The sequence below is a fragment of the Mirounga angustirostris genome, unplaced genomic scaffold (genome assembly GCF_029215605.1).
Source record: "Mirounga angustirostris isolate CCGP_5_RB_7025 unplaced genomic scaffold, mMirAng1.0.hap1 SCAF_5, whole genome shotgun sequence".
Classification (NCBI taxonomy): Eukaryota; Metazoa; Chordata; class Mammalia; order Carnivora; family Phocidae; genus Mirounga; species Mirounga angustirostris.
In genome coordinates, this window is record NW_026991713.1 from 75,203,928 (window position 1) to 75,276,016 (window position 72,089).

Consider the following 72,089-nt stretch of genomic DNA (forward strand, 5'->3'; position numbering starts at 1 on the left):
GGCAGTCAAAGAGTCTCAGCACCAGTCAGAGAGACATCAGAAAAGACAACCAAATAAGATTACTACTATTATGAGAAAGAGAAGCCTGAATATAAGACCTTCGATAGTTGACCAAAATCTTTCTTCAGTCCAAGAGTTTAGCCAATTAAAGGAGAGAGAGATTGTTTAAAGCACCAATTTGAGTATTCGTGTCTTTCAGTAATCCTGTCACATTTTTGTGGTAATCTAGAGTATATATATAGCACTTAATAAACCATAGGTTCCTTCTTGAGCTGCAGTCAGGATATCAAGGGCCATTCAGTTTTGGAGGGCAACCTTTTGAATTTGTGGGTAACTACATGCTGGGTTTGGTTAAAGGTGGCCACTAGTATGCTTGGCTAAAGCCTCTATTTGCAATTTTACATCAATAGAGGCAGCTCCTGGGCGCCTGGGTGGCTCAGTTGGTTAAGCGACTGCCTTCGGCTCAGGTCATGATCCTGGAGTCCCTGGATCAAGTCCCGCATCGGGCTCCCTGCTGAGCAGGGGGTCTGCTTCTCCCTCTGACCCTCTTCCCTCTTGTGCTCTCATTCTCTCTCTCAAATAAATAAAATCTTAAAAAAAAAAAAAATAGAGGCATCTCCTAGAACAAATGTGGCTAAGGGACAAAACCATCAAGAAGCCTTCTTTGATGTCCTAGCTTTAACAAATATCCTAATTATGAGGAATCACTGGCAAGTGGGAGAAGACTTGCCTGGGAATATGGGCGTCCCCAAGTGTATGCTCTATGTAATCATAAGGAAAGTGGGGCCATCCACTATTTCCATCACAAGCTCATAGTTAACCCCATGGGGTGGGTCACGCTCCAGCTTTTAAGGAGTGATTTTGTCAGCCCAGCCACACAGAATTGGTCGAGGTGATAGCTGAGTTATACAATTGTTGGGGAGTCCATCCCGTTTTCTAGCTGTTCAAATAATCATAGGCCCATGGGTCCCGTTATTATCCCCACAGAATAACAAGCACAAAGACTGTCTAAATATAAGCTATTGTGGCAAATTCTTTGAAGGCTACCTCAAGTTGTCCAGCTTAGGCAAACAACAAATATGCAAAGACAATCAGAACTAGAATTTAACATCCACAAAGGTGTGTTATCAAAACATAATTTTTCTCTCTAAAATCACCCTCTTTTCCAAAGATAGCCAAATCAAGACTAATTTATTTGAAAAACAATTCCATTTTTAACAAACTTGGCCTAATTATTTACATAAGCTCAGCAAGAATAGTGATTAACCATATCGATCCTTTAAAACTTGCTTTGCTGGAACTTTCAAAAGGAATCTCTAGGCTGAACTTTTTATAGGATCTCAAGGCCAGAAGCAAGCCAAATATTTGCCATCAGACATGCCTGGAGATTTGGGTGAATTCCTCTTCTTGAGGTCCACAAAATATCCTGAGATTCCTGCACCTGCCAGGAAGTGACATTCTTTACTCATCTGGTGAGGCTGCTGGGAACTCTGTAAGCAAGGTATCAGGCCAACATTTCCAAGGAGCTCCATAAAGTCAACCTTAATTCCTTACAGCTATCTGGTAATATCTGAATCTAGGCATGTCTCTCTCAAATATGACATTTCAGTCAAGGCCTTGGTAATATAACCAATGTTTCCAATGGTATCCTGTTATTAGGAGAACAGATTCTCATTGAACTTTTGCAAATAATTACACTTGTCATGGAAGAAAGAATACTCAGAGTTTCTGATTCAGAAGGTTTGGGTGGGGGAAAAGTTAAATGTTTCAATTTGTTCACAAAGGAATACTTCATCACATTTCTGTAAGTCATAGATATTTTAAGAGAAAAATCTCAATCTGGAAGAGCAAGCAGTAGAGAACCAGCAATGTTTCAAACAAGAGTCACAAAAATTATAATCATCTTTCTCAATTCGTTCAGTCCCATATTACCAATTCTAGTTGTTTGGATGCAGCTTTTTTGTTAATTCTGGAAATCCTTACCTAGTTCAATTATTTATAATCGTAAAGACATCAAATACCGATATTTAAAAAAAAAAAAAAGTCCTTTTCATGAATCTCCTTGAAGACAACACTCATTTTGCAAGAGCATCAGAATAACTATAAATGACAAAAAAACCTCAGAAATGGACATGGTTAAAGATCTGATATGAGAGTTCATTATAATGTAGCTGACAAGGAAATCCATTTTTTTTCTGTGACACACGGGAATATCAGAATATCAAAGTGATAACCTTATACCAGATCATAACATACAAAATAAACCAGCCTAATTGGTCCCCTCCCCCCACCAAAAGACTTCATTTACAATTCAAATCTCAGGGAATTTTGTTAAAAACCTTAGAAAATTTTAAAGCACATGCCTAAATAGGATTATTTACACTTAACCAAGGTGGCAATAAGGGGTTCTATAGGAAGAGGTCTCATCTATACATCAAGCTATACAGTTGTTACCAAAACTTAGCTCCTTTAATACTGAGAAGTTCTAATTTCTTAAGTAATCAAAGACCTGATAAGGACAAAACAAAGAAGCTTGGTTTTTCTGGGCAGATAAAGAAAAAAAACCCTTTGTTTACATTTTCTTACTGTGAGCAGACCAACAATCCAAGAAAACTTTGTCTTTTTGACAAGAGAGTAAAGCAGAGTTTCAATCTTATACCAATGTACTTTTAAAATCCATTAATTTTAATCTTAGTCTGTCCTGACCACATATAAAATTCTCTTCTAAAGATTTCCCTTCACAAGCCTTCTGCAACTTTCTTTTGCATTCAGATTTTGTCCTAAGCCTTTTTTTTCTTCTCTAAATAACTAGTCTCATTTTATGAAAAAATTACCTTCTTTTCCTTCAATAAAAATGTACTCTCATTCCTTATATCTTTCTTACACATCTCCTGCTTTCCTACATACAGAGCTGCTTTCCTTATCATTTCCATCAGTCTTAATCACATTTAGCAGAATTTTAACTCTTAGAAACCTTAGTTTCCAGTGAAAAACTAAGTAGTAACCAATTGTGAACTATTACACTAGGATTCTATAGACTGGTAAATTTTTTAATATATTTCATAATTTTTAGGAACATGCATTTTTCATAGTACAATCTTTCAGTAAGGCACAAAGCATGTTTCCCAACAGACCCAAGTATCTTTAGTTTCTCTAAAATACAAAGTCAAAGGCAGATAAACCTTATGTTTAGTAATTAATGTTTTGGTATTTTATCTTATTTGGAAAAGACTTAAGATATCCAATGAATTCAACCCAATTTATCATTTACCTTTGCAAAACTTCAAAGTTTCAGGTTACCAAAGATTTTGAGAGCTATCTTAACAATTACCTGTGAGAATTTATGAGACAGACAAAATTAACCATCATTTTAAGCCATCTTTTTGCTGACAAATTACAACAGAGATAACATGAGCTTATTTGACCTTTAATAAACCTTGGTAGAATAAAGGTTTTATATTTAATGTTGGTAACTCTAAAGACCTATCTATTTAGTTAAACCAACAAACTTAAGTTAGCTTTAATATCAACTGTTGCATCTGTGTCTACTAAAAGTCAATCAGCTTGTTCCCTATTGTCAATTTTTACCTGGGCTACCTGTGGGGAAATCTAATGTAGGCAGTTTAAGTCCAGGGGAGTCCCTGGACCTTCAGGGGAAGGGGAAAGATAATGGGGTGATATAAAAGAGAGGTCATTTAGAATGGCCGCAGAGTCATATGGGCAATGAAACCGAGCAAGACACATTCTACAGTTTTTGTGGAGATTGGGAATTGGGGGACAATGCCATAAAGGCCTGCATATATGGGAACTCTGACCATTTGGAGGAGTTCCAACAAAAGAGGTCAAGCTGGAAAGTAATATTATAAGAAAGGTTCCATGAAGGGGCCATACCTCTTGATCTGGGAGTTTGTACTGAGGCCAGGAAACATTACATAAAAAGATGAGACATCTCAGGCCTTGGGGGTCAAATTTGTTGCAGTTTTTAAGAAAACAGCTCAAGGGTGAGTTCAAAGGAATACAGGGGGTTTGTCACATAGAGGAGAGACTGGCTGCTGATTTCCAAAGGGGTATCCCACCAAAAAGAATGGAGCTCTGACTCATGGTTGTGATTTCAGTCAGGGCATTCCACTGACCTGAAAAAGGACTGGACCTTATACAGGGCAACTGACTCTACTGGGGTGTCCCACCAAGGAGAGGGTCATGGCAAATGTCAATAGTAATCCCTGCTGGGGCATCCCCTGCAGAGGGAAGGCTGGACACCCAGTGGCCAAATTGGGTTGGAAAAAGGAGGGGGAGGACTCACCACCAGATATGTGGGAACATGTTTTTTGCCTATAGATCAAAATGGTGGCTGGATCCACAGGAACAAAGGAAAAAGGGGGCCATAAAAAGTGAGGTGGCTGAGAGTCAGCCAGTGTCAAGGAAGGGTCCCAACTGAGTCTATAATGTGTGCAGATCTGCCCTGGATGAACTGCAGAGGGAGTGAGAGAGGGAGGGAAAGTGGTCTTTTGTCCTCACAGGCATGGGTAGTCCAACCTGTTCCCTTAGACCTTTAGACCACACCGGGGAGCTGCCCTGGCCAGAGACCGTCAGCTGTCTGAGGAGTACTAGGGTTAAACCACAGAAAATCCAAAAAAAGAAAGGAGAGGGAGGGAAGGGTCCCTCTGAAAGGCAAGGGGAGAACTCCCTCACCCTTTCAGACAAGGGTGGTCTGGCGGAGTCCCCCTGGGTTTGGATCCTCACTGACAAGTAACCTTGGCCAGAGGTCATCAGTTCCCCAAGGAGTACTAGAATCAGTCCACGAAGGGAAAGTCCCAAGAAATTCCTGGAGAATCTGGGGAGAGTCCCAGGCCAGCCAAAAGTGGGGTGCTCAGATGGGGTGGGGGGCTGGTAGCGCGAGTGGTGAAAGAATTCATCCTAGGCAGAACAAAAGAGATAAAAGTTTATTGAATACACTGCAAGAGAGCAGTGGACGGACAGCAAAGGAGAGACTGCCATGAGGAGGTGGGGAGGGGCCATAGTTATAGAGCGGAGTAGGGATATATGGGGATATATGGAATTTTCCCTTTTTTGGTAATCTTAGGAACTATGCCTGGTTGTATGTAGCCCATTGGTCAGTTAGGGCCTATGGCTATTTGAGGTGGGTCGCTTAATGAGCCTGTTTGTATTCAACTTGGTAGTCACAGTGGGCCCTTTTGCCTTGCTCAGGTTTCCACTGCTCAAGCCTGTTGCCTAAACACAGCCCTAACAGAAGGACCTAGAGGGTACATGCTAAATGAAATAATTTAGTCAGAGAAAGACAAATGCCGTATGATTTCACTCATATGTGGAATTTAAGAAACAAATGAACAAACAAAAAAAGAGACAAACTCTTAAATACAGAAAACAAACTTGTGGTTGCCAAAGCAGTGGTGGGTGGAGGGCTGAACGAAAGAGATAAAGGGGATTAAGAAAAATAAATAGTGAATAACATTTTAAACAGCTTTGAGGTGTAATTCACATATCATTGAATTTACCCACTTAAAGTGTGCAATTCAATGGTTTTAGCATATTCAGTTGTGCATCCATATCATAATCAATTGTAGAACATTTTCATCATTTCAAATGGAAACCATGTAGTCTTTACTGTGACCCTCCCAATCCCGCCACACTTTGTGGCGTACCTTGTGACTGTCTTTGTTCATTTAGGATAATGTTTTCTTTCTTTTTTTTTTTAAGATTTTATTTATTTATTTGATAGAGAGAGAGAGAGCACAAGCAGGGGGAGAGGCAGGCAGAGGGAGAGGGAGAAGCAGGCTCCCCACCAAGCAGAGAGCCTGAAGGAGGGCTTGATCCCAAGACCCCGGGATCAATACCCCAGCTGAAGGCAGACATTTAACCAACTGAGCCACCCAGGCGCCCCAAAGCATAATGTTTTCAAGGTAGTTTCAGGTCATATGAGCAGTTCATTTCTTTTTACTGCTGAGTAACATTCCATAGTACAAATTTACCACAGTCTGTTCTATTTTGTCTATTCACCAGTTGATGAACACGTAGCAGAGTAGGGCAGTGTTTGTCCTGATGCCTGGGTTTATGTTCTGCTTCCACCATTTGTCATCCATGTGTTTTTTGGACAAACCCTCTTCATCTCAAGAGTCCTCATCTAGAAGTTAGGATTATAATAATAGCTTGCTACAATCTTATTGTACAACGGAATGTTTCATAAAATAGGGGTATAAATATGAGGGGGAAAAAAGCAAGAAATCACATTGTGAGAAATATCTTTCAATTTTCTTCAACTTCATGCAATTAAATTAAGAAGAGTCTTGGTTTGTGCCAGTAGGGTTCTTCTTCAACACCTCTCTAAAACATTTGCAAGATGGAAAGAGCAGGTAGTTATCTAACTAAAATTTTAAAATGTTGTTGGCTTTAGCATTTAGTAATTTGAATAAACTAATTATTAATGCCACCTTCCTGAAGGCCCTTAATCCTGAATTTTGCTCCACTGCCTAGACTTCATGCCAGGCTCAAGGACAAGGGGTCATTTACATTTTCTTTCCTATCTTCTGCCTCTTTAAACATAGATGGAATTGTCCTTGGCCTCAGGGTAAACAAAATCAAGCTATAAAGTGAGCACAGCTCTCTAGCAAAAGATTCCCACTGATTTGGCAGAAAATTAAAGAAGGGAATAGGGCAGGACAGGGAAAGGAAACAGTCATGTGTTTTTCACTTTCCAGAAGTGTGAAATCATCCACAACGGGGCAACCATTTGGTCAAGTGTTTACATGGTCCTCTCCATTGCCACTACTATGGAAGCAGGAACAAGCTAAGACTCACACTGTGAAGTGTAACAGCCCAAACAGGTGGTTTTGTGGCTCAGGTTATTTACTCTTTCTTGCTTCCTTTCTGCCCATCCTCTATAGGTCCTCCACCTTCCAGCATTCCCAGTGAAGTAGCTTCTCCTTAGGGACTTACTTCTAGGAGAGTGAATGAGCTTCTCTTAACTGGTGGGAGTAGTACTAATGGGGTGCATCCCAGGCAAAACGTTGTCTTACGTGCTCCAGTTTTAACTTAAATTGTTGTGTCAATTTGCGTTTTGTGCCAACATTCACTCCTGCTTGTTTTCATTTTACATTTATTTACCTTCAGGAAAAAAAATTTAAACTTTTTTTTTCAAATCTTTTGATCTGATTTATACACTAGAAAGATGCCACTAATGAATGGTCTGTGATCCCAAACTTTAGTAGGAGTCAAAGAATACATAGGGATTTGGGGTCAGAGAGCAGTGACTTCATCTTGACCTTCCAACCAGTCTGATGGTCAGGTTGTGACTATCTGAGATAGATAATATAGGCCCTGGGATACAGAATTCAAAGATGCAGTTTTTGCCTTGAAATAAAATACTAGCTCGAGCAATGCCTGGGTGGCTCAGTTGGTTAAGCATCTGCCTTCGGCTCAGGTCATGGTCCCAGGGTCCTGGGATCGAGTCCCGCATCGGGCTCCCTGCTCAGCAGGAAGCCTGCTTCTCCCTCTCCCACTCCCCTTGCTTGTGTTCCCTCTCTCGCTGTCTCTCTCTGTCAAATAAATAAATAAAATCTTTAAAAAAATAAAACAGAATGCCATTAAAAACTACATTGTTCTGTAATAATATACAATACCTGCTTTCCACCAAAGAAAAATTAAATGGATGGGACACCCGGGTGGCTCAGTCGGTTAAGCGTCTGCCTTTGGCTCAGGTCATGATCCAGGGTCCCGGGATCGAGCCCCGCATTGGGCTCCTTACTCGGAGGGGAGCCTGCTTCTCCCTCTGCCTGCTGCTCCCCTGCTTATGCTCTCTTTCTCTCTCTCTCTGGCAAAAGAAAAAAAAGATCTTAAAAATACTAGCTCAAACCTGGGCAAAGAAAGATCATAGGAAAACACTTTTTATCCAAATAACATCTATTGAGCACCTACTACAATGCCTGGCACTATTCTATGCAGCAGAATCATGGTCAAAAGTACAGACTCTGGAATCAGACTTATTGAGTCCAAATCCCAGTTCTACCACTGACTAGTTGTGTGACCTTAGACAATGTACTTCACTACTCTGTGCTTCCATTTCTTCATCTATAAAAGGAAGACAATAAATAGTACCTACCGCAGAATATTATTATGAGGACAAAATGAGTTCATATTTTTAAAACACTTATGGGTAGTGCCTAGCACATAGGGAATGGTATATACATTTTGTTAAATAAATAAAAATAGGCACCGAGAAACAAAGCAAAGTCCTGTTCTCAGAGATTTAAATTCTAGCAGGGAGAGAAATAATAAACTAATAAACATATTATATAATAAAATACTGTGATAGATACTAAAAGGAGAAATAAATCAGCCCCAAGGATAAGGGTGTAGTTTGGATAGTGTGGCCTGGGAAGGTGTCTCTGAAAAGTGATAGTATTAGGGTTCTCCAGAGAAACAGAAGCAATATAGCTAGCTAGCTAGGTAGATAGGAAAAGAGAGAATGAGGGAGAGATTTATTATAAGATATTAGCTCTTGTGATTATGGAGGTTGAGGAATCCCAAGATCTGACATCTATAATCTGCAGATGCACAAAAGCTGGTGGTATAGTTCAAAAGCCCGAGAGCCAACAGCCAATGGGAGAGTCCATTCCAACTCTGAAGGCCTGAGAACAGGGAGCAGTTCTCAACAGATTGGATACTACCTACCTACATTGAGGAGGGCAAACCACTTTACTCAGTTTACCAATTCGAATGCTAATCTCTCCTGGAAACACCTTCACAGACATGACCAAAAACAATGTTTAACCAGATATCTGGGCATTCCATGATCGAGTCCAACTGACACATAAATTTTAACTATCACAGTGACATTTGGGAGTGCCTGTATAAAGGGGGTCGGGGGAAGTGCACCATGTAGCTATCTGAGCAGATACTGTTCCAGCCAGAAAGAACAGTGAGTACAAAGGCCCTGGGGTACAGTATTTCAAACATTCAAAGAGCTACAAAAAAGCCATTGAGACTGGAGTGAAGTAAACTTATATAGCTGTTCTCTGAACCCAAAACAGCTCTTAGGGCTCTGAAAGTGGCCCTAAACACAAGCTATTTGAAATAACCTAAGAATTAATCATTGTCACCTATAGATAGTGGGATTTGGGGTCATTTTAAATTTCGTTTGAATTATCCCAATTTTCTCCTATAGACTTAATCTCTTTAGAATTAGGGGATTTAAAAACCCCACAACTACTTTTTTTTTAATAGTTGAAGAATTGAAGAATGAGAACTTGTATTTCCAGATGTTGCAGAAACTTCAATCTTGGTTGTTTTTTTCCTACTTCTGGGAGTCCTAGCACCAGCATGCTGAGACTGATAAGCCTCCCTCGTTTCATGAAGTTGCTAACTGATGAAATACGGGGACTCTCTTATCATGAACAGGCATGCAGGGATTAGAGGACATGGGTTAGGGGAGCAGTTCATCAGAAGTGATAAGCTAAGAAAGCAAGAAGCCACCCAAGAATCTCCTCACTCAAAGGGGCTTTCGGAATTTGATCTTATATGAAAGGTCCAGAAAAGTGGAACTCCTTCAAGTCAGTCCACCTAGATATAGTCATAACTAAGCTGTAACTGAAACTAATTTGTCTAAAACTTAGCAAAAAAAAATGTTATTTTACTTAGCATACTTTCTTATATTGAGAGGACAATGATGAAGAAAAGTGAGTTTTAAAAATTGATTCATCTGTTCTACAAATATCTATGGAGAAAGGCACTGTGCTGTGCAGTAAAGAAAGTGCCTCAGAGAACTTAGAGCCCAGTGGGAGAGACAACATGGAAAAAGTATGCAAATAATTATGTATTTACAACTGAGGTTTGTGCCAGGAAGGAAAAGGCAAGAGTGCAAAGAAAACTATGAAAGGAAGACTTAATCTAGACTGGGGTGCCTGGGGATGAGTCCTAGGAAGTGCTATCTAAGCTGAAAGCTAAAGGATTAGACTTAGAGGAGGAGAAAGAAACCCTGAAGAGAAGGGGAATGTTCCAGGAAACAGAACTGCAAATGTGAAGGCCTTCTATGTCAGAGGCACCTGGGCAGTTCTAAGAAAGGAGGGAAGCTTGGGTGTTGGGAAACAGTGAGAGAGATCGAATTGCTGAGACCTGAAAATTGACAGGTAGGCAAGAGCCAGAGGATGCAGTGCCTTTTCCCTGTATGAAGGACGTTGAAATTACCTTCGGAGCAATGCCAGGTCAATGAAGATCTTACGCAGAGGGCTGGCAAGATTGGTACTCTAAAGACATTGCTCTGAGATTCACAGTGTAACAAACCCAAACATAGTCTATTTTCCATAAATGACCACATTCAGCTAAAGGAACTAGGAATACTGTAGATGCAAAAGCAGAGGTAAAAGTAACTGTGTAACTTCTTCATTGAAAAGATACAGTCTTAATCTTGATTACAAATATTTATGCTTTATATTGACAGCCTACTAATAATTATTTGGCAAAATAAAACTCTGATCTTAACAATGTTCATAGATTTTTATTATTTTGGTTGGCTCCAAACAAGTATTGTCATTTTAATCTGGTTTAGATAAGTGAGCAGTAAGAAAAAATGAAGTAGGATTGGATCATAAAATTCAGTGTTTGACAGAGAATTTTATTTGCCTACAAATTGTACAAAAATGCCCATTTTGTTTTCAAAATTTTGTCAACTTCCCATCAGACCACCAGAGAAATCTACTCAAAGTTGGGTTTATTAAATTTACTGCAGCAGAGGGCAGTGCCACCTTGACTCAATTGTGACTCAGGAGGGGAGGTGGGTGGATTAAGGAAGGATTACAGATTAAGGCTTTGAAGGTCTAGATTCTAGTGGTTTAAAGAAGGTCCTTCCAGGTGCAGACCTGGTTGGAACTGGGAGGAGTTTATGACAGCAAAGTGAGGATTTTAAAGTAATTTTTGATAGCAAACTGTTGTCAGAGAAGCAAGCTCTTTTCCAGGTGAGCAAGGGGTTATCTTAATAGGAGAGCTGTTCCTACAGATGATCTTCCCAGATACACTGACTGGCAAGCATATCCTAAGGTAAATAGTGAAGTTACATATTCTTTATAGTTTTATATTCCTGGGCAAGATTATACTGGAAGAAAGAATTAGTCAGGTAGTCTCAATTTCCACTTTTCCTTTAAAGAATTCTCCTTTTAAAATCCACTAAGGGGCACCTCGTTGGCTCAGTAGGAAGAGCATGAGACTCTTGATTTTGGGGTCATAAATTTGAACCCCACATAGGATATGTAGAGATTACTTAAATAAAACTTTTTAAAAAATTCACTAATACAAGAGATTAATGAAATATAGTTCAGAAAAATAACTGCAGCAAGTATGGCAAAGGATTACTATCTCAATATATGAAGAACAAAATACTAAATATATATGCTGCTGTATGTTGTTCATATGCTAGAAAGTCTTTAAATAATGAAGACTCAAATAAGTTAAAAAAGTGTAAAAAGTTACACCATGCAAATGCTAGTCATAAGAAAGCTGGAGTGGCTGTGTAAGCTAAGTAGACTTAAGGATGAGGAATATTAGCAGAGATAGAGATATAGTTCACAACAAAAAATCAATTCATCAAGAAGACATAACAATACAAACATATATGCACCTAATAACAGTCTCAAAACAGACTGTTACATGAAAACAAAAGTGATGGGTGCCTGGGTGGCTCAGCTGGTTAAGCTTCTGCTTTCAGCTCAGGTCATGATTCCGGGGTCCTGGGATCGAGCCCCACATCAGGCTCCCTGCTCAGCAGAGAGTCTGTTTCTCCCTCTCCCACTGCCCCTCCCCCCACCCAGTTCCTGCTCTCTCTCTCTCCCAAATAAATAAAAATCTTTAAAGAAAAAAAGAAAACAAAAGTGACAAAACAGAGAGAATTTGAGTATTTCGTAATTATTGTTGGTTGTTTTGTCACTTTTCTCCTAGTAACTAATACAAAAATGGATAGAAAAAAAAAGATACAGAAACTTAAAGAGCCACTAAGTCAGCAGTCCTTCCTTGTCCTCAATCCCTACACCTCATCAATCACAAAGTCTTGACAATATAACCTCCTCTGCATTTCTTAAATCTGTTCCCTCATCCACATTTCCATGGGTTGCAGACTTGGACTGACCGCCTTCCTTCATTAGCCAGCAGCAACCCAATTTCCCCTTGGTAACCAGGATCAATCACCCAGCCAGTGACCCCTTTTTCACTGCTTAGCATTTAAGTGGCATGAGGAACCCAAAATGGTAGGAGGGAGTACCAGCTACCAAAATACTAGAACTATGTCAGTGTTCACTAGTGGAATATTCTTTCACTGGACATTGGAACCTTCAAACCCACTGAACCCAATGATTACAGATTGGGAAGAAAATCTTCCTTAAGTGGATTATTATGCTTAAAAACAAAAGGCCTATCAACAAGAGCCAAACTATGGAAAGAGCCCAAATGTCCACTGACTGATGAATGGATAAAGGTATGGTATATACATACAATGGAATATTAATCAGCCATCAAAAGGAATGAAATCTTGTCATTTGCAGTGACATGGATGGAGCTAGGGTGTATTATGCTAAGCAAATTAAGTCAGAGAAAGACAAATACCATATGATTTCACTCATATGTGGAATTTAAGAAACAAAACAGATGAACATATGGGAAGGGGGTAAAAAAAAGAGAGAGGGAAACAAACCATAAGAGACTCTGTACAATAGAGAACAAACTGAGGGTTGCTGAGGAGAGGTAGGTGGGGGGTGGGCTAAATCAGTGATGGGTATTAAGGAGGGCACTGGTTATAATGAGTATTGGGTATTATACGTAAGTGATAAATCACTAAATTCTACTCCTGAAGACAATATTACACTATACGTTAATTAGCTAGAATTTAAACAAAAATTTGAAAAAAAAATTAAAATTAAAAATAAAATAAAGGTAAAAGGCCATGGGGGTGCTTGGCTGGCTCATTGGTGGAGCATGCAACTCTTGATATCAGGGTTGTAAGTTAAAGCCCCATTTTGGGTGTAGAGATTACTTAAAAATAATAATTATAATAATAAAATAAAAGTAAAAAGCCATACAATGGAATATTATTCAGCCATAAAAAGGAATGAAGTATTGATACATTCTACAACATGGATGAACTTTGAAAACATCTTACTAAATGAAAGGAGCCACATATATATAAGGGCCACATGTTATATCATTTCATTCATAAGAAATACCCAGAACAGGCAAATCCACAGAGGCAGAAAATAGATGAGTGATTACCTGGGGCTGGGGGGGGGAGGGGAAATTGAGGGACACCACTAAGGGTACCAGCTTTTTTTAGAGATAATGACAGTGTTCTGGAATCAGATAGTGGTGATGGTTGTGCTTTGTGAATATACTTTAAAAAAATCACTGCATTGTACACTTTAGATGTATATGTGAATTACATCTCAATTTTTTAAAAACAAGGAAAAAACTGAATAGAACCATTCTGGACTTCCACCCCTTGGTTCCTGGGCTCATGTATTTGGCTATGAGGGAGATGTCACCATGTACTGTCTGCTGATTTAAGTCAATTATTCATCCTGTACAACAGCACCCCAATCCTGTAAGGTAATTTTCTTTTATTCATATAGTAACTGAGTTTTTAGCAGGCCATTCTACCATTTTGTCAAGCGAGATGTTGGCTTGGGGCTTGTGGTAATGTTGGTGAATCTTGTGAGTATAATTCCACTGCATTCCATCCTTCTCTGTAAATATGTTCCTTGGTCTGAGATGACTTGTATGGAACATGAATAGCAATGAATAAGGCCTTCTGTTTAGTGCTGGTAGAAGAATTTGGGGCAGGAAAGCTAAGCCATATCTGAAATATGTTTCTATGCCCAAGAGGAAAAATTGCTCCTCCCTCCATTATGGAAAATGTCCAATGCATCAATCTGCCTCCAAGTAGCTCATCAGTTCCTTGGAGAACGGTGTGCTCTGTCAGGGACTCAGCATGTCTCTGACTCAAAGCACGCGGGTACCTAGCAGAGGCAGAAGTGAGAAGTCCATGCAGAGCCTCCTTCCCTGTTGCCATCCACTTTATAAATGGGCCTATTAAGCAAACAGCAGGGTGGCTGGTGAAAGAGGTTGAATGACCCACAGGACTGGATAAACTATCCATCTGATTACTGAGAGCCTACTCTGCAGTGGATGCCCTCTGATGGGCACTGATATGGGTTGCAGATTTGTCATACCATGCACATTCTGAGAGGTCTTCCACATGATTTTCCCCCAGACTTCCTTAACACCAATGTGTCAATCTTGTTCTAAGTTTCTGACCAGCAGGTGAACCCATTAGCCACTGTCCATGAATTAATATTGACTCATACATCAGAATGTCTATCCACCTAAGTCCAAAGTTGATAACCAGATGCACTGGCTCCTCAGTTACTTTGGTTCTTGCTTAATAGTTTATCAAACCAGATAGGGAATTGTGTATATATGTTCTGATAGTTATTTAATGGGGTTTTTTTGCCTATTTAGTCAGTCTGTAGATGCTATGAAGGTGAATGAACTAGTGCTTTGTCTCAACTTCACATTTAATCACACCCAAGAATTTGCTCTTATAAAGGCTGTGGGGTTTTCAGTATAAGTAACTCAAAAGCTTAAAAGAATTATTTTCATCTGTTCCTGAAACTATGAAACATATGTTCCTCCACTATGGCAGACCATAGTGAGACTGGCTTTATCACTGTCTTTTAGTATCATCTCTACATAGAACTATCGGATAGTTCTGGCTGGAGTCAACATACTGTACAAACCAATTCATAAACCAGGACCTTACTTTCCTTTTGTTCACTCCTCATGCAGCCGAATGTGTGGACAGACGAAAGCCAGAGAAGCAGAAAGCCCCAGGTATGACAGAACACTGGGATGACTTGACTATATGTTTTAATTATGCCTTAAGATCTGCTTGGATTGTAACGAATATACTATTTTCATTTAATAATGAAATGCTGCAGCACCAATCCAATTATATATATTATATATATATATATATATTAAAGATTTATTTATTTGAGAGAGAGAGTGAGCACACATGTGCAAGGGGGGGAAGGGCAGAGAGAGAGAGAATCTCCAGCAGACTTCCCCTGAGTGTAGAGCCTTACATGGGGCTCGATCCCAGGACCTGAGGATCATGACCTGAGTTGAAATCAAGAGTCAGATGCTTAACTAACTGAGCCACCCAGCCCCCCCACCCCAGTTATATAGTTTTGTGAATCAGAGAGCACCCCATCATGATGGACAGTTCAGGCTGCATAGTCGTTATGTCCTAAGTAGCGATATAGGAACTTCTTTTCAAATGGAGAATACTTGTCAGCAAAACAGGGCATGATGCTAGGATTCTCCTAAAAAAAAACAAAAACAAAAACAAAAACGGTTTTTGAGAGGCTTCATATACCACAGAAATTCCCTGTACCATTTGGCCCTCTGGGCCATCAGGCCTGAGGGGCAGGGCAGCTTGCACCATAGCCTGCATATGCTATAGGGCCCTCTCTTGTGTGAGGCCACTATAAATCTGGAGTTATGTGAATTACATTATAAATTACTTAGGGCAGCATATCCATATATAGTGTATGTTGCCCACAAACCCCACAGAGGTTCTTCAAACACTGTGCCTCTTTCTTTGTAGTGGGTGGTACGACTTGTGCCAGGCTATAGTCAAGATCCCCAAAATCTCATTAATGTGGAAGTCCTTGAATTTTTTATAACATTTATTTCCATCCTCTGGCATGCATGTTTTATTAAATCTTATAGAATGCTTATTCTTTTCTGTCAGGTCCAGTTAGCATAATATCATCACAGAAATGGACCAATGTTCTACAGGGTATCAAGATGACAAATTTCACTCTATAAAAGAAAGGAAAATGTTCGAAGGCAGATGTCTAAGCTACAAGCAGGTATATTCATTGTTATATGTCCATGTCCTAGAGGCTGAAAGAATTATAATCCAGAGGCCAGAAAGCAGCCATGTGCTGAGTCAGCCCACAAGGAACCTCAGACAAGGCCTCAGACAGGCCCTACCAGGGTCCCACCGATAACCTGCACAAGCCTATGGTGATCCCAGTGACAGAGAAATATACTTGTGGAAATTTGCCACCCACTCCGTTAACGCTGTACTATCCAAGAAGGGACTGTGGTCAAATAGCCACATGGAGCTATTTAACTTTAAATTAATTAAAATTAAATAAAATTAAAAATTCAGTTCCTTAATAGACACAGGTGGCTAGCAGCTACAGTGCTAGACATTATAGATACAGAACTATTGGACGATGCCACTATCGAAGTGCTTCTATTCCAAAGTAGGAGTAGCCGGTGATCTTCTCTTAACTAGCCAACAGACAAGGTTCCTGAAGGTCTATCAAACCAAATAGGACAATCTCTACACAGATTCGGCTAGTTACTTAGTGCTGGTTTTGCCCTGTCTGGACTACACCAGGTTGTAGCTGCTACACAGGTGAATGAATCAGCACTCTCCCTCTGCTTCACATTTAATCATATCCAAGAATTTTTTCATAGAAGAACAGTCTATAGGATGTTGGAGTATACTAACTCAAAGGCCATATAAAAGAGTTATTCTTGGGGAGGGGGCACCTGGGTGGTTCGGTTGGTTAGGCATCCAACTCTTGACCTCAGCTCGGGTCTTAATCTCAGGATCATGACTTCAAGCCCCGCATTGGGTTCCATGCTGGGCATAAAGTCTACTTAAAAAAAAAAAAAGAATTATTCTTAGGGAAAAGACAGTCTCTTCATTAAATGCTGCTAAGAAGACTGGACAGCTGTCTGCAGAAGAATGAAACCGGACCACTTTCTTATACCATACACAAAAATAAACTCAAAATGGATTAAAGATCTGAAAGTGAGAGCTGAAACCATAAAACTTCTAGAAGGTAACATAGGCAGTAATTTCTTTGACATCAGCCTTAGCAATATTTTTCTAGATATGTCTCCTCAAATGAAATAAGAGCAAAAATAAAACTATTGGAACTACACCAAAATATAATACTTTTGCCCAGCAAAGCAAACCATCAACAAAACTAAAAGGCAACCTATTGAATGGGAGATGGTATTTGCAAATGATATATCTGATAAAAGATTAACATCCAAAATATATAAAGAACTTAAACAATCATCAGGAGTTAAGATGACAGAGAAGTAGCGGCCCCTGGGCTTTCCTCGCTCCTCAAACACAGCTGTATTGAGTTCAGACCACCTGGAACATCCAGGAAATTGATTGGAGGATTGTAAGAAGGATCTCCACAGTTGGAGGGAGACAGCATGACAGGAGTAAGGTATGTGGAAATGAACTGGGGGAGAGAAAACCTGCCGTGCCATAGAGGGGAGGGAGCCCTTTCCGTGGGAAAAGAGAGAGGGATTGAGAGAGGTACAATGTTGGGTTCACACAAGAAGAAAACCTCTCTGGACCAGGGACTGGGGAGGAATGGGAAGTGAGGATCACAGGTGTTTGGCAAAAAGTGTGTGTTGCTCAAACTTTGAGGTTTTGGAAGTGCACAACTTTTGCCTGAGTGGAGCTGTGGCACGCACTCCTGGGGAGAAGGAGAGCACAGGTCAGAGAATGCACAAAGTGGTGTAGGGATCTCCTGGGTCGCACTGGGAAAGAACGTTCCCCTTCCTGGAGTACATTTGGAAGAAGGTATACTGCCTCTTCCAGGACAAAACCCTGCAGGCACCAGCAAACGGCCTTTCATTGGCAGGGGACAGAAGTGCATGCCGAGGGTGTAACCTGGTCGCTGCTTTTTGTGGTGCTACAACATAGATTCCATGCCATGCACCGGCGTGGACAGTTTTTCTGGGACAAAGGACACTAGTCACAGCATGATGGGGAGGCTCTACCAAGAGGAGAGAGCAGATCTGCGTGGTGCCAGGTCCTTTAAGATGTGGAGTTTTTAATCCCAGCAGTATGCCAAAGACAAAACTCAGGAGAGCTGTGGCACTGGGAGCACTGATGGCCCGGGATTTTCTGTGAGGGCTTCCTGAACAGCAGGGGCTGTGAGATCCCCTGTCCAGGGAGGAGAGAGTGTGGTGGCACCATTTTACCCTCGCCACCAACATGGTCAGACTTCATAGAATAACAGAGCATCCCCCAGTGAAGGCGGGAGCCACTTACACCAAACCCCATTCCCCTGTGCCTGGCAAGGACATATTTTGGGGGGCAGGACTGACTTTGAGCCAGCATGGCGGGCCTATCCCCTGGAAGACCAGCATAGGCAGCACCCTGCATGCACCAAGTCTACTGATCATAGAGTGCTTCAAAGTGTCACCTTCAGTTCTGCTGGAAATAGGACCAGGCTATATATTTTCTTCTTTTTTTCCTTTAGAATCAGGCTCATAGTTTTTGGTCGGTTAGTTTGTTTTTTTCCATTCCTTTTCTTTTATTTGGACCAGACTTCTTTTTTTCTTTTTCGTTTCTTCCTTTCTTTTCCTTGGGAATCAGGCTTATAGTTTTTTGTTTCTTAGTTTTTTCCATTTCCTTGTCTATTTTTTGGATCAAGATTCTATTTTTCTTTTTCTTTTTCTCTTTTTCCTTTCTTTTTCTTTGGAATCAGACTTTTAGGTTTTGATTGTCTATTTTGTTTTTTGTTGTTGTTCCTTTTCCTTTTCTCTTTTTTTTTGGATCGGGTTTTTCTTTTTCTTTCCTTTTCTTTTTTTCCAGGCTTATTTTAACAAACAAATCAAAGCACACCTAGTTAAAGGTCCAAATACTTCCACTGCAAGCAAGGAGGAATTCTGCAGAGGCCTGACCAGAGGGAAAGAGCAGCCAAAATACAACAGCAGAGTGCACACAGCATACACCGAAAACACTTCCTGAAGTGCCAGGCCCTGGACAGAGAATGACCCCTTTTTAACATAGCATTACTCCCAGGTGCAGGAAACATAACAAGCTTTCATAACACGCAAAAGACAGGAACTTACCCAAAATGACAAGATGGAGGAACTCTCCCCAAAAGAAAGGTCAAGAAGAAATCACAGCCATGGATAAGCTCAAAATAGATATAAGCAATATATATGAACAAGAATTTAGAACAATAATTAGTAGTCAGGAGACCACTAACTGGGCTTGAGAAAAGTATAGAAGACACCAGGGAAACCCTTGCTGCAGAGATAAAGGACCTAAAAACTAGTCAGTCTAAAATAAAAAATGCTATAACTGAGATGCAAAACCAATTGGATGTAATCACAAGGACTGAAGAAGCAGAGAAGATAATAGGTAAAATTATGGAAAATAATGAAGCTGAAAGAAGAAAGAAAGAAAACTATTAGATCACAAAGGTAGACTTAGGGAACTCAGCGATTTCATAAAGCAAAATAATCAAATAATCTCCACATCATAGGAGTCCCAGAAGAGAGGCAGAAAAAGGCACAGATGGTTTATTTGAACAAATTACAGCTGAGAACTTCCCTAATCTGGGGAAGGAAACAGGCATTCAAGTCTAAGAGGCACAGAGAACTCCCCTCAAAATCAACAAAAATAGGTCAACACCATGACATATCATAGTGAAACATGCAAAATACAAAGATTAAAAGAGAAGTCTAAAAGCAGATACAGACAAAAGGTCTTTAATCTATTAGGCTAGACACATGAAGCTAGCAGCAGGGCTGTCCACTGAAACTTGGCAAGCCAGAAAGGTGTGGAAAGAAATATTTAACGTGCTAAATGGGAAAAACATGCAGCCAAGGATACTTTATCTAGCAAGGCTGTCATTCAGAATAGGAGAGACAGTTTCCAAGACAAACAAAAACTAAAGGAGTTCGTGAACACTAAACCAGCTCTGCAAGAAATATTAAAGGGGACATATTGAACGGGAGAGAGAGACCAAAAGCAACAAAAACTAGAAGGAAGAGGGACAGGCTATAGCAACGGTGACTTTACAGATAATACAATGGCACTAAATTCGTATCTTTCAATACTTACTCTGAAAGTAAATGGACTAAATGCTCCAATCAAAAGACACAGGGTATCAGATTGGATAGAAAACAAGACCCATCTATATGTTGCTTACAAGAGACTCATTTTAGACCCCCAAACACCTCCAGATTGAAAGTGAGGGGGTGGAGAACAATTTATCATGCTAGTAGACATCAAAAGAAAGCTGGAGTAGCCATCCTTATATCAGACAAACTAGATTATAAACAAAGTCTGTAATAAGAGATAAAGAAAGACCCTGTATCATAACAAAGGAGTCTACCCAAGAAGATTTAACAATTGTATATATTTATGCCTCTAACTTGGGAGCAGCCAAATATATAAATCAATTAATAACAAACTTAAGGAAACTCATTGATAATACAATAGTAGTAGGAGACTTTAACAACCCACTCACAGCAATGGACAGATCATCTAAGCAGAAGATCAACAAGGCTTTGAATGACACACTGGACCAGATAGACCTACCAGGTATATTCAGAACACTTCATCCTAAAGCAGCAGAACACACATTCTTTTCAAGAACACATGGGACATTTTCCAGAATGGATCACATACTGAGTCACAAAACAGGCCTCAACCAGTACAAAAAGACTGAGATCATACCATGAATAGTTTCAGACCACAGTGCTATGAAACTTGAATCACAAGAAAAAATTTGGAAAGACAACAAATACATGCAGGTTAAAGAACATGCTACTAAAGAATAAGTGGGCAACCAGGAAATTAAAGAAGAATTAAAGAATTAAATTAAAGAAGAAATAAAATATACATGGAAGCAAATGAAAATGAAAACACAATAGTCCAAAACTTTGGGATGCAGCAAAGGCGGTCCTAAGAGGGAAGTATATAGCAATACAGGGCCTTTCTCAAGAAGCAAGAAAAGTCTCAAATAAACAACCTAACCTTATACCTAAAGAAGCTGGAAAAAGAACAGCAAATAAAGCCTAAATCCAGCAGGAGAAGATTAGATGATATAGAAATAAATGATACAGAAATTAAACAGTAGAACAGATCAATGAAACTAGGAGCTGGCTCTTTGAAAGAATTAACAAAATTAATAAACCCCTGGCCAGACTTAAAAAAAAAAAAAAGGGATCCAAATAAATAAAATCATGAAAGAGGAAAGATCACAACGCACACCACAGAAATTCAATTATAAGAGAATATTATGAACAATTATATGCCAACAAATTAGGCAAACTGAAAGAAATGGATACATTCCTAGAAACATATACACTACCAAAACTGAAACAGGAAGAACTAGAAAATCTGAACAGACCCATAACCAGCAAAGAAACTGAATCAGTAATACAAAATCTCCCAACAAACAATTTACCTTGAAATATCAGCTCTGAAAATAATGATGTCTGGGAAAATGGTGCCCTGAGTACGAGGCCCTTCCTCTCTAGAAACTATGCTGGGTTGACTCAACCACTAAAAGGTGTGGGTTAATTTACTCAAGACTGTTGCCTTGTAGGCTGACCTCCAGGTAAAAGCTCCATGGAAACTGGCCCATGCTTAAAGAAATCAATTCCTGGTCAGCCTAAAGACTTCCAACTCTCTACCCGCTCAGGGGCACAATCCAGAAACAAGAATCCCCCCTCTTGTTCTCCCTTATCCAATCCATCAAGTTTTATTGGCTCTTCCTCCAGACCATAGATCCAAACTGTCTAGTACATTTTATATTCTAGTGCTCAACACATATACATAAGGCTAACAGTTACCATATCAGACAGCGAGGCTTGTTGATTACTTTCTGGTTACCTGTATTTACTGCATGTTTACTAGGATTACAGGCCTATCAAAATGCTACCAACTTGTATTCTTAACCTTCCCTCGAAATGCTTTCTTCAAGTTTATTCACACCCTTCTCAGGGCACCTTCCCAATCTTGAAGCATAATAATCTGATGGTCAATCTCAAGCTTTCTTCAATATTTCAGAGGCTTTTTGAGTCCTGATGGCCTGATGGCTGTTTTGATGTGATAGTCTCAATTTAAGTCTAAAGGATCACTGCAATCCTGATTCATACTCCATAATCTCTGCTCTGCAATCTAAACTTAATATAGTAAGAGTTTCAAATACTTTTCCAAATTCTATTTTTAAATATCTAGAGTTAGAAGAAAATGAAACTTGAATGCATTCCTTTAAACATGGAAATAGTTAACAACAAATCAACATTATTTATGCTTCTATTATAATAATAACACATTATTTGTGCTTCTTTCTCTGGACCCTTCTCTTCAAGAGAAACTCAAATGAAAATGAGTTGGTAAGACCAGTAGTTGGTTTTGGCCACTTTCATCTAGATACAAATGGGTAAGAGAAGGCATTAACCTGGCTGTGGTAAGATAATAAAAGGCATTCTAGAGTCAGTAAGAAAACTTCTATAGTAATTTTTTTTTTTTTTTAATTTTATTTATTTGACAGAGACACAGCAAGAGAGGGAACCCAAGCAGGGGCAGTGGGAGAGAGAGAAGCAGGCTTTCCACAGAGCAGGGAGCCTGATGTGGGGCTCAATCCCAGGACCCTGGGATCATGACCTGAGCCGAAGGCAGACGCTTAACAACTGAGCCACCCAGGCACCCCTATAGTAATTGTTTTTTATCTCTCATTTCATCTCCCCATTTATGCCTCTTACGAGTATTGACTGACATTTGGACACTTGCATCTTTTCATTTTCTAGATTGGAGATTCCTAGGAACTTGTTTTACTCATCTTTGCAGCTTCTATAATAGTACCATACTTTTCACAAAGCTTCATACATTACAGGTATTTACAATTTGCAAATTTATCTCCATCTCCAGGAAATAAGATATATGTAACACGCTAGTCAAGTGTTACCATTCAGATGGATTTTTCACTGTATTTTTCCTTTAAAATTAGTTCTATGGTCATTCTTTAGATGAACATCCACTGATTTCTTTGAACTTTCACCCTTGCATCTTACTTCTATTTTCAATTCCCTTCTTCCTGAGGGAATTTCATTGGTCTTTCTTTCATTGAGGGTCTGTTTGTCTTTCATTGTATCATGCATAAAGGAATATTTTACATACTACTGTCCTGAACCTCAAATACCTAAAAGACTTTTTTTTTTTTTTACTAATTTTATTTTTACTTTTTTTTTTTTTTTTAAGATTTTATTTATTTATTTGACAGAGAGAGATAGTGAGAGCAGGAACAGAAGCAGGGGGAGTGGGAGAGGGAGAAGCAGGCTTCCTGTTGAGCAGGGAGCCTGATGTGGGGTTCGATCCCAGGACCCTGGGATCATGACCTGAGCTGAAAGCAGGCGCGTAATGACTGAGCCACCCAGGCGCCCCTATTATTACTTTTTAAGAAGACTCCATGACCAATGTGGAGCCCAACACGGGACCTGAACTGACAACCTTGACATAAAGACCTGAACTGAGATTTAAGAGGTGAGTCCTTAATGGATTGAGTCAGTCAGGTTTCCCTTTTTTAAAAATAATTTTCGTAGTCTATGCAGGCTTCTCTCATCTTGTCCTGAAAATACCCTTTGAAATTCAAGGTCATAAAATAATATTCACTGGTACCTATAAGGTTCTAGCCTTAACATGTAAAAGCCACACCTAACATGAAAACATTAATAAAGTATGATAACAGCCAATTCAACATTTAACTACTTGTATTCAACACCAAATGCTTTATATTATTTAGGAAAAGTACTTGCAACAATGCAAGAGTGAACATATCCATCTAATTGTGCTTGCTCCTGAATCACACCACTATAACCACTCTAAGAGGCATTTAACCATTTTAAAAACTGTGGGATTGAGATATTTATCAGTATTTATTCCATGAAAAATTCAAACATTTTACAAGTGTTTCCATTACATGTTTATAAATAGCATTTTAATGAAAAATACGTATCAAAAAAAAAATCCATGAAAAGTCTAGCATTTTCTTCCTTTTTTGCAAATCTCTTTAAGGTCCTACTTCATAGAACTCAGTTGACTCTCTTATCTACTTGTGCATTCAGTCTGTTGTTGAGCTGTCTTGGTTCAAGTATATCAAGAAAATCCCATCTCACACACACAGATGGCTTTTACATGGATAAGAGTGTTCCTCCAGCTCTTTGAGATCACATATATTCTTCTTTGTTACTGCACCAAAAGCTGACAGTTGTTTCCTAAAAGGTTGGTTCCAACAGGGAAGCTTGATATGGCAGGTTATCTTTTTGCATTCTTCTATTAAAATCCATTGGTCTACCTGGCATTCTGAGTAGATCTCCTATCAACTGCACTGGTCATCAGAAAATATTGGTTCACTAAGTTATGCAGATCTTCCAAATATTGACATACTTTAGCATACATAAAAAATAATTACATTCAGAGGCACCTGGTTGGCTGCTGGTAGACTAGCATGTGACTCTTGATCGCAGGGTTGTGACTTCCAGCCCCATGTTCGGTGTGGAGCCTACTTTAAAAATTCTTTTTTAAATAATTACCTTCATCAGTATTCCTGATGAACTCATCAGAGAGCTAGTAGTAGGATGCTATCAAACTTGGTCTCAGATACAAGTTTTCCTAACTTCTTGCGGAAGCTCAAGTTTTAGCATTGACAACAAATATTTTTATTTTCCTTGAAAAGTCAGGATGACATAGTTGAGAAAAATGTCAATGATTTCTTCAAGTAAAAATGATGTCCCAAGGGACCAGTTCAATTTACAAGTCAAAAAATTACATTTTTCCTCAATGGCCATTGTACCTTCATTGCTTGTATATCTCTGCTTCAGATTCTTCTGAAATGCAAAATTTGTGTACTTATTCATCACTTAGGATATTTAAAAGATGTATACTCAAGGGTTGAGATTTAATAATATTAACAAGTCTCATTATTTTATCAAAGACATTAAGACTTTTTAAAAAATATTCTGAGAGTTTCCAGCAGTAAAGAATACAATGATCAATATAATGACTATCACAGTTTGAAGCCATTGCCTTGACTGGTGTTATGGTGCTAGCAGTTTTCCTAACCATTGCTTTTCTAACTGAATCTTTTATTGACATGAAACCATCAGTCAAGTGAGCACAGCTACTTAGTATTTTATGAGAAGCCCACTCTTCTGAAGTCTTCAGAATGTAGTTTTTAAACTTGTAATAAAGTACACATAAAAGTTACTATCTTAAGGATTTTTAAGTGGACAGGTCAGTAGTATTAAGAATATCCACACAATAGCAAAACTGAAACTATACTCTCATTAAACTTCCTTTTCTTCCTACTCCCAGAAATGTATTTTTTAAAATGAATATGAACTGTACATATAGCATTGAGATTTTATGAAAATAACCAACACTTTTCTAGTAGCCATAAAGTAAAACCCAGAAACATTTTGCCTTCCATGCTTTCTTCAATTTCCTGACTCTAGGAAAATGTTTGCTCTTCTTCTGAATGCAACCTGAAAATATTTACTTCTAACAGCTTAACTAAAACTGCTCCTTTTTAAAACTCTTCTAAAATGTGCCCTGTTGTGAGGTAGAAAATCAAATACAAACCATTATGATTTCATATATATATATTTTAAAAATAAATGTTTATTTCAAGTATGAAAAGTAATGAATGTTTAAACATTATCCAAAAATTATGTCCAGCTTAACAAGTACAAAACAAGACTTCTGACAATGTTTACAATTAGGTATAAAATACTTAAGAATATACTTTGACATTCACAGTGAGCATTTTTAAAAAATAAGTTTTGCTAATAAGCTTTAGAAATAAAAACATATTTACAGTCCCAGCTAAAGTAAACAAGTACTTAACTGAGAACAGCCCTCCCTCAGGATGGATAGTTAGCATTTCAAAATAAACAATGGTAAACTTTGTTCAATAATGTCAAAATTCAATACCTTGCGGTTTCCCTGACAAATACCATCTATTTCTTATGTCTGGTACCCATGGGTAAGGTCCTCAAGCCATTTTAATTAAGTAATTTCAATGATATACACAACCTAAGTGGTAACCAAACTCTCTTGAGAGATTTTATCATGGTAATTCTGAGCATTTCCAGCAAAATATTCTGAACAGAAAATAGCAGAAATTTCCTGGTGCCAATTACAGAACCATCAAAAAAATTAGCCTCAAAATTATTTTAAAGGACTGCTACCAAGGCTTCTGCTTCTCTTTTCCATATACATCTTTTTGTAGGTTTGAAACATTGCTTTTGAATCTTTTACTGGATTTTGTAGTGTCTCAAATCCATCTGCACTGAAGCTTCTCTTGGAGAGTCTTGAATTAGCCAAAACATTATCATCTAAGGAAACAGAAATTTTATTTACTTTATTACTCATTATTAGTGACCAATATACAATCAATGGAAATGGAGAGGGAAAACAAAACCTGCATTCTTCTTTGGGATAAAATATCAGAACAAGGAGTTTGATAAACTATGGCTTTTTGGGCAACCCTCTCGGGCCCCCTCCCTCTTCTGGAGCTCTGTACTATCACTCAATAAACATTGCTTTGCTGCCCACAAAAAAACAACAAAAAACCCAAAAAAACTATGGCTTTTTACCTATAGAATGGTAAATTATACACACAGGATATCTTGCCTCTCTTTTGGGGATTATTTTCTAATCTCATCCCATCTTCACTGGGCTATTCTGTTCTACTATCATTTGCACACTATTATAAATGTGACCTTTTTAACAGCTATCTAAACTAGCAATACAAAAAGCATAAACACCAGCCAGTTCCAACCAGGGAATGGAAAAGAGTTTTAATATTCTGGCCTTGCTACACATTAGGTATTCTAAGACATGTCTGTAGTTTTTCTGTTTTGTTAGACCATCTCAGCATTGCATTAGCCTCATCATCTTTTTGATGGGTCCAGTTTTTCCTACTTCTTGCATTTCTAGATGTGCCTCTATTTCTCAGTAGCCATTTCCCCATTCAGAATTCCCATGGTTTCCATTCCTGCTCTAGCCATTCCTTTCTAGAGAATAGTCTTGTTTTACCTTTCTCTGCTGTTCTGGCAAGGATTCTGTCCTCTTGGTTCTTTACATGATTCAAATTCTTGTACGTCCTCATTAGCTTTCTTTTATGATGTCAGTAATACTGATACCTGAGAGGAGTCCCTAAGTCATTTTCCACTGGATTCTGTTACTTCCTCTTCTCTGTACCTTATCCTGACTTGATACAGTTTCACAACTCACTCCATCTACACTCCAATCTTTGCTATCAAGTAAGTTTCTTTTCAACTGTTTGGGAGTTCATGACATTTGTTTTTTTTCTCTCTCTTCACGCTGGCTCACATTGTCCACCTCTTCATCTTGGTATTTGTTCTGTCTTTCATACTTTCCCTGAATCTCATCAGGCTTTTTTGCATTACAGGTACATTTTATTTGCCTTTACTTTTTAATTGAAATAAAATTGACATACAATATTATATTAGTTTCAGGTACAACCTAGTGATTTGATCTTACACTTCTGACAGAGTTGTGACTTGTATCTTGGCTTTTCTCTACCCTGCTTCAGATCTCCTTGAGCTTGTGCCCCTACTTGTATTTTTTTCATCATGATTCTGAGTATTGATGTTCATTCAACTTCAGTTTATTGCTCATCCTATTTGTGGCTGTGTTTCCTAGTCAATCTGTGCAGGCATCTGTATTTTCAGATTCAGATTGCAATCATGCCTCTCACCTTCTCTAGGAGGTCTCTCCTATTTCCAAGGACCTTTCTTGCCCAATCTCCATGCCCATTTCCATCTTTCTCATTTTTAAATTCCTGTGTTCCAACTTTAGAAGTGTTTTCTACTCTCAGGACTCTTAAAATTCATTTCCCCCTCTTTCACCTGTTTTCCTTTTCTGATTAAGAGTGCATTTCTTCCTTCTTTCAGTCTTCGATTCAACTTAGTGTTTTCCTATATGCACCTTTAATGTGTAGACTCCGTTTCTACAGGCCTATGTATTTAAGCTCTCTTCTCAACTTTGTCACACTTCCTCTCTTTTAAGAAATGTGATTCTTAAAAAAAAAGATAGCAAGAGGGGAAGAATGAAGGGGGGAGACATTAGAGGGGGAGATGAACCATGAGAGACTATGGACTCTGAGAAAGAGGGTTCTAGAGAGGAGGGGGGTGGGGGGATGGGTTAGCCTGGTGATGGGTATTAAGGAGGGCACGTTCTGCATGGAGCACTGGGTGTTATACACAAACAATGAATCATGGAACACTACATCAAAAACTAATGATGTAATGTATGGTGATTAATAAAAAAATTAAAAAAAAGAAATGTGATTCTTTATTGTTGCTTATGGTGAACTTCTGCTTCCCTCCATTTTCAAGGAATTCTAAACCCTGGTCTTTGCATATTCAATTAACCGAAATGAAGATAAAACTCCTGAACCCTAGCTTGTAGTTCTCAGTGCAAAACCCTAAAAACCAAGTACATCATTACACTAATTAGATCAGATACTTTCTGGTTGGCCCTCAGCCCAAATCCATTCCCTGCAAAAAGAAATAAATTTTAACTAGGAGGCTCAGTCTCTTATCAAAATAATTCAAATTCCACACTTAATTAACTTTGAAAAGGGACCCAGTTCAAGTGCCTATTCAGTTACTAGTCACGGAATTTCAGTCAAATGATCTAACCTCTCACTGATAAAATGGGGACATCCCTGTCTTCCTGGATTTGAGACTTAAATGGATTTACTTGTAAATAACCCAACCCAAGGGCTGGCAAATAGGACATGGCCTGCAGGCCCCCCAGCCCAGCCTCTAGCCCGATATGGTAAAGCTTAATTGAAACATAGTCCATATTCATTTATTATTCTACTGCCATTTTCTCAGTACAGTGTCACAGACGAGTGTTTAGGAGACCTTATGATCTGCAAAACCTAATATTTATTATCTAGTCCTATAGAAAAGAAGTATGCCAACCCCTTACCTAACTCATGATAAGAAATATTTTGTTAAAATGAACGGTTTCCCTCTCCAAAGTATGACAGAAAATACCAAAAAATATCTTCCTACCACTAATACACACAAATATTGAATCACTAAAAATGTGGATAAAAATAAAATTTCACAACAGTTTCATAACTATAATCCAGCTTCTACATGACCAAGTGCCCAATTACTAAAATCAAAATTTAAATAGATGATGTTTTACCTATTTCTTGGCTGGCTTCTGGCATCCTTTTCTCCTCAGTTACACCTCTTAACCAGTCTTCTTTTGTACTTTTTATTCCTGAAACTATTTAAATATTCATTTTCAGATCTCTAGAAATGGCTATTCATCTCTCTTTTAGTACTATAATGAAGGAAAATCATTTAAGCAAAGAACAGACTTTAAAAGGTATTAATATATTCACATATAACGCAAGTCTAAAAAGAAATCTGAAAAAATGCTTTCTTCCATTTCAAGTGCCTGAATATCTCATAAATGAAAAAGGAGTTGCTTTAAAAGTTTACCTTCACTATGGAATTATGTTTCTCCCACTTAGGCTGAACATCAACCAATCTCAAGGTACTGAAGGGCACATGAGACAGAGAAAGTCATTCCCATTGCCCCCACCCACTTCTAATGTTCTTGTTACACCCACACCTCAGTTTCCAAAGATCTACTTACATAGCCAAGTGAAATCACCGATACTTTACAAACTGAATTTTATACTCTATTATATATCCCTATCTCCTTTCAAGAAAAGGTACCTTATATTTATATCGTAACTTTGTGCCCCAACAGATACCATCTCAACATCACAGAAGAAATTAAGATTGCCATTCAAATCTTTTAGTTCTCCAATCTGAATTTCTCAACGCAATGTTTTATATGTATTATCCACAACCCCTAAATGTTTCCTATCACAAAAAATTAGTCCTCTATTTTCTCCTTCCTTCCTGAAACTACACTGAAAATTCTATCCTTCAGCAGCTGACAGTTATGTTTACGCTCTGGCATGGGTAACAATACTGGACAAGACTACTTCCACAGTCCTCCCATTTCAAGAGTAGATTACATGGTAGCACTTTAACTTTTGTGGTAACACAGTCACCAACTACTTTAAAGATGACAATGAGTCGAACCATTTCCATATGTATAAAATGTTTTCACTAATATGTAACGATTATCTCCTCATATTTAGACCAAAACTTCAAATTCACAGGGCTTTGAAATTACAAGTCCAAATGAGAATCAACAAAACACTTGAAGTAACATATAACACTTTTCAAACTTAGCACAAAGAACATTTTTCATAATGTAGGCTTCTTGGTGCAAAAGGAAATCTCTGTATTTGGCAAACCTTACAATTTTATATACCTCATCATCAGTACAAATTGAGGACAATTTACAGTAAAGGGGAGATAAACTTAAAACAAATACTGCCCAAACCATCGACTTAGAAAAACAAATACCAATGAATGGCAAATGCATTTAAGTCTTTGCTAGCTACCCAGATGGCCTAAGTAGTGCTAACCCACTTGTTCACCTACAACGCCTGACAATGTTCCAGACACCATGAAAAAAATTATACTAAACCTTGCATAGGAGCTTGCTCCTTCCTAGGACAAGGCTGCAGATCCTTCCAGTCATCAACATAATTTGTATTCTTAATCAGTCCATCTGGACATAATTTAAATTCCAGCATGCTTGGTTTTTCTGTGGCATCTTTCACAGGTAAGAGGGTCTGAGCTTTATTTTCCGGTCTCCCTTCTTTATTAAGCTTCCTGGGTGAACTGTCTAATTTTGTGAGACAAATGCTCTCACGCTCAGTGCATTTAAATGCAACTCTGTTCAGATACAGTTTCCTTTGATCCTTTGACTGGTGAGACACTTGACTGAATTCCACTTCATTGTTTATGCTGCTTAAATTTTTGTCTAATTTGGTTTTATCAATCCACATTTTATCAGGTTGTTTTCCACCAACTATTCCCTTAACATTCCTTGAAATGTATACTTTGGACTCCTCAGAATGGTGGATCTTGAGGTTTTTACCATGGCTTGAACAAATATTTAAGGATTCTTTAGAAGTCTGTACACTGCTGTTAGGGATCTCATCTGATTTCTCACAACTCCCTACTTGCATGGCAAGTTTACTGGACTTCACGTATTGAGAATCACACGGTACATTCCTCACATAGCTTTTCTTTGATGCGTTGCTACCCATTGCTTCTTTGTGCTTCTGCCTTTGCAAATACTCCTTTGGTGTCAGAACTCTATTAATTTTAGATGAACTATCCTTGGAGACTGAGGACTTAACATTTGATACTGTCTTTTCTTTAACCCTACATCTTTCATTTGGAATTGACAAAAAATTACATAATTTAAAGGTACCATCTGCCACACTTTTATTCTGCTCTTGTTTATCGTATTTCTTCCTCTTTATCTTTGAATCAAGCATGCCCCCATCATCTAACTTCCTTTTTTCCAAAACTTTTTGTCTCAAGCCACCTGCTTTCAATTTTATTTTCTCTGGGGATACTGACTGTACCAAAGAACCATTCTTCATACGTGGATCTTTTTTATTTGTCAAAAAACCCACCTTTGTTTTTAGTGGACGTGAGTTTTGTGCCATGAACTTCTGGTGCAGGCTCTCTTGAGAAAATTTTGTCATTTTATTACTGGTGTGAAAAGTTATCTCATGAAACTGCAGTTTTCCTTTTCTTTTGTGACTTTGCATGGAATCTAGTTTATCAGCTTTAGATAAAAACGGACCTAATAGTTCTTGTTCTGTCCTCAGTGACTTTTGTTTTGTTTTGGGCATATCATTTCTATTTTTGCCTTGCTCTATTTCAGGAAAATGGTTTTTCATATCCGGCAAAGTCAAAGGAATCTTCAGATTGTTATTTAGAGGACTATTACACCCAACAGGATCATTTCTATCAGAAGTTCTTTCTCCTTGTTTACAACTATTGATCTTCGAAGAACACTGATTTTCCCCTTTTTCTTCCTTTGAAGTTGAGTTGTTGATGGAATTACACTGACACTGGGGTACTCCTTCATAAACCATAGACAGCCACCCCAATGCACAGCAACCAACATCGTCTTTCTCTGAATCCATTAAGTTATCATCAGTCTTTCCATCTGTGTCTGCTTGTGGGTCACACTGGCTGTGCCCTTCTTTTTTTACAGGTTCTTTCTGATGTTCTGTTAACTTGTCTACCTCACAGAGTTGATTATCATGTTCAGGAAATAATTCTTTCATTTGCTCTGAGTTTAATATTGTAATTTGTATTTGGTCTGTTGAGCCCTTGGAGTCGCAACCAGTTTTATCACAAGTTTGATCTTTCGAGATCTGGTTTGTTTTCTGTTGGGCCACAGAACCTTCATGTGTGTTCACAGCTTCAATACCATAGGGAAATTCTTTTAAAAGTTCTGACAGCTGATCGTGTAGGTATAAGACAGATGCCTTATCACTGAGAATCTCACTTCTTGCAGGATCCTGGGCAGTGTAATTGCAGGATGAATCAACTTCCCGAGGACAACTATCCTGCTCAATAGCAGGCGAGGAACATCTATCATTAGCCATGCTTTTTTTTTTAGTGATATGGTCCAAGTTGCTCTCCTCTAGAATTCCACTATCTGCTTTAACATACTTCAAAGATGATTCTGGAGGTTGAAGAGATTCTACCTGATCAGTTATTTTACGTGAAATATCTGTGCACTGTAAAAAATTATCATTTTGAAAACCAAAGTCTTTATATTTAGTGAGACTGTCTGTTTGCTCTTTTTGTTGTCCCTTAGTAATCACTTTGTGATTGGGTAGAGATTTCTGTGGCTCAACCCTTTTCAAAGGAGACAAGTTGAATATCTTTGCTATTTGGGAATTGTAAGATGTATCACCTTCAACAAGAGAACAAATATTGTCAATATGTAACATATCACCACTAACAAGATCACTGTTTCTTGACTTATATGAGACTTGCTGTTCACTCACAGAATGGTGGGTATCTGGTCCTGACTTGATAGGCTTTCCTTGATTGCTATTAGGTATGTCTTCTGAATTAGTTGACTCACTTTGCTCTTCCTTCTGAATTGGTGAGAACATCTTTGTGTCTGTTGTGGTACCTGCTACCGGTTCCTTAAGATTAGCTTTCAGAGCAGCAGTAACACTTGTATCTTCTGCCAACTGATTTTGTAAGCTACAAACACTGCCTTCCTTAATAACTGGATACAGTGTTTCAGATACAGCTTCAGGTGTTATTCCTTTGGCAGACAATGTTTTGACATCTGAAAGAACTAAGGGTGAGACTATAGCAACCTGAAGTTCTGTTCCCTTTGTAACAGTTGCACTGGAAGATTCATAATTCTGTACTACTATTGACAAAGTTGTTTCTTGTGAGGTGTTTATCATCTTATTCTGAGCATTTCCTACAACTGAAGATGGACTCTTACCACAGGTTTCCACAGGTTTTGAACCTCCAACTGCTGTTCTGTTTTTTGACTCATTATACTGTTTTTCCTCTGTAGGTTCTGAAGGCTGCTTTTTCCAGAGAGAAAGACATGTTGCTAGCAATTCCATGGGAAAGTGATTGTCACTTTTAGAAGATACCCCACTTGCTGAGGATTTATGCTCAAGGCAAAATGAGTTGTCTAAAACCTTGGCATTTATATTACATGTACTTGGAGTTTCCATGGTTTTCAAGGTTGGTTGGTTACTGGTGATTTGGTTATTTGAGTTAATTTCAAAACTATGTGGTTTAGAACCCTGAATAGTTTCACTAGCATTTTTTAATAATTTCTCCTGAGGTTTATCTCTACATGTAAGTAAACTGAGAATTAGCGTATTTTTATTTGGATATTTTGAAACATACTCCTCAAAGGATGTAGACTGAGGAACAGAAGTTGTTTCAGAATTTGTTGGCACGTTTAGTTCAACATTGACATTTCCTGATGAAATCTGGGCCTTATTTAATGTTGCCTGGGCAATGTCAACAGTTGATGCCTTTAAAGAAGTCCTAACTTTCAAATCATGTAACTGGTCTGGCATTGGCAACTTTTCTGAATAGACAGAGTTTAGTAAAACAGAATTCACTTGGTTACAATTTCCCCAATTCAGGTCCTGAATGTTGGAATTTATTGTACTGTGTGTTCTATTTGTTTCTTTTCCAGATTCTATTATGGTTGGTGGTTTATCCTCTGGAGTCACTAGGGTCACCTGTGGTCCAGACTGGATTTGGGTAGTTTGTTTCAGAGACATTTCAGAATTTGCAGCTAATTCACTGTAAGAGGTATCAGTTGTTTTAATACAACCTGCTGCCATCAAAAGATTTTTATTAATTTTAATTTTCCTTGCAAGTTCCGAAAACTTCTTTTTTATTTCTACTAATGTTTTAATATCCCTCACTAACTTTTCTTTTGTGGCACTTGTGTCCAGTACTTGATTTGAAAGATCACAAGAGTCTATTCTTCTCTCTTGATTATTTTGAGCAAGGGTCTGAACACCATCCACAGAAGATCTAACAGGTTCATTAAAAGGCTGAGTGACATTGGTATTTACTTTCAAGTTACAGGAATTTCCAACGGTGCTGACAGTTTCATTAAGGTTTTGCCAATGCTGTTGAAAGCTTCTAGAGAAGTCTTTCCTCATTTCAGGTAAGTGCATTTGAGGAACGTCCACAGCAGCCTGTTTAATAACATGCTGAGTACTCTGCAAAGGCTGGCTTGCATATCTACAGTCATAAGGAGGAGGCGGAGGTCTTTTGTCAGTTTGAGTAACTGCATATTGATAGGACTGTATGGTTGCAGTCTGCTTTGACTGTAAAGTCCGTGGAGAATCTGGAGGGTGACTATTTTTAATATGCAATGATGTAGATGGCATAGGGTTTTGTTTCTGAAGAGCAGGATCTTGCAAAAAGCTTCGTGATGAGTAACTGTATTGCTTTGGAAGTGGTCTATAATCTGGGTAAGTCAGTCCACTGGATGTATACTGTTGTGCCCAATCAACCTGTCGTTCTGATAAAGATGGGTTAAGTCTCGGGGCTCCTGGGTAAGTTACAGGAACTCTTGCAGAATTAGAAGGGATCATTTGTAGTTGCATAGAATAGGAATCTGATGTTACAAACGGATTCTGTAGTGCATGTATATTAGGTGTATTAGTTCCAAAACCAGTTTGATGGGACACAGTTGCCCCTGTATGAGAAAGCACAGAATTCCTCATTGGTGAATTCAACCATATGTTTTGTGTTACTCCTGAAGACATTTGCAAATTGTGATTTAGTTGTTTGGATCCTTTAACATTGGCATATGTGATTCTTTCCACTGAAGTTTGTGAGGCCACAAGTGTCCCATTATGCATATCAGGAATAGGGATTTGCTGAGGAGTTGTATAATTTCTGATGTTTAGCAGTGGCTGTGAAACTGGATTTGAATTACCAAGAAACATACATGCTTCTTGGTTACTTCCAGGATAGTTTAAAGAACTCTGAGATGTTGTGTTAAGCGTATTTATTAAAGCCTGCTCCAAAAAAGACGACTGCTTTTTAGGATACTGTGGTGGTAAGGTGACATTCTCTGGTTTTGCATTCCAATTCATTGTTGATTTGATGTAGTAGCAGTGTATTAAAAGTCAGTTGTTTTGAATGTCAGGAATCTAAAGGAAATAAAGATCTTTTATTACAAATTGGTCTGTGTAACACTTCCAAGAAAATTAGTTTACCTTAACACCAATGCTATGTCTATCCTAATTCCAGACACCTCAGACCAAAGATTCAACTTTAATTTGGGGAAGAGGAACAAAGAAAAGAGCAAAGGAGAATGCAACAATAAATATGGCAAAGATTAATAAAATTCCTGGGGTGTTTTACAGGAATTCATTCTACATAGTATTTTGTTTGTTACATGAAGTGGCAATTACTTTCTGCTATTATTTAATAGGCTCTTTATTCTAAGTAACCCATGCTCACATGGGTTCAAAAGTTCAAACACATGGTAAGAAGTCCTTATTGTCTATCCCCATTATCTAACTCCCTCGGGTGTCCACTGTTACCTTTCCTTTCAGAAGATTTCATACATAAAAAACAAACACATAAAGAAAACCTTATCTTTTTTTCTGGATTTTCATTACTATACCAGGGATACCTTTATCATTTCACTACAAATATATTAACTTCATTGTCTGTATAACATTAAAGTTTCTGGGTATACCCCCATTTAACCAGTCCTCTATTGGCTTTTAAACAGTCCTCTATTTGGTTTTCTTAAGTTTTTGCATTTATCAACTATCCTACCCTAAGCATTCTTGTATTTATGCTTTTACATTTGTTGCTAAATGTTTCTGGAAATTCCTAGAAATGAAATCAATGTGTCAAAGGACATTAAAATTATTTACATAAGCAGTGACAAATTGGCCTTCCAAAAAGGTTAAAATAATTTACACTCACCAACAGTATATTGGTAAATCTAAAAATGGTCAAATCCATAACCATAATAAACGAAGACAAAGTAAAAACACAAAATTAAACAAACTTAACTTAAACATAATAGTACACCCCAAATGCAGAATAAACATTCTTTCCATGCACACATGGAATTTTTACCAATATGACCATCTAGCTGAGCCATAAACAAATCTCAATTTTCAAAGTATTAGAGTAATTCAGATTAATTTACAGTAGAATCAATCTAGAAATCATAGGGGAAAAAGTAAGTAGGAAATTGCCAAATAACTGAGAAATAAGGAATGCACTTTATACTTACACAGAGAGAAAAAGTGCTCTCTGGTGCCTCTTCCTCTACTTATGATACCAGTCCTACTGGACCAGAGCCCCACCCTTATGATGTCATTTAACCTTAATTACCTCCCTAAAGGCCTTATCTCCAAATAGTTACATTAGGGGTTAAGGCTTCAACTTATGAATAGGTAAAGAGGGACCACAATTCAGTCCCTAACATGCTCTTATACTCATGTTCACATTAACACTTGAGGATAATTCATAGCATATTCATAGCATAAATAAATGTACTTTAAAAAGAAGACTGGGAGGGGTGCCTGGTTGGCTCAGTTGGTAGAGCATGTGACTCTTGATCTCAGGGTTCTGAGTCTGAGCCCCACGTTGGGTGTAGAGATCACTTAAAATCTTTTAAAAAATAAAATAAAATAAAATAAAAGACTGGGAAATAATCCCCACATTTATCACAAGAAGAGTAATAAGTTAACCAAAGGAAAGAAGTGATGACAGAGTGAAATAGGCAAAATAATGAACACAAATGTAGAGATTCAACAAGTCACAAGGTGATTTTTTAAAAAGAATAAAAATCAATAAGCCTCTGACAATACTGATCATGACATTTTAAAAGTGCAATATTGGCAGTAGCAGGGCAGGGGGGCGTTTGGGTGTTTCAGTTGGTTAAGTGGCCAACTCTTGGTTTCAGCTCAGGTCATGATCTCAGGGTCCTGGTATCAAGCCCCACACTGGGCTCCATGCTCAACTGGGGAGTCTGCTTGTGGATTCTCTCTCTCCCTCTCGCCCAGCTTGTGGGCACTATCTCACTCTATAAAATCAATCTTTTTTTTAAAAGTGTAGTACTGGGAATAGAGGTTACCACTAGATCCTATAGACGTTAAAATAACATTATTATTTTGAATTTTATTCCAATACATTTCAAATTTAGGTGGAATAGAGAAATTCTTCGAAAAATATACCTAACCAGGAAGAACACCCTATCTCTTTAAAGAACTGCCACGGATAATTAAGTATCTTTTCACAAAGAAAATGCCAGACCCACATGGCTTTGCTGGAGTATTCTAACAATCATTTATGAAAGAAATAATCCAATATAACAATGGATAAAAGAGAGAACACTTCAGAGCTCATTCACTGATGCTGTCATCCAAAAGCTGAAAAGGAAAATTAAGAAGCCCATCTCTCTCAGAAACGTAAATGCAAAAATCCTAAACAAAATGTCAGCAAACCAAAAGGGGTGACATATGAAAAGGATAACCTATCATGATCAAACTGGGATATTAGTTCAGAAATACAAGGTCTGTCATTTGAAAATTAAAGTAGTAACACAATAATTTTTAAAATCCTAAGTTTATTTCAACACATGCAAGAACTTTTGGTAAAATTCAACATTCGTTCATCTGAAGAAAACTGTGTCAAACCAATAATAGAAATTGCCTTAAATTTGATACATGGTAGCTTTAAACATTTAGACTGACAATAGAACAAACACACCACTATTGCCCCTTCTATTCATCACTGTACTGGAGATCCTGGAAAATATAAGAATTAGGAAGGAAAACATAAAACTGATTATTCACAGAGGTTATGTAGAAAATCCAAAACAATCTACAGATCTTTGAGATCTATTAAGTTATGGGTCATAGTGTTCTCACGAAGAAGAAAAACAAGACTGAAGAAGGCACATATGCTTTTGGATTAAAAACAGATCCCAGAAAAACTGAATGGGAAGAAATCAGAGAGGGAGACAAATCATGGGAGACTCTTAACTCTAGGAAGCAAACTGAGGGTTACTGGAGGGGAGCTGGGTGGGTGGATGGGGGAACTAGGTGATGGCCATTAAGGAGGGCACATGATGTGATGAGCACTGGGTGTTATATGCAACTGATGAATAACTGACTCCACATCTGAAACTAATGATGTACTATATGTTGGCTAACTGAATTGGGAAGGGAGGGGGAAAGGGAGGGAGAAAGAAAACAGATCCCAGAGAGACAGATCTGTGTATTCCTCCCATGCCCTCTCCCAAAAAAGCTCCTTAATAATACAACTGACTGGGGGCACCTGGCTGCTTCAGTCAGTAGAGCATGAGACTCCTGATCTTAGGGTCATGAGTTGGAGTCCCATGTTGGGGGTAGAGTTTACTTAAAAGAGAAAAAAATTATTAATACCACTGACTGATCAGGCAGATGCATAATACAAAGTAGCACTTCTACTAGAGTTAATGATGCCTAATAAATTCCCCTTAGTTCTTATGCGTACTTGGGGTAGAAGGCTGTTATGGAGTGAATTCTGTCATTCCACCACCAAATTCATTATGTTGAAGCTATGATGAAGCCCTAACCCCCAATGTGACTGTATTTGGTGAAGGTCCTTCGGGGAGGTAATTACATTTAAGTGAGGTGATAAGGATAGGGCCCTAATCCAATAGGACTGATGTCCTTATGAGAGAGACATCAGACATATGCACACAGAAGAAAGACCATGTGAGGTCACATAGAGAAGGAGGGTGACTACAAGCTGAGAGGCTTCAGGAGAAACCACACACCTTGATCTTGGACTTCCAGACTAAAACTGTGAGAAACAAATTTGTTGTTTAAGCCACCCAGTCTGTTACATTAGGGCACCCCTGGAGGACCAATACAGAGCCTATGGGTAGGAAGACAAACGACCTTTGAGTAATTTGGGGTAACTTTTTTCTTCTCTCTTCTTTGCTGGCACAGAAAACTGAAGCCTGGAAAATCATCCCTGAACTACCTGGTTAGAGGGAAGGAGTCAAAAGTTGTCTGACTTTTTTTCTGACTATAATCTCTACTTTTGAATCCCAAGTATTAAACCTTTTGAGAATATATTGTAATGGAGATTACCAGAGACAAGACTGGCATGGTCTATTATTTTAATTTCTCTTGAAAAAATTAACTTTTTGCCAAAATCTCCATCCCACTCCATCATCACCCTTCACCTCTGACAGCCATGGCACTCACCTGACAAACCCCAAGTATGGCTGAACTTAAGAATATCCTTCTCTGCACAGCAGTAGCTGAAGTTTTCTGGGGGGAAAATAAAAATCACACAAGCCAGCAGACGGATTTTATTTCATGAACATAAACATCAAACTTAACACTGCTCAGCAACTCTACTTCATTTTACTGAATTGCCCCCAATTCTCTAAGACCTCTTCTCTCCTACCGGGTCCCCAGCCACTCCAACCCACACACATGCTCCCCTGCCCTAACTCAGCTGCTTATATTTCAGCATCATCTGCCATCCTCCCATCATCAAATCTATAAAGCCCACCCTTGTAAATGTAACATGCATCTCCAGTAACAGAGTTGACTTTCCTCCTACCAAATCTCTACATTTAAAATCCTACTCCCAGGGCATGTGGGTGGCTCAGTTGGTTAAGCATCTGCCTTCAGCTCAGGTCATGATCTCAGGGTTCTGGGATCGAGCACCACATCGGGCTCCTTGCTCAGCAGGGAGTCTGCTTCTCTCCCTGCTCATGCTATTAAGTAAATAAAATCTAAAAAAATAAAAAATAAAAATAAATAAAATCCTACTCCCCTTCCCTTTATTCCTGGTTATCAACCTGTCTCTATGGGATTAGGTCTTCCACACAGGTACACACATTCTCTAAGGTTGGCAGAATTCAAAAACAACAAATAAACCTCACTGGGCCCCATATTTTCACCTCTTCTCTACCTCCGTACCAGTGATAGTCTTTTAGTTTGGTTTAAAATCACAAGCATAATAAGTCAGATTTTAAATGCTTAACACCTTTAAAGGTATAGATAAAAATGATTTTTAGAAGTAATTTGTGCTTCCACAAAATATACAGTGAAAAAAACACTGAAATTAAAATGTACACTAGAAAATATTCACTTAATGCAAAAGAAAATACTAAGGGAGGGAAAAAAGACACAGGATCTTAAAAAAAAGTATAAACAGCAGATGTAAATCCCACTATATTAGTAACATTAAATGTGAATGGATGAAACTAATCCAAGAGACAGAGAATGTCAGACTAGATTTAAAAACAAAAAAAACAAACAAAAAAACAGCCTATCTAACTAAATGCTGTCTCCAACAGACATACTTTAGATCCAAAGATACAGAGTGAAAGCGAAAGAATAAAAAAGGTATCATATCAGGCAAACACAGCAGCTAAGAGAACCGTGGAAGGTCTATACTAATTACCAGACAAAACAAACATCTTACTAGAGATAAAGAGAGATATTTTACAACCATAAAAAGGTCAATCCAACAAAAAGATAAAATAAGTAAAAACACCTAAAAGCATTAAAATAAAAAAAGTAAAAACACAAACAAGGGAGAAACAGGCAATTCACCAAGAGTTGAAAACTTCAATTCCACATTTTCAATAATGAATAGAACTGGCAGAAAAATCAACAAGGAGGGGTGCCTGGGTGGCTCAGTTGTTAAGCCTCTGCCTTCAGCTCAGGTCATGATCCCAGGGTCCTGGGATAGAGCCCCGCATCAGGCTCCCTGCTCAGCGGGAAGCCTGCTTCTCCCTCTCCCACTCCCCTTGCTTGTGTTCCCTCTCTCGCTGTGTCTCGCTCTGTCAAACAAATAAATAAATAAAATCTTCAAAAAAAAAAAAATCAACAAGGAAAGAGAAGTACAGAGCACATTATATATACCCACATTTGCTTCTAGTAGGGATTAAAACAAATTGATTATCTTTAAGTTGTGGGTTAGTAAATAATTGTCCATTGGTTGCCTTGTAGGTTTAAGGCTCTCTCCGCTTTGGAAACAACAGTTCAAGTACTTTTGTCAAGTGGTGAAAAGATCAGCAAGCAGCCCGGTAATGGGAGCAGATGTCATCAAGCCACCAAAACACTGGATTTTTATATTTAATTGTGGGAACATCCTTGCTATTACTAGCTATAGGTAAATTAGCAAGCCCTGAACGACGACTCCTACATACAGTTAGCACAAAGTCTGGCTCTACTAACCCCACCCATGTGGCAGGTTTTGCAGTCTGAAGAACAGGCAATACCAGTATGCTGATGCTGATAAGATGTTGTGGCCTTCACTGGGAGGCAAGCAGCCCTTGTATGTTCACACTGATAAAGTGCCATGACCCAAACTGAGGGAACTCAGAGTCAATTCACACACCCCTACCCTAAAGAGAGGATCCATGGAGGTTTCCTTGCTTGTATGTTATCATAAAAACAGTCCTAAAAGTTTTAACTTAAAAAAAAAATTTTTTTTTTTACATCCTGAAAATAGACAAACTTTTTTTTTTTTTTTTTTAAGATTTTATTTATTTGTGAGAGAGAATGAGAGACAGAGAGCATGAGAGGGAGGAGGGTCAGAGGGAGAAGCAGACTCCCGGCCGAGCAGGGAGCCCGATGCGGGACTCGATCCAGGGACTCCAGGATCATGACCTGAGCCGAAGGCAGTCGCTTAACCGACTGAGCCACCCAGGCGCCCGACAAACTTTTTTTTTTTTTTTTTTTTATTTATTTGAGAGAGAGAGAGAGTGCACGTGCAGGGGGAGGGGCAGAGGGAGGGAGAGAGAGAATCCTTAAGCAGACTCCCTACTGAGCATGCAGCAGGACACAGCCTCCACCCCAGGGCCCTGAGATCATGACCTGAGCCAAAATCAAAAGTCAGTCAGTCACTTAACTGACTGAGCCACCCAGGCGCCCCTAGATAAACTACCTGTAGGTTTGACGGTTTGGGGTTTTAAATTTTATGATACTATTACTACTACATCCTGTGAGAAAACTGGAAGAGAGCTAGTCACTAAAAATTCAAAGTATAAGAAGTTGTGAATAGTAAGCTATGATTGCAAAATTAATTTGTGAAGCAGGAAAAAAGAATCAGATGGCTGCAGGAGACTATATGTAACAATGCATGTGATTTTCATATAAAAATTTCATAAAGACCTCACCAAGGTTAAGAAAAGATTTGTGAGGGGCGCCCGGGTGGCTCAGTCGTTAAGCGTCTGCCTTCGGCTCAGGTCATGATCCCAGGGTCCTGGGATCGAGCCCTGCATCGGGCTCCCTGCTCAGCGGGGAGCCTGCTCCTCCCTCTCCCTCTGTGCTCTCTCTCTCTTTCTCTCTCTTTCAAATAAAGAAAAGATTTGTGGGGCGCCTGGGTGGTTCAGTTGGTTAAGCGACTGCCTTCGGCTCAGGTCATGATCCTGGAGTCCCGGGATCGAGTCCCGCATCGGGCTCCCTGCTCGGCGGGGAGTGTGCTTCTCCCTCTGACCCTCCTCCCTCTCATGCTCTCTGTCTCTCATTCTCTCTGTCTCAAATAAATAAATAAATAAAATCTTAAAAAAAAAAAAGATTTGTGAATTGTCTTTTCAAGTATTCTATATCAATTGAATGCAAAGAATGTAGTTTAAATGAAAAATCGTCAACCCAGCAGCTTCCTTTATTTGTAATTTTGCCTTATTACAGAAATTTACAAAGCAAAAAAGAACCTAAAAATCATAGCTTGGAGGAATAATCATATTAATATTTATCTTAAACACAAATACACAAGCACACACACCCATGAACAGAACTCTATGAAAAGGGACCTGTTATATATATAGTTTGCCATGCCAGGTCAGATGAAATAGTAAGAAAGAATAGGACAAACTAAGCCACATCAAGTGTTAATTTATCAAAGAAACTGGAACATTATTAAAGTGAAAGACAATGTTATTAATATCCAAGATGAAAGGTATAAAAAAAGACTGTCTCAGAGCAACACAAAAGATGGCAGATCTAGACAATGTCCAGCAGGCATTGTTTATTCCTTTGAATAAACATTATCTGTAAGGAATAAACATTATCTGTAAGTGCTGAACACCAAGTTAAAAAGAAGTCCCTATTTAAACTTCTAGATGGAGAAAAAGTTCCGACCCCGCCCTTCAGATCTGTGTCAACCATAAACATCACATGATTTCATCTGCAAGCCTTTCAGTACTTCAAAAATATAGAAACTTCCTAAGAAGTATATAGAATACTCTTCTCCCACCTGGAAAAAACAAAACTATTCTGGTATTTTAAATTGGAACTCTCCCTTATGGTTTTTTAAGTTCCACTTCTAATGTGTTCCACAAACCAAAGTTTATTTGGAGTGTCCACTGATGTGGTTAAATTGAGAAAAGCCAGTATTTTTCACTGAAAAACCAATTTGCATTAGAAAAAAGCTACAGCTACCTCTATAACATCAACAAAGCCACAATTACCAACACTATTCAGGAATGCCAAAAGTATCATGATTTACTCAACCTATTCTACTTCTTTCTGTTTGTATCCTTAGTCATGGGAGAAATTAGCCTATCAATCCTTGAATTAGGCTTTCAAGAATATTCTAAGTTTTGTGTTATTTATAATACAACTCTAAAATAATAGCTAACATTTGAGAATTTACCATGTTAAGAACTGTGCTGAATGCTTTGACTACATGATCACACTGACCGGACAGAACAAATGAATGACGCCACTCAGTAGTGCTGCAGCTAGCAGGGCTAACAAGTCCCGCTATCACAGCTGGGAGGTCTCCACACTGTCAGAGACACAAAGGAGACAAGACTGTGATTTCATGTGCAATTTATTACTTACACAAACAGAAAAACCAACATCAGTGTCCCTATTCCCGAAGAGGGTGACACCAACATGGTTGAGAACACAGGCTACTGAGAAGCCAACTCAACTATAGACATTTTAGAGCCTGCTGCTGTAGCTCAAGGGCAAGGGAGGTGGTAAAAAGTGCTCAACTGACACCAGGGCAGCAGCAGGGGGGAAAAAAAAAAAACCATCCCCGTGGCCATTTCTTTTTTTTTTTTTTTTAAAGATTTTATTTATTTATTTGAGACAGAGAGAATGAGAGAGAGCACATGAGAGGGGGGAGGGTCAGAGGCAGAAGCAGGCTCCCTGCCGAGCCGGGAGCCCGATGCGGGACTCGATCCAGGGACTCCAGGATCATGACCTGAGCCGAAGGAAGCCGCTCAACCAACTGAGCCACCCAGGCGCCCCGTGGCCATTTCTCATAAGGGTTCTTATCAACCTTTGTTCCAGGAGGACCTGCTGGGTGTCCTGCCAAGGTATGGGTCAGACAGAGATTAGGCTTTGCCTATTCGGCCCATGAGAAGACACAGCTAATCAGAGTACCATGGTGAAGCTGCCCCCCTACATCTCTACCCTCCACCTTTCATGTGTCCAGCTACAAATTCTATTCAGAAGCACAGGACACTCCATCAAATACCCTAATTAACTGTACTTTCTCTTAAGCAACATTGGAAAAGAGTGACTTGACCCTGACCCCTGGCAAGATGATCAGGTCTTTCGTGGAGGTCAAGCCACAACCAGGCTCCCCACACAGAGCCAAGCCAGCGAAGTACGGTCCCAGGTATCATCAAGGTTCACCAGTGAGAGCCACATGGCTTTCTCCCTGGAAGAACAAGGGAGTGGGAAATAAACTGCTCTACTTTTGCTGACTGATTAATCTAGGTACAGCATGGGGTATTGGCAATCACATATATCCCATCATAACTGGCCATTAGAAGTTGAGAGGTACGCGTCTCATTCAGGCTAGAAAATTTACGGTACTTTCTTGCATCTCTAGAGCAGAGGTCAGAGACCAATTTCGGACTACATTTATAGTTGTACTATACCCTGAAGTGGGAATTAAAGATCCCAGATCACACATGCAAAACTCAGTTACCCTTCCTTGGAGTTCTGCCTAGCAACTCATTTTAGAGTGTTCCAGGTAAGGAGGAAACAGGATTCATTAAGGAAACAGGATTCATTAGAGGGGTAGTGGTCTTAAATATCTAGAAATCCCTGGCAAGTGCCTCAAGTACAAAAATAGTTTGCCAGGCAAGTACAAGCTACCTAAGATGCAACATGCTGTTGGAGTACAAAGTGTATTAGGAGTGTAAGTATTGCTATAATAGGAGTGAGCCAATTCTGTGCCTCTTGAGGTGGACAAAGTCTCTGAACAGAACTAAACAGGTGCCATAAAAGTAGACTGAACTGCCTTGAAGAAAAATCTGAAAACTTTTACACACTGTTAGTTACCTCTGTCATTATAAGCCACATTCTATTGTCTACTCTGGTTGTCCCAGGTTAGTTTAGAGGGTTGCAAGAACGTTAACAGGCATTTTGTTGGCATGGAGTTAAGATCCAGATTTTATAAAACTAAAGGTTGAAATTAATGATGCAAGGGGACTTGTAGTACCAGAAGAGACCTGAAGGACAGAATCTACTTTCTTGTTAGCAGGGTCAGGCAGGGGATAACATACCCATTTAAATCCAGAGCTGTAACTGCAGTCAAGAAAACACACACAAGAGAACTCTGCTTTCCCTTATCAGGAAACCAATGGAAATCATGACTAAAAGGATAAGGTATACAAGCCTTGGCCCAAAGGCCACCACTCCCAAGGACATTCACTCCCAAAATCAGCAGCTGCTGAGAGTTTGTAAGAGTCCTTAGATTAAGATCTTGCACTGGCCAGCAGTATTGACTGAGGGTGGTAGGTATCAACAGCCTGGGGTAAATTAGATTACTAGTTTCTGCCTACTCCCCCAACTCTGATCCCCTGGGTCTATTGTCTTCCTTCTCCAACTAGCATAGGGGAGCTATTCAAGTTGTGCAGGTGAGAAGGCATGACAATCACCCAATTGTGAACTGATCAATACTATGCTTTAAGCCACCCTAGCCACAACACTTTGTCACATGGAAGGACAATGTAAAAACCAACAGAAGTTGTGGCAGTGAACCTTCAGCACTGTAATGAAGCAGTGACCTACTTGAGACATCCAATAAACACCCTCAACTACTTCACCTAAAATAGCACATGGCAAAAAATTGAAGGCAGAAGCAGATTTGATAAAACTTACATAAACAAATATTCTTTGGGGTCCTAAAGAATTTCTTATGTACATAAATGCTTCTGGAGACCATCTGTCCCTACCATCTGTAGCTGTAGAGATGGCATACCCATGCAATACTCGTGGAAGGAGAACTGGAAACATGTACCTCACCTCATGGACTTTGCCTGTGCCTTCTCTCTTTTCTCTCAGTTGGTCATATATTGTGTCCTTTGTTGCCATAACCTTTAGCCACGAGAATACAAAAATAGAGAAAATGAACAAAACCAAAACTTGGGTCTTTGAGAAGATCAACAAAACTGATAAATTTTTATCTAACCTGACTAAGAAAAAAGTCTCAAATTACTAAAATCAGGAAATAGAGACATTACTACCAACCCTTCATTGAAAATAAAGAGAGAATGGGGCGCCTGTGTGGCTCAGATGGTTAAGCGTCTGCCTTCGGCTCAGGTCATGATCCCAGGGCCCTGGGATCGAGCCCCGCATCGGGCTCCTTGCTCAGCGGGAAGCCTGCTTCTCCCTCTCCTTCTACTGCTCCCCCTGCTTGTGCTTTCTCGCTCTGTCAAATAAATAAAATCTTTAAAAAAAAAAAAAAAGAAAAGAGAGAATGCTGTAAGCAACTGTATGCCAATATATTTCATAATTTGGATGAAAAGAACAAACCCCCTGTGATATTGTAATTTATAGTAAGAAATATGTATTTGATTTTTGTCCCCATTTCTGGCACAGTTCCTAAAACCCTTAGGTTTTCCGAAGTGATGTGATGAAGGAAGGTGCCTTTTGTTATGTTAATTAGGTGACTTTCAGACTGCACCAAAAGATGGTTTGCCAAGAGAACCAGCCATGTGATTAGTGGAACTTTCAGTCCCACCCCCCTCCCCACCTCTAGAGAGGGAAGGAGAGATGGGAGGTTGAATCAATGGCCAATTTTTTCATCAATCATGACTATGTAATGAAGCCTCTATAAAAACCCAAAAGACAGGATTCAGAGGGCTTCTAGGTTTGTGAACACATGAAGATTTGGGGAGAGGGGCATGCTCAGAGGAGGCATAGAAATTCCACTCTCCTTCCCACATACCTCACCCTATGCATTTCTTCCATGACCACTGATTCGTATCCTTTAAAATCCCTTGCATTAAACCAGTAACCTAATAAGTAAAATGATTCTGAGTTCTGTGAGCCTCTCTAGCAAATTAATAGACTCCATGGAAGGGTTTGTGGAAACCTCTGATCTATAGCCAGTTAGACAGAAGTACAGGTAACAATCTGGACTTGCAACTGGTATCTGGTATCTGAGTCCAAGGAGGGTCATAGAAACCTCAAATCTGTAGCCTGTTGGTCAGAAGCACAAGGGATAACCTGGGCTTGCGATTGATATCTTAAATGGGGGTGAGGACAGTCTTGTGGGACTGAGCCCTCAACCTATAGAATCTGATGCTACTTCCAGGTATATAGTCAGAAATGTGTTGAATTGTAGGATACCCACATCATATCCCCAGAGAATTGCTTGTTGTTGGTGTGGGGGGAACGTCCCCCCCCCCACAGTGGAATTGAGTGCATAACCCCTAAAGACCCCAAAAGACACACTGACCAAAACGGACTCAAGAAGATACAGGAAACTAAATAGGCCTGTCAAGAGACTGAATTAGTAACCAGAAAATTACCCAAAAAGAAATGGTTAATCCCAGATAGCTTTCTGGTGAATCATACCAAAAATTTAAATATGAAAAACCAATTCTACAAACTTTTCTAAAACACAAAAGAGGAGGGAATACTTCCCAAGTTAATTCTATGAGGCCAATATTCCCTAATAGCAAAACCAGAAAAGAGATCACGATAAAACTACAGACCAATCTCATGAATACAGATGCAAAAAACCCCACAAAGTACTAGCAAATCAAATACAGCAGCATATAAAAATAATTATATGCCACAACCAAGTGGGACTTAGCCCTGAAATGCAAAATTGATTCAACATTAAAAAAAAAAAATCAATGTTATATAACATATCAATAGAATAAAGGACAAAAACCACACGATCATCTCAGTAGAAGCAGAAGGATCTAATAGGGTAGAAATGAAATGCACCTTCATATCAAACACCTTTTCATGATAAAAACAGTCAAACTAGAAATAGAAGGGAATTTCTTTGATTTGATGAAAGGCATCTACAAAAAACCCACAGCTTACATCATAATTAACACTGAAAGACTGAATGCTTACACTCTAAGAGATCAGGAACAAAACAGAGATGTCTGTTCTTGCTACTTCTGTTCAGTATGTACTAGAGGGTTAAGCAAAAAAAAAAAGGCAGTTAAGCAAAAAATTAAAAAAAAAAAAAAAGACATCCGATTGGAAATGAATAAGTAAAACTACCTCTAATTGCAGAGGACATCATCTTGTATATAGAAAACTGTAAGGAATCCACTAAAAAACTAACGTAAGTAATAAACTAGTTTAGCTAGGCTGCCTAGTACAAGTTCAATATACAAAAACCAAATGTATTTCTAAACAACACTTACTCTAGAAAACAATCCATTACAGTATCATTAAAAAGAACCAAACACTTTGGAATAAACTTAACAAAACTGAAAAATGTACACTCTATAAAACATTGCTACAAGAAATTAAAGACCAGGGGTGCCTGGCTGGCTGGGTCAGTAGAACATGAAATTCTTGATCTTGGAGTGGTGAATTCAATCCCGATGTTGGGTGTGGAGTTTATTTAAAAAAAAAAAAAAAAAGGTGTCATAATTCTAAAAAAATAACAAGATAAAACAATCAAAACATTGGGGCACCTGGCTGGCTCAGTTCGAACAGCATTCAACTCAATCTCAGGGTTGTGAGTTCAAGCCCCACATTCAGTGTAGAGATTACTTAAAAAAAAAAAAAAATTTTTTATTAAAAAAAAGAAATTAAAGACCTAAAAAAAATGGAAAAACATCCCACATTCAGTGAGTTAAAGGATTTAATACTGTTAAGGTGGCAATACTCCCCAAACTCATCTATAAATTCAGTGCAATCCTTACCAAAATCCCTGATGTCTTTTCAGAAATTGAGAACCTGATCCTAAAATTCATTTTGAAGAGTAAATTTGGAGGACTCACACTTTCCAACTTGAAAACTTACTACAAAACTACAATAACAAAACCATGTGGTACTGAACGAGATAGAAAATGATCAGTGGAATAGAATTCAATAAAGAACTCTTACAACTCAATATAAGGACAACTCAAATTGAAAGTCAACAAAGATTCTGAAGAGACAATTTTTCCAAAGATCTACAAAAAGCAAATATGCACATAAAAAGATGATCAACATCATAAACCATCAATCAAAAACAGTGCCATACCATAAAAAAACAAGTGTTTGCCATGGATGTGGACATACTGGAATTCTTAGGCACTGCTGTTGAGAATATAAATGGTTCAATTACTTTGAAGAGCACTCTGGGAGTTTCTCAAAAGATCAAATATAGTTACCATATGATGGAGCAATTCTGCTCCTAGGTATATACCCAAGAGAATTAAAAATGTATGTCTACACAAACACTTGTACGTGAATGCTCACAGCAGTATTATTTACAATAGCCAAGTGTCTGTTAGCTGATGAAAGGATAAACAAAATGTGGCATATCCATACAATGGACTATTACTTGGCAATAAAAAGCAGTGTAGTACATACATGCTTCAACATGGATAAACCTTGAAGAAAACACGTGAGGTGAGAGAAAAGTCACAAAAGATCACGTATTATTAATTCACCTGTAAGAAATGTGCAGAACACACAAACCTAGAGATAGAAACAAGATTAATAGTTGCCTGGGAATGCGTGGATTGGGGGTGAGTGGGGAGTGATTTGTGAAACAAGATTCCAAAACAGAGTAAGCATTACTAAGAGTCACTCTAAATACAGTCAGAAGGATATGGAGGAAATAGGGCCTGTGCTTGTCTTGTTTCAATTTTTGGAACACCATGAACTTTTGACTTTTGTCAGTTGCAACTAGACCACCTCCTGGAACACATACTTCTACTTTGGACTGGAATAGAGAGCATGTTAATGTCTATTAGCCAGACAGTTAATCGTGTATTACAGCTCAGTTTAAACTCCGCTAGTATCCATCATTATTCTTCCAAAACAAGTTATGTAACCTGTGGTTTCTGCCTATGTAAGCCTGCACTCCCCATTCGTTGGAGTACACTCTGGATTTCAGTCAACTCTGTGTCCCAGATCGCAGTCCCGAAGACGCCAAAGAAACCCTTCTGGTTGCTTTACAGCCTCATCATCATCTGAGTCAACACCATTAATGAGCATGGAGATTGTTTTCGGGGGGGGGGGGTCAAGAAACTGTTCTAAAATTGATTGCAGTGACGGTTGCAAACCCTGTGAATATACTGGAAATCGCTGTACTCTGTAAATGGACAAACTGAATTAATGAATATGGTACACGAATTGTATCTCTGAACTGTAGTTTAAAAAACCAAACGCAGCATTTCTCTGTTATTAGCACAGACGGGCACATGACCCAATGAAAGCCAATGAAATTAATTACAGACTTTTGGTTAGGCAATCATACACAAGGCGTGTCCAAGTTGAAGCTGTTTGGATATATACCTGGAGATGCTGCAGCCACTCAATGAAGGGAGGTGTGTCTGAGAATGAAGTCAATGCTGAAAACAGCAGAGCTCAAAATGGAGTGTCTCAAAAGTCTTTAAAATCTTCTTTCCTTAGACTCAGATTTTAGATCCAGCCGAAGATGGAGCTACTCGAACTTCTAAATGATGTGATCCAATAAATTACCTTTTGGGGCTTAAAAAAATAATTTGCTTATGATTTGTTTCTTTAAACCTAAGGTGGACAATATTTCCTGTAACACTTTGCAACCTTAACCATAAAGACTTTACTTACAAATGAAGTCTTGAAATTTATACATCTCAAGAGAATCTTAGTGATTGTCATTAAATCTTTGCAGTCATTACAACTATGAGCAAATGTCTCACTTGAGACATTTACCTCAACAGGCCAGCCTCCAACATTGCCCTTCAATTTACAAGCACACTTAAGATCTCAAGAATATACACACTACAACGCTGCCTCCCAACAAAGCATTTAGAATTCCTCAAAGTCCACAAGATTACTTCTTTCTTTACAAGGCTTATTACAAAGTAAATTTTAACTTGCATTTCTGGAGACAGAGTTGGTAAACTGTTGTCTCTTTATCTCAAACTGAATGTTTTCCACATGTTTCAGAGTATGCCTTACATAGGGGGGATGGAGGAGAAGGGTGGAGAAGGCCTCGTGTATACACACACAAAAAATCTGGAAATTCACCTTTATAAATACCTTTTTATTTTTTTTTAAGATTTATTATTTATTTGAGAGAGTGAGCAGGGGTGCGTGCATCAGACGGGGGAGGGCAGAGGAAGGCATGGGGCAGAGCCCTGGATGCAGAGATGGACATGGGGCTCAACCCCAGGGCCCTGAGACCTTGACCCTAGCAGAAGTCAGATGCTTAACTGACTGAGCCACCCAGGCACTCCTATAAATACCTTTTTAAAAGCAAGATCAATTCCCTTAACATTTGCACTCCTATTTGTGCAAGACATCGATAATCTAAACAGGAAGAGATTCCTGTACATCACACAATAATGTGGAAAAACAAGGCTTTGGGGCAAATCTGCCCTAGATAAAGAATTTAACGGAGGCATTCCTGATTTCAAATTAAGTCTGCAGGTAAAAACTAGAGCTGTGTCTGGTATTTCCCTACAAAAACTGAACCTACAAAATGGTCTACAGTGAAGGGTTTAATCAACACAAAACTGGTAAACTGACTTGGAGTTGATAAGCTTAGAGCTTAAATGAGCAAACTGAATTTCCTATTAGACATAATGTTGTCTTAGGCCATAAAATACCTTTCCTCTAACAGGACAACAGCTAAAATTTATTGACCACTTACCACTTATAGCTGACAGCTGTTCCAAGTGTGTTATATGAATAAAAATCACGTAATTTATCCCAACAATGCTATGAGGTAGGTGCTCTGTCATCCCCATTTGACAGATGAGAAAACTGAGGCAAAGGGTTAAATAATTTTCCCAAGGCTGTATACTTAATAAATGGTAGAGCCAAGATTTGAAGCTCAGCAATCGACCGCAAGGCCATGGTCTTAATCACTACAGAGTATTTCCTGACACAACTTGGTGTTTACAGAATGGAAGATCACTTCGGCTTTCCAGGTTGGTATCTCACAGAATGGTTCTAGGGTTGTGCTCTGCGCTGCCTTACCTCAACCCCTAGCCAGAAATAATAAAAACAAATTAAAAAAATCAAGAAACAGAGCAATTTTAAGCAGACCTCTCACCATAATCTACTCTCCCTTATCTAAGATTAACAACTGAATTCTCTACGCTTTGTCAACCATACTATTTCTCCTCAAGCTTTGTCATCAAATCCATTGTGTCCTACCATTTAATGTTTAACCAATGCTGATTCATTTAATTAATAATTTTATTCCCTAACAGATAAATTAAAGTAGGTTACTTGGAGGTAAGATACTTACTTGTAAGTACAATCTTACTCTTTTATTATGGTTTATGTTCCCATTTCCCCTCCGAACATGTGTTCCCCCTTCACACAGTGTTTACTTCTTTGGTCCTAGGAAGAGCAAGAAACATTTTGTAATTAATAATAATTTAATATAAAGTTTATTTTTATTTATATGAAATTTAAAGTTACAATAAAAGCACATGCTGATCTGTTTACCTGATAGGACACTGCAGTGCAAAACTGTGCTCCTTTAAGGTTGCACCAAATACATACAAAGTTTACAAAATTCTTATTAGGTGTGCAAAGCAACAGAAATAGAAACTAGGTGTGGCCTAAAATACCATTCACTGCTTAAGTTAGAATTCATGTTCAGTCCTCCAGGTTCACTACTGTCCTGCCATTCTAAAACAAAAATACTTTATCTTTGCAATTTTCCTGACTGGAATAGTAAGAGAATCCCACTGTACAGGAGGGGGAAAAAGTAACTAAAACCTTATTCGTGCATGTTAACACTGAATAAAACATACGGTTTACAGCCAACCTTAAACAGAAAAATCCCCAAACAAGCTTTGCGACCCGCCTATTCAAATGCACCCCAAGTTGAATCCCATCACCGGCTGTTCTCTATATTTTAAAAAAAGTAGGCTCTTTAAAGTATTACAAACAAATCGTTTTCACTGAAACGACTCCCCTTAAGGTGGCTGCTGAACTCAAGACCCTAAGGACACTTGCTTAGGGCATTCGCATCCCTCGAGAACACCTAAAATCCATATGCATTTGTGCATTTAAAAATGCCTCGAGGTAACTACTGCTGAGGAACAGAAAGCATCTGCGGAACAGAGGCGTTCGCGGGCCACTTGGAGATACAAGCCGAGCAATCCTGTTTCGGGAGGGTCAGCATAATGGAGGTGGGGAGGAAAGGAACGCTCGAGACACAGTAAATGCAAAACAAAGATTTTTTTTTTTCACGCTGACGACAGGAAATAATGAAAAACATAAGCTTTTCTCACACCCACCGCCTAAACCACCGCCTTGTAGTTGAACAAAATGCGTACTCGCTCTCTCCGCCCGCGACCTCCACCGCAAGGAGTAAGGCAATTTAAAGAAAACACCCAGGCAGGCGCCGCCCTCCGGGTCGGGTCGACGTCCGCGGCCGGCCACGGCCAGCCCCGCGCGGCCCGCAGGGCCACGAACGGAACGGCCGGTCGAGCTGCTCCCGGGCCGAGGCCCGCAGCCGCCTGAGCGGTCGCGACCCCGCGACTCCGTCCTCGCCTCAGAACAAAAGCGCCCGCCGCCGCGCGCCGGGCCCCAGCCCGCGGGCGCCTGGCCTTCTGGCGCCCAGCGCCCCGCCGGGGACCCGAGAGGGCGAGCGAAGGGTCGCCCGGCGCCACACTTACCGACGGGCGCACAGCCCGGCGCGGGCAAGCGGGGAGGACAGTCCGGCCTCCCCGGCCCCAGAGTTTAAGTCAGCTCGGTCCGCCTCCAGGGGCGGGTCGAGCAGCGAGGCCCCGGCTCCCCGCACAGCTTGGCCCCGCCCCGGCCGTGGGCGTTAGGAGTGAGGCCCGCGCCGCCCGGGTCCTAGTGCCACCCGCGTCAAAAAGGCTGTGGCCCGCCCGGCCTTCCAGTCCCTGGCGGCGAGATTTGCAAAGGCACGTTCACGTGTCTGAGGGAGAACCGTCTCTGTCTGTGATTCTCTGCCTTTCACTTGCATCGGAATCGTCCAGGGAGCTTGTTACAAAAGGATTAAAGAGCACCACCCGCAAAATTGCCAATTCAGTGGGCTACAGTAGGGCTGAAAGTGTAGATTTCTAACAAGTTCCCAGGATAGGCTGTTGCTGCTGGTCTCAGAATCAGTGATACAGAGAATGGGGTCCGCAAACTTTCTGTAAAACATGTGAAAGAAAGCGCATCAAGTGAAGCGAAGGAGATAATTTTTTTTCAGGCCATTGGAATAGGGAGAACATCCATTAATGCACGGGAAACTTCTCAAAGAAAATAGACCTTTTTTTATATGAGGGCTTGTAGAGGAAAAAGTAAATAAGGGAATATGACTGAGTGGTTAAGAATAAGAAAGGGCAGAGGTGGTTAGTTCTTGCTGTAGGGAGGGCAGGGTATTCCTTTGCCCTTGAGGTTTGGATCTCCCTTTTGAATAGGGAGAGGATGTGTAATTTATGATAGGCTCTGCCATTCACTAGACATACAACTTTGGGAAAATCACTTAACCTGTCTCTGCTCAGTTTTCCTGCCTCTAAAAGAATTAACAGGAATGCAGGTTTCTCCTGCTAACCAAACGTAGAGAATTCCTGTGAAAACTTTCCTAAGCCAAAATGGTGTAAAGTGAAGAAGCGATTACCATTAATTTATATGGAAACATTTTTGAGCATTCCCAGACCCAAAAAACAACTCCTTTTAGGCTTTCCTTAGGACACATCTTGCTAACAGATGCACAAAATAAATTGGGATAAAGCACAGATGCTCAGAGACATAGTTAAAAGCTACAGCAGCTCAATGCTAAGATACCCAGTGTAGTTCCCAAGGAAGGAGCTTGCCGGTGCCACTCTGGCTGCTCAGGGCACATGCAGTAAAATCAATGCTAAATGCTATTCTCACTTACCACCTTTTTTTTTCATGAAAGCAAAAATCCTCTTCAGATTTCTTTGGGTTAGTGAAAACAGGTACTAATGTAGCTCTTTCATAAAAGCCAAGTGGCATAAGGAGACCTTCCAAAGAGTGAAAAGCAGGGGATACCTATACTTACTTTATAGGATTATTGAGATCATTACATAAACTAATACATAATTTAGACCCTCTCCTGGAACATGGAGTGCAAGTGCACTTGGCTCAGAAAAGGGGTTTTCCAGAACCTACGCCACACACATAAGCTATGAGAAATCAACCCAAGGGAGAGGTAGTTTTATTGCCAGAAATTCTGATGCAGGCCCCACTCCTATACCACCTAAGGAAGGCTTAATGCCCAGCAAGATTTAATGCCCAGGAAGCTACAACTGTATTTGGGATGAAGTTGCTGATCTCTCTGCCAGGTATCCTTGTCTGTGTTTATGCTGACTTTCTCCTTTAGATAAGTAAAGCTTGTCTGATTTCCCAAAAGTGTTTGGTCTTTCCACAAATCCTAAAGTACAATTGGCATTCATCAGTATAGCAGCCCTGAAGTATCCCCAGCAAGGAGACTTGCAAAGGGAAGACACAATCTCTAGCACTTGAAAGTATGTTTAATCCAGGGCTAGACCTTACACTGCCTTCTCTTTAAAAGTTTTTTTTTTTTTAAGATTTTATTTATTTATTTGAGAGAGCGAGCATGAGAGAGAGAGAGATCACAAGCAGGGAGGAGGGGTACCCTGAGATCATGACCTGAGCCGAAGGCAGATGCTTAACTGACTGAGCCACCCAGGCACCCCTACATTGCCTTCTCTTTCAGGTACTTACAACACAGTGTGCCAAAGTATCTTGTTATCCAGATGTTCAGGCTGAGGAAAGATTTCCCCAAAAAGATTAGATTGCTCTATGCTATCTTTCCTATCATAAATTACACATCCTCTCCCTATTCAAAAGCAACATTCATTCATTCAAAAGCAAAATTTCAACATTCAAAAGCAAAAATTCAAAATTAATTTGACTATAGATACTATCTCAATCTTTCAAAAGCATAATACTTAGCCTGAAGGCTTATTAACTCCTAAACTTATAAAACATGTTTTAGAAAAGTGCATGACATGGGGCACCTGGTTGGCTCAGTCGGTTAAGCATCTGGCTCAGGTCATGGTCTCAGGGTCATGAGATTGAGCCCCATGTCAGGCTCTGTGCTCAATGGGGAGTCTGCTTGAAATTCCTTTTTTTTTTTAAAAAAAAGATTTTATTTATTTATTCATGAGAGACAGAGAGAGAGACAGAGGCAGAGGGAGAAGCAGGCTCCCCGCGGAGCAGGGAGACCGATGCGGGACTCGATCCCAGGACCCTGGGATCATGACCTGAGCCGAAGGCAGACGCTTAACCGACTGAGCCACCCAGGCATCCCTGCTTGAAATTCCCTTTCTCCTTCTGCCCCTCTTCCCCTGCGTGCGCACACACACACACTCTCTCTCTCTCTCTCAAATAAATAAATAAATCTTAAAAAAAAAAAAAAGAAAAGTGCATGACATCATTAGCATGTCTATAGTAAGAAATTATAGTGGTGTACAAAAGGTGACTATTATTCATTTAAGTTGTAAATTAGGTCATTGATTTTCTTTTTCTTTTCTTGAATGTCCCCTATATTCTGTTTCCCCTTCCTGTTAGTAATACTTAGCTGGGTACAGGGTCACGTAACTGGAGACTACATTCCCCAAGCCTCTCTTGCAGCTAAGTATTGCCACATTTCAGTTCTCAAAATGACATATGAGCAGAAATGTTGTATGCAACTTTTGCCTAAGGGAATGCCTTAACCCCAAATTCCTCTATCATTCTCATTTGTTTGGATTGCAATGTAGAAAAGGCAATAACCAAATTTCAACCATACAAAGGAAGATAATTCCTGAGGACAGGAATTCTTTTCCTTTTTGGGGCCATAAACCTCTTTGGTAGCTTAGTAGAACCCATAGACTCTTACTTAGAATAATGTTTGGGAATGCTTAAAAGAAAATACATAAGATTACAAAAGAAATTAATTCAATATGAAAGTTCTCAAAATTAATTGTGACATGGTAATATGTATTTCTTTATTAACAAATAAGATCTAGTAGCAGATCCAGTAACACCTGATTTTTTTTAACTGATGGACTGAAATGATGTTTCAAGATCATCTGCATTAACTCTAAAAATATGAAAATATCTGTGATTTTTATGGTGACAAATTTACTGTTAATACTGTTAATACTGCTATGTTACTGTGGATTTTTTTTTTTTTTTGGCCAATATTCATAATTGAAGATGTGAAAGAAGATTCAAAATGAAGTAACTATTGCTAAGATAGTCACTCAAAATAGAGTTAGAAGGATATTGAGGAAGTAAGGCCTATGCACATCTCCTATTTCAATTATCAGAACACCATGAACTTTTGACTTTTGTCAATTGCAACTGGACCACCTCCTGGGACACATCCTTCTACTTTGGACTGAAATAGAGATAACCTAATACTTGTTAGCTAAATAGCCAATCATATATTAGATAGTCAGTTGGAATTCTGCCAGCACCAATTATAATTCTTCCAAAACAAATTATGTTAACTTGTGGTTTTTGCCTTTTATAGGCCTGCAATTCCCACTCATAATTTGCAAATTCCCAATTCAAGCATTCTTTGGATTTAGATGGACTCTGTGCTTTCCAGATTGCAACACCTAAGATCCCAAATAAACACTTTGGTTGCTTCACAGCCTCTTCTTGATTGATTGACAAAGGATATGAAAATAGTGAAAATAGAATTAATTGTTTTGCCATTATCAGGGAGCAAGTATTCCTTCAAAGGAGCAAGGTCCCCTTCAAGGGTCCTTCTAACTGGATTAAGAATCAAATTGACATGAGACAGATTAACTGGAGAAAATCAAATTTAACAGCATATGTATGAGGAATCCACATAGACATGGAAATTCCAAAGATAGGCAAAATGAGGTATTATGTGTCATTCTGAACTAAGGAGAATGGGGTAGGGGTCTGGGACTTCAGAGGAAAGGAATGTAATTCACAGGGTGATAAGAAAAGAGCAGATGTTTGGTAATTAGATGTTTGCCCTGCCATACAGATGGGTCACTCAGATAAAATTTATATTTGCTAATAACCCTTATTATTCTGGAAAGACCCTCCAATTTAGATTCTTCTATATAGTAAAGGGAGGGGCAAAAGTTTCTCCTACGCCCACAAGGTCTTGATTGCCTTCAACTCAAAATGCCACATGCCACATGCCAAATGCCAAAGTGGGGGTGGGGGGTGGTTGTCCCACTGTCCCAAACTCCTTCGCCATCCAAATTCATGGTATTACTAAATTTTATCCATGAATGTAGTAGGCAGAATTTTGGCCCCTGTAATCTTTACCTCCTGATGTTACTCCATGGTTATATTACTTACATACAAAAGGGATTTTACAGAGATAACTAGGATTACTAATCAGCTGACCTTAAAATAAGCAAATGAGTCTGGATTATCTGGGTGGATTCAGCCCAATGTAATCATATGTGCCTTAAAAGCAGAAGAGGAAGATGGGGGAGGAGGCCAGAGAGATGTGGCAGAGGTGGAAGTCTGAGATTGAAAGCACAAGAGAAGCTCAACTCACTGTTGCTGGCTTGAATGGAGGGGTGTCAACGTCTAGTGCGTTGGGGTCCCTGGGTAAGGGTCTACGAAATCACCAGGACACAGGGGATGCAGAGCAAAGGCAGCACTTGCAACTGCATACTGCCGTTTATTACTCACATAGCTATATACTCGCAGTGATCAGATAAACATAACAATGTGTACTTAAAGTATCAACCCAACATCCGTGAAGTAAGATACACGAAATGCAATAAGAACAAAATACATCCTGTTTATGCTTGCAGAATAAAGAATTCTCTTAGCCATCCTTCCTTTGGAGACAACATGTTCTTTGTCTTTAGAAAGAACACTTCTGATTAGAAAGACACACTTTAAGCTAGGCAAGAGCCACTTCCTGCTGATCCAGGCATTTAGGCCTTGCAACATGAGGTAAGGGGAAGAGAACATTTTCTCCTCCTGGCCCAGGCCTGCCTGGCCGTCCTTAACCTCAGTGCAGTCCTCAAATGACCCCGGGCCTGCAAGGGGCTTACAAGCCTACACCATCTCAATTCCTTCTTTTTTCTTTTGTTTTAATAAAAGTACCCTCCAAAGGATGGCCATAGAATTCTGGGAAGGCTTTAGATAGCAAAAATGCAACAGCATAAAGCATAAGATAACAGTCAACAATACAAGTCCCATTCCTCCAGCGGTGTGCCCCAAACTCTGAATAATGCCTTTTGGATCTAGTCCCTCAAGTTGCTTAAGAAGTAAATTGGCCAACGTAGCGGCATCTGATACAGTAAGCAAGGCACACATAGCCAAAAATAAATTTTCAGGCGTACAAGCCTTCCCCGTTCGCTGCAGGATTTTTTGCCCTTCCCCACTAAGCTTTTTAATTTGCCCCCAAGTCGGCAAAGCAGTAGCAAATATCTGCCGACGGCGACATCGTCCTCCCAAATTCAGATGTGCCATGGCCTGTAACGGAAGTTCATCTTGGTCTGGATTCCCCATCCGTCGTCTGGTGGGATACGGTGCCGTTCGAATTGGCCCTCGACCGGATCCATCGCGCGGGGAGCCAGGAACAGGTCCGTCCATCCTCTGTGGAGACATAAGCATAACCCTTCCCTCTGTAAAGCAATAGCCCCGGTTGCCATTCTGCATCTGCGGTTGGTTTAAACCATATATGTTCCTTTAATGGAGGGGGAGCGACCTCTCCTTCTATGAACTGCTTTTCTGCACGGGAGAGGATCTCTCCCTGCGGGAGATTCAAGAAATTTAATGCGAACAGAGCTTGTTGCAAAATAGAATGTGCATTTGATTGAGTGAATGCTAAGATATGATCCTTTTTCCTCCTTTTTAATTTTTTAATTTGCAACTTTAAAGTACTATGCGCACGTTCTACAATGGCTTGTCCTTGGGGATTATACTCAATGCCTGTTTTGTGCATTATACCATATTGTTCACAGAAAGTTTGAAATTTTTTACTGCTATATGCAGGTCCATTATCCGTCTTAATAGTGGATGGTAAACCCATCACAGCAAAAGTTTCTAAGAGATGGGTGATAACATGTTGTGCAGTTTCGCCACTTTGTGCTGTGGCCCATATAAATTGAGAATATGTATCTATTACCACATGTACATACATACAAAGTTCAGAAAACCACATCTGCCACTGCAGATATTCAGGCTCCTTTAAAAGAGCCCGACAGAGGACCCTCCAGTCCTCAGGAGAAAAATTGTTATAATGTCGAGCTAGACCATTAACTAGCTCCTTAACATAATGTGATTGAGGTCCATATAAAGACACTGCCTTTTTCAAGCAACCAATATCTTCTATACCTATTCCTTCATAGTATGGTGCTTGTGCCACCCCCTGGATTGGGGGAGGCCTGATAACAGGAAAAGCAAAGACAGAATTACCTGCACCACCCTCATCATCGCTATCCTCTAGCGCATCAAGCTCAGCTAAAGCAGCAGAAAGGAAAGGATTATTAAAAAGAGCTGGTACAGACGGCAAAGGCGGAGCAGAGGGCTTCCTAGAGGGTTTCTTAGACTCTTCCGCCATAGCCATAACCTGCTGAAAAACCTTCCACACACGCTCCACCTCGGGATCCGACTTTACTTTCGGTTTTGGTTCTTCATTACCACACTCGCTAGGCTCACGGGATGGCGTAAGCTTAAAGGTATCTTTCTCTACCGCCCTTTTCTCATCCGTATCTAGAGGGAGGTCTTGTATAGAAGGAGCCATCTCCTTATGGAAGTCTTCGACCGTGCGGTCATCCTCCATCGCTTTAAGCACTGTAAAAATAATCGACCAAATAGACCAAAACCGCACGGGAATTTTTTCTCCCTGTCTTATTGCCTTCTCGACGTTATGTCGAACTCGCCGCCAAGTATCCAAATCTAAAGTTCCCTCCTCTGGAAACCAGGGATTCCATTCTCGAACCACCTTCAAGCACAGCTCAATATCATTAGAAGCGACAGTAATACCATAGACAGCAAGTGAATGCTTCAGCATTCGAACATAAGGAGTAGAAGTTCCTTGTCCCATAACCCTGTACTTAATCAAGTTACTCACCCTTCCTGAACGTCCTTCAGGGTCCCTGTTCGGGCGCCAATTGTCAACGTCTAGTGCGTTGGGGTCCCTGGGTAAGGGTCTACGAAATCACCAGGACACAGGGGATGCAGAGCAAAGGCAGCACTTGCAACTGCATACTGCCGTTTATTTCTCACGTAGCTATATACTTGCAGTGATCAGATAAACATAACAATGTGTACTTAAAGTATCAACCCAACATCCGTGAAGTAAGATACACGAAATTCAATAAGAACAAAATACATCCTGTTTATGCTTGCAGAATAAAGAATTCTCTTAGAGGGGACCACAAGGAAAACATGAAAAGGAAGTAAATTCTGCCAACAGCCTGAATGGGCATGGAAGTGAACTCTGTGAGATAATAAGTAGGTGTTGTTTAAGCAGCTCAGTTTGTAGTAATTTATTATGGCAGTAATAGAGAAGTAATATAATGGACTCCAGGTTATAACCCCTACCCAAGGCAATGTTTAAGGAACAAAGTGGAAGGAAAATAGATACTGAAAGATCTATAAAGAAGAACTCTCCACCAGCCTGGAACTAGATTATTTTACTGAGAGAGAAGTAAATTTCAATCTTTTAAAAGTTGATTAAAACTCTGGATGTGAAGGAGTATTACCTTATGTGAAATGAAAAATGAGAAACGAGATGAAGACCAAGCTTCAAAAAACTCTAAAGTTTAATGGCAAGAGAGAAGGGTAAGCCTTAAAGAGACAAAGGAATAGCCAGAAAGAAAGAAGGAAAACCAGGAGAATGTTGTTACACAGGCGAAGAAAGAGAATGGGCTAGGTGAGTAAAAAATGTTCCATTTGTTACATATCAAGGAAGAGTAAATAGGAAAATCTCCTTGGGATTTGACAAGAAGAGGATAATTGGAGACTTGAGCCTGGAAATAGAAAGGAACAAGAACAGCAAAAACCATCCTGAAAAACACTTAAAGGACTTTCACAACTTGATTTCAAGACTTATTCAATAATAATACACATGGTTTGGGTACAGGGATGAACCACCAATTCCCCTTCATCCATGTATACTTCAGTACTTTTCTCCATGCCCACTCAACCAAGTATTAATAAACATATGTCCATACAGAGAGATGTTAGTCACCATTTTATTAAATAGCATATGGTACACACTTCTCTGATTTGGCCTCCAGGTCATGGAAGTTGCTATAAGTCATTTTTAATAATTAGTTAAAATGTACCATTATCCAATTGAAATTCACTTTGTTTCCAATTTTTGTCGCTTATGAACAATCCATAAGTATTAGAAGGATTCCCAGGAGGAAGACTGTTGGGTTGAATTGTAATTTTAACATAACAGGTATTGCCAGATTATTTCCTTTTAAGGCTATAAGAATTTCCATTAACACCCAGAAAGTTATCCTTTCCTCATCATTAACAATGGCTATTTACTTCTCAATTTATGTAAAGTGATCTCCTTGTTGTGTTTATTTGAACAGTCAAAAGGATCAGGTGAGTTGAATTACCAACTGGAAAACAAAATTCAAGGCCAATTTGGGAAAACAAAAAGCAAGGTGGGTAGGAGGTGGCCATAGGGTTCAGCAGTCAGAAAGGAAAATAGCCCAGCAATTCAGATGCTAAGAGCTTTGAGTTTGGGAGATTGAATGTAAGATGCTAATAACTAATCAGTTCATTCTTTGTTGAAACTACTATTCTGTTCAGATTCATGGTCAGGGAGGATAAATTCTACCACAGTAGGGAACTAGTTTTTAAAGACTGAATTTTAGCCCAGTTTTGTTAGGTCAATTCATTCTCAGTGGTCGTATCCTAGGTGACATTGAATGTTGTTAGAGACACTGACGCTCTGAGAGCTGTGTCCCCACAGCTGTTCCTCATCACACCTTCTTGCACATGACCATAGCCCCTACCTATTATCACCTTCCACTCTTCTTGACAAAACAGATCCCATCCTCTAGGTAGGTGTAAGTTACCAGTTGGGGATGTAAAGTAGAGTTGCATTGAGTAGTAGGCTCATTACAGGGTATGCATATGCAGTTGGCCTCCAATACATTATTAGATGCAGGAGAATACACAAAAAGGATCTCCCGATACTTACTATAAAAGTTCCCTTCCCATTATGGTTACTATAAACCCAGACCCCATAAGACCGTTGGCCCCATCCAACTTTTGGATACATACGGCTCTAGATATTATGAATCAATCTCAATTTTGTGTTGCCAAGGGTAACTCCCCACAAAACTTGCTTTTCTTTCTTTTCTTTTTTTTTTTTAAAGATTTTATTTATTTATTTGTCAGGGAGAGAGGGAGAGAAAGAGAGCAAGCATAAGCAGGGGGAGTGGCAGGCAGAAGGAGAAGCAGGCTCCCCACATAGCAAGGAGCCTGATGCAGGACTCAATCCCAGGACCCTGGGACCATGACCTGAACCGAAGGCAGCCACTCAACCAACTGAGCCATCCAGGCATCCCCAAAACTTGCTTTTCAATAGCCTGGTGGGTGTGGGGGGCCACCCAAGCCAAAGTTTTACAACTCAACAAGAGTCTTGCCACTCAGTTTGGAATACTTTCCTGCAATTCAGGCCTCCGGTATATCTAAAACATAATCAGAGCCAATTGCATATGCATAGCCAGTAATGAGCCTGCTACTCAATACAACTTTACCTTACACTTCCCACCCCCAACTAGTAACTTATACCTTCCTAGAGGATGGGATCTGTTTTGTGTCTGTATGGCCTATTACATCATCCCTAAACAATTCTCAGGGCTGTGTTCTATAGGCAAACTAGGATTATTGATCATGTCACACCCAGGGACACATTATCAAGAAGAGTTGCTTCATCCCACCCCACCCTAGCCCCTATTGCAATGATAATGTGGCTCTCACATCAGATAGGGAAACAGCAGCATTGGCCCTCTCCCTGGTGGGACTCCCAGCACTTGGAAAAGTCTTATACCATGAGATAAAACAAACTGCCTATTCAGTAGAACCTTAAATGACATGGCCTAAGAGTTAGATGCTCTAAATCAAGAACTGAGTGAAGTTAGGGCAGGACTTCTGGAGAATCGGGCAACCTTTGATTACTTACTACTTCTTCATCACTTAGGTTGTAAAGAGGTTCCACACATGTGCTGTTTTAATGTAACTGACAATTCTCGTAAAGTCTCACAATTAATAAGCGACATTCGAGCCGAACTGGACAAAATCAGGGTCTCTTCTGGATCGTTCCACTGGCTTGGAGAATGGGGTCATTATTTCAGGGATGCTATTTTGCTGGTGGAAATAATCGTTGGTTTGTGTTTTTCTCTCTGTTTTTTACGATGGCTGTGTCACCTCCTGCCTTTCAACATCTCCCCAGAGCCATACCATGGACCTCCTGACCAACCCCTGGGTAGACTTTGACTGCCATACCCTCACACCCTCCCTTTCCAGCATGAAGAAGTCAGAGCTGTCATCATCCTTACTCCCTAATGGCAGTTAGGGATCCTCTTCCAGGGGGAGGAATGAATAGGGAAAGGATGGAACTTTAGGTAGGGAAAGAATAAGGGCCCCAATTAGGCTCTGAAGGTATTTCAGGTATGTAGGCACTGAGACAGAACAAAAACAAAAATCAGGAAGAAAAATCAGACCATCCTGCCCTAGCCACTAGGGTTGAAATGTTTGATGATAATTACATTGTGACCACAGAAAATAGAAAATGACCACACACCAAAAAATGACCAGTCCTCAAAGAAAAAGTTAACCATCAAAGATGTTATCATAAATCCTTGCTCAACAAAAGATGTCATGGGAATTGCAAGGCTACAAGTTTCCTGGTCAGTTTTAAATAAAACAATGCCAATAAAAGCCCTCATTGGCACCCCCCAGTCAGGACCCCTCTCACTCCCAAGAGCTTTCTCTGTATCTTTGCTTAATAAAACTCTATTGCTTTGCTCACTCTCCCTTGTCCGCGAGATTCATTCTTCGACTCCATGAGAGAAGAACCTCATCGCCTGCTTCACTCTCGACCAAACAATGATAACCAATCCACAAGAATTTTTCCTCTCTTTGTTAAGGATCCATCTTTGACATTCTGTTCCCAAAATTAGCCAAACTTCAACTGACCCCTCCTGCTAAGATGCCATCCTTTTACAAGTGATACTGTTCATTTGTAGACTTCTCATACCTGGCATTCTCCAATAAACATTGTTTCTGTAAGGGCAGGAAATGATATCTTGGTCATGACATTATTGCACAAAATGGAGTTTCTTTCCCATCACAGTGGAAGCTCTTCATGACTTTACCTTGCTAATCACCAAAGCATAATGTAGAAGAGTTCTTGGACTCCTGGGATATTGTAGATATCATATTCCTAACTTTTGGTACTGGTTGTCCCTTTATATGATCTTTAGTTGACACATGTCAGGGATCAGGAATTTCCTGTTCCTTCCAATGTCCTTCTAGCCAGACTAAGAATCAAATTGATATGAGACAGATTAACAGGAAAAAACATCAAATTTACTTTTGTATGTACAGGGACTCTACATGGACATGGAAATTCCACAGATGGTCAGGCAAAAATGAGGTATACATGTCATTTTTAACTAAGAAAAAGGGGTTGGGGTCTGGGACTTCAGAGGGAAGAAATGCATGCAATCCATGGGAAGATGAAAAAAGTAAATGTTTGGTAAACAAATGTTTGCTGGATCACTCAGAAATAATGAGATATAGAGGACTTGGCTCAAACAGGCCCTGTCTACCATACCTAGTTCCTCTCCAAATGTGGTGCTGATTAGCTCTCCTCCTGGAGCAGGTTGCCTATCTAAATTCTTTTTAGACAATTGAGAGGGAGGTAAAGAGCTCTTCCTGAATCTATTGGGTTTTGGTTGCTTTTTAACTTGAAGTAATCTTCATGCCAAAGGATAGCTGGCCGTTGGCTCCTACACACACCTGGGTCTTTGCCCTGAGTAGACTCACTACCCTTGGGTTCCCTAATTGTCACAACCCTTTCTTTCTATTTGTATATAAAAAAATCAGGACAAACTCTAGGGGTCTTAACAACAGCATAATGGACATCAGAGACCCATTGATTATGTCCCCTTATTTGACCCCATTGCAAAAGGTCACTCCCCTAGTGTGGGTGTGATGACAGCAGTTGCCACGGTTTGGTGACTTAGCCTTATTACCTGCACTTAACCTCATGGTCCCTGACGCTGCTCAGACTTTATTCTTAACTGAAAATAGCTGCATTTTTCTGCCTCTAGATTGGCTTCCTAAAAAACTGAATAAGGGACAGGCAGGGCTAGGTAGGGAGAGATAGGTAGGGGGCCATGGGATCAGGCTCCCAAAATTCAAAATGTGGGAGATGAAAGGAAACCAGAGATAAGGGAACAAACCAGACCACCCTGCCCTAGGTGTCAGAGGTGGGGTCTTGGTTGGTCACAAGTAGCTGTTATAACAAGAATTACTGGACCCTGAAAAGGAAGTAATCCATTGAAGGTGTTATCCCTAGTTCTTACTCAATGGTGCTATCAATAGAGATGTTAAAAAGACTTAAGTTCCCTGGTTAGCTTTCTACAAAAGACCATCCCTAAAAGCCCTCAGTGGCAACCCTGTCAAGACCCCTCTTCCTCTTGAGAACTTTTTTCTGTATCCTTGTTTAATAAACTTCTATTGCTGGGGTGTCAACGTCTAGTGCGTTGGGGTCCCTGGGTAAGGATCTACGAAATCACCAGGACACAGGGGATGCAGAGCAAAGGCAGCACTTGCAACTGCATACTGCCGTTTATTTCTCACCTAGCTATATACTTGCAGAGATCAGATAAACATAACAATGTATCAAGCCAACATCTGTGAAGTGAAATATACATGAAATGCAATAAGAACAAAATACATCCTGCTTATGCTTGCAGAATAAAGAATTCTCTTAGCCATCCTTCCTTTGGAGACAACATGTTCTTGGTCTTTAGAAAGAACACTTCTGTTTAGAGAGATACACTTTAAGCTAGGCAAGAGCCACTTCCTGCTGATCCAGGCATTTAGGCCTTGCAACATGAGGTAAGGGGAAGAGAACATTTTCTCCTCCTGGCCTAGGCCTGCCTGGCCGACCTTAACCTCAGTGCAGTCCTCAAATGACCCCGGGCCTGCAAGGGGCTTACAAGCCTACACCATCTCAATTCCTTCTTTTTTCTTTTGTTTTAATAAAAGTGCCCTCCAAAGGATGGCCATAGAATTCTGGGAAGGCTTTAGATAGCAAAAATGCAACAGCATAAAGCATAAGATAACAATCAACAATACAAATCCCATTCCTCCGGCAGTATGCCCCAAACTCTGAATAATACCTTTTGGATCTAGTCCCTCAAGTTGCTTAAGAAGTAAATTGGCCAACGTAGCGGCATCTTCAGTCTCAAATGGTCTGCCAAAAATACCTCCTGAATGTTCGTGTGTAGGTTATTGATCATGTCAGTAGCTGAGGAATTACCTTCTAAATAACTTTGGATGATGCTCCACTCGTGCTGCGACTCATTGTATTTTAAATTGGTAACACAAAAAGTTGTGGAATTCCAATCGCAACGCAGCCAAACTTGCCTTTCTAGTGTCAAAACCTTTTTCCCTAACCAGCTCACCGTCTGTCTGAGGACATCTATTTGTGTTTGTAAGCGAGTATCGATCATGGTTTGTGAAAGCCAAAGATCCCGAGAGTTATGGTGCCAGTCTTCTACAAAATGCTTAGTTTGCAAAGATGTATGTAAAGCTATGCCTGATACCGTAGCTATAGTAGTAACTGCGATTAAACTTAAAATGACTGCCACAACAATACCGAGAAAACGTTTGGTGCGCTTTAGTACCCTTTTAAAAAACTCCAATACTAAGACATCTACAGGATTTTGAGCCCATGGTCGTTCTAGATCTACCGGAAGCCAAATATGAGAACGTTGTTGTAAAATCATAAGAGAATATTCGGAGTCAAATTCTATAGAGCTATTAATGCAAGAATATAGTCGACAATTGGTACAGTTAATACCGTTATCAAAGCTAAAATTCCCTATCAGAAATAGATATGGTAAAGGTACGCATGCAGTTACATTTATCTCTTTAAATGAGGTGAATTTATAAGTTGATGCAGAATTCACGGTGCCAGAAAAGGTTCCCTCGTAAAGTCTAACAGTCTTAAGCGCAGCTGCAATCTTCCATAAGTGCGTTTGGATATGGTCAGGAAATTTCTGATGTGCTATACGAGAGTCTGCGATGCCGCCATCTCCCCAGGCCATCAACTGATGATTCACCATTGATTCATTCCATTTGTTCCGTGGTGGCATCCTGTAGGATAAGGACAAATCACAACATGTCTTATTCCATTGGGAACAATTCCGAAGAAATTGACCATATGGTCCCCACATAAGTAAATTCTTATAAAATTTCACGAATTTTCCAATACATTCCTGCCACACAAATGGTTCATAGGCCAGTCCGATATAAGTGAAATCAGGACAGGCAGGAAATGAGGGGAATTCAGCAAATGTAACATTTCCCCATGTCATGTTAAGAGACCATGCTTCAACTCTTTGTAAATGAGTTCGGGATCCATTAGACTTATTCCCTGGCAGGATCCAGTTCTGCCAATCCATCTCGGCACACGGTGATGGGCCTAGACAAATGTAAGGACCATCCCCTTTGTATGAAAAATTAAATGAGGTGCCATCATCCTTATTAAGATAAGTAAGATTCTTCCAAGGAGGCGAAAGTATTACAGGGGAGGTATAGACAGGAATATCTGCACTTCCCCAAGGTGCAGGTTCCATCATAGGTGGATTAGGTATATAGGCCCAATAGTTTACATTTGTCGCCTCGGCAGAGGATAATACAGTAAGCAAGGCACACATAGCCAAAAATAAATTTTCAGGCGTACAAGCCTTCCCTGTTCGCTGCAGGATTTTTTGCCCCTCCCCACTAAGCTTTTTAATTTGCCCCCAAGTCGGCAAAGCAGTAGCAAATATCTGCCGACGGCGACGTCGTCCTCCCAAATTCAGATGTGCCATGGCCTGTAACGGAAGTTCATCTTGGTCTGGATTCCCCATCCGTCGTCTGGTGGGATACAGTGCCGTTCAAATTGGCCCTCTACCGGATCCATCGCGCGGGGAGCCAGGAACAGGTCCGTCCATCCTCTGTGGAGACATAAGCATAACCCTTCCCTCTGCAAAGCAATAGCCCTGGTTGCCATTCTGCATCTGAGGTTGGTTTAAACCATATTTGTTCCTTTAATGGAGGGGGAGCGACCTCTCCCTCTATGAACTGTTTCTCTGCACAGGAGAGGATATCTCCCTGCGGAAGATTCAAGAAATTTAATGTGAACAGAGCTTGTTGCAAAATGGAATGTGCATTTGATTGAGTGAATGCTAAAATATGGTCCTTTTTCCTCCTTTTTAATTTTTTAATTTGTAACTTTAAGGTATTATGTGCACGTTCTACAATAGCTTGCCCTTGAGGATTATACTCAATGCCTGTTTTGTGCATTATACCATATTGTTCACAGAAAGTTTGAAATTTTTTAATGCTATATGCAGGTCCATTATCTGTTTTAATAATAGATAGTAAACCCATCACAGCAAAGGTTTCTAGAAGATGGGTGATAACATGTTGTGCAGTTTCGCCACTTTGTGCTGTGGCCCATATAAATTGGGAATATGTATCTATTACCACATGTACATACATACAAATTTCAGAAAACCACATCTGCCACTGCAGATATTCAGGCTCCTTTAAAAGAGCCCGACAGAGGACCCTCCAGTCCTCCGGAGAAAAATTGCTATAATGTCGAGCTAGACTATTAACTAGCTCCTTAACATAATGTGATTGAGGTCCATATAAAGACACTGCCTTTTTCAAGCGACCAATATCTTCTATACCTATTCCTTCATAATATGGTGCTTGTGCCATTCCCTGGACCGGGGGAGGCCTAATAACAGGAAAAGCAAAGACAGAATTAGCTGCGCCAGCCTCATCATCGCTATCCTCTAGCGCATCAAGCTCAGCTAAAGCAGCAGAAAGGAAAGGATTTTTAGAAGAAAGAGCTGGTACAGACGGCAAAGGCGGAGCAGAGGGCTTCCTAGAGGGTTTCTTAGACTCTTCCGCCATAGCCATAACCTGCTGAAAAACCTTCCACACACGCTCCACCTCGGGATCCGACTTTACTTTCGGTTTTGGTTCTTCATTACCACACTCGCTAGGCTCACGGGATGGCGTAAGCTTAAAGGTATCTTTCTCTACCGCCCTTTTCTCATCCGTATCTAGAGGGAGGTCTTGTATAGAAGGAGCCATCTCCTTATGGAAGTCTTCGACCGTGCGGTCGTCCTCCATTGCTTTAAGCACTGTAAAAATAATCGACCAAATAGACCAAAACCGCACGGGAATTTTTTCTCCCTGTCTCATTGCCTTCTCGACATTATGTCGAACTCGCCGCCAGTTATCTAAATCTAAAGTTCCCTCCTCTGGAAACCAAGGATTCCATTCTCGAACCACCTTCAAACACAGCTCAATATCATTAGAAGCGACAGTGATACCATAGACAGCAAGAGAATGCTTCAGCATTCGAACATAAGGAGTAGAAGTTTCTTGTCCCATCACCCTGTACTTAATTAAGTTACTCACCCTTCCTGTACGTCCTTCAGGGTCCCTGTTCGGGCGCCAATTGTCAACGTCTAGTGCGTTGGGGTCCCTGGGTAAGGATCTACGAAATCACCAGGACACAGGGGATGCAGAGCAAAGGCAGCACTTGCAACTGCATACTGCCGTTTATTTCTCACCTAGCTATATACTTGCAGAGATCAGATAAACATAACAATGTATCAAGCCAACATCTGTGAAGTGAAATATACACGAAATGCAATAAGAACAAAATACATCCTGCTTATGCTTGCAGAATAAAGAATTCTCTTAGCCATCCTTCCTTTGGAGACAACATGTTCTTGGTCTTTAGAAAGAACACTTCTGTTTAGAGAGATACACTTTAAGCTAGGCAAGAGCCACTTCCTGCTGATCCAGGCATTTAGGCCTTGCAACATGAGGTAAGGGGAAGAGAACATTTTCTCCTCCTGGCCTAGGCCTGCCTGGCCGACCTTAACCTCAGTGCAGTCCTCAAATGACCCTGGCCTGCAAGGGGCTTACAAGCCTACACCATCACACTGGGGCGCCTGGGTGGCTCAGTCATTGGGCGTCTGCCTTCGGCTCAGGTCATGATCCCAGTGTCCTGGGATCGAGCCCCGCATCGGGCTCCCTGCTCCGCGGGAAGCCTGCTTCTCC

The 72,089-nt window shown here is 39.8% G+C and overlaps 1 protein-coding gene across 20 annotated transcripts; it reads right to left on the reverse strand.

Annotated features, from left to right (window-relative positions):
• Positions 1-10,535: 10,535 nt before the first annotated feature.
• On the reverse strand, positions 10,536-54,708 carry RESF1 (retroelement silencing factor 1). Of its 20 annotated transcripts, none has more exons than XM_064591416.1 (9): positions 54,041-54,707; positions 53,038-53,132; positions 51,093-51,287; positions 46,857-47,055; positions 46,632-46,703; positions 39,603-39,668; positions 30,473-35,525; positions 29,102-29,185; positions 10,536-15,377 (listed from the first exon to the last, which is right to left on the reverse strand). In XM_064591416.1, exons 7-9 carry the CDS (start codon positions 35,466-35,468, stop codon positions 15,367-15,369), a joined length of 5,091 nt encoding a protein of 1,696 aa, XP_064447486.1. In that variant the 5' UTR covers positions 35,469-35,525; positions 39,603-39,668; positions 46,632-46,703; positions 46,857-47,055; positions 51,093-51,287; positions 53,038-53,132; positions 54,041-54,707; the 3' UTR covers positions 10,536-15,366. The 20 variants fall into 20 exon arrangements, with proteins under 20 accessions (XP_064447486.1, XP_054363087.1, XP_054363088.1 ...); XM_054507112.2 differs by lacking the exon at positions 10,536-15,377 and adding an exon at positions 23,775-26,247 and having other exon boundaries at positions 54,422-54,706; XM_054507113.2 differs by lacking the exon at positions 10,536-15,377 and adding an exon at positions 23,775-26,247 and having other exon boundaries at positions 54,080-54,706.
• Between the last annotated feature and the right edge of the window lie 17,381 nt (positions 54,709-72,089).

Excerpts from the sequence above, each read along its gene's own strand:
- RESF1 (XM_054507118.2), bottom strand. The coding sequence starts at position 35,468 with ATGAATTGGAATGCAAAACCAGAGAATGTCACCTTACCACCACAGTAT. Across the intron at positions 29,186-30,472 it reads GGAGCAAGCTCCTATGCAAG|TTTCAGGAATAAAAAGTACA; the intron begins GTTTAGTATAAT and ends ATATTTAAATAG. Across the intron at positions 26,248-29,101 it reads AGAAGCCAGCCAAGAAATAG|ATGATAATGTTTTGGCTAAT; the intron begins GTAAAACATCAT and ends CTGTTTCCTTAG.